Source organism: Vanessa atalanta, chromosome 24 (assembly GCF_905147765.1).
Source record: "Vanessa atalanta chromosome 24, ilVanAtal1.2, whole genome shotgun sequence".
NCBI classification, from domain to species: domain Eukaryota; kingdom Metazoa; phylum Arthropoda; class Insecta; order Lepidoptera; family Nymphalidae; genus Vanessa; species Vanessa atalanta.
Window position 1 is genome coordinate 1,569 of NC_061894.1, and position 72,089 is coordinate 73,657.

General features: G+C 37.0%; 4 protein-coding genes across 4 annotated transcripts; 3 read left to right on the plus strand and 1 right to left on the minus strand.

The window, feature by feature from the left end:
- Nucleotides 1–2,879: 2,879 nt before the first annotated feature.
- On the minus strand, nucleotides 2,880–7,454 carry LOC125073291 (chondroitin sulfate synthase 2). The gene is made up of 11 exons (XM_047684061.1): nucleotides 7,002–7,454; nucleotides 6,319–6,669; nucleotides 5,697–5,848; nucleotides 5,251–5,403; nucleotides 4,904–5,055; nucleotides 4,724–4,829; nucleotides 4,500–4,649; nucleotides 4,235–4,435; nucleotides 3,885–4,163; nucleotides 3,332–3,515; nucleotides 2,880–3,182 (listed from the first exon to the last, which is right to left on the minus strand). Exons 1-11 carry the CDS (start codon nucleotides 7,267–7,269, stop codon nucleotides 2,923–2,925), a joined length of 2,256 nt encoding a protein of 751 aa, XP_047540017.1. The 5' UTR covers nucleotides 7,270–7,454; the 3' UTR covers nucleotides 2,880–2,922.
- Nucleotides 7,455–14,221: 6,767 nt separating this feature from the next.
- LOC125073281 (solute carrier family 2, facilitated glucose transporter member 8-like) lies at nucleotides 14,222–25,903 on the plus strand. The gene is made up of 13 exons (XM_047684041.1): nucleotides 14,222–15,033; nucleotides 16,874–17,106; nucleotides 17,430–17,552; nucleotides 17,863–17,969; nucleotides 18,434–18,536; nucleotides 20,051–20,177; nucleotides 20,502–20,779; nucleotides 20,986–21,159; nucleotides 21,266–21,555; nucleotides 21,748–21,859; nucleotides 24,119–24,308; nucleotides 24,882–25,010; nucleotides 25,569–25,903. The coding sequence occupies exons 1-13, from the start codon at nucleotides 14,958–14,960 to the stop codon at nucleotides 25,865–25,867; spliced, it is 2,241 nt and encodes a 746-aa protein (XP_047539997.1). The 5' UTR covers nucleotides 14,222–14,957; the 3' UTR covers nucleotides 25,868–25,903.
- A 3,249-nt stretch (nucleotides 25,904–29,152) lies between these two features.
- On the plus strand, nucleotides 29,153–41,007 carry LOC125073508. The gene is made up of 5 exons (XM_047684368.1): nucleotides 29,153–29,336; nucleotides 29,800–29,880; nucleotides 30,209–30,455; nucleotides 37,850–39,958; nucleotides 40,950–41,007. The coding sequence occupies exons 1-5, from the start codon at nucleotides 29,153–29,155 to the stop codon at nucleotides 41,005–41,007; spliced, it is 2,679 nt and encodes an 892-aa protein (XP_047540324.1).
- Nucleotides 41,008–44,902: 3,895 nt separating this feature from the next.
- Nucleotides 44,903–45,859, plus strand: LOC125073509. Its single transcript, XM_047684369.1, has one exon. It carries the CDS (start codon nucleotides 44,903–44,905, stop codon nucleotides 45,857–45,859), a length of 957 nt encoding a protein of 318 aa, XP_047540325.1.
- Nucleotides 45,860–72,089: the final 26,230 nt, after the last annotated feature.

Below are 72,089 nucleotides of genomic sequence, written 5' to 3' on the forward strand. Positions count from 1 at the left end.
GGAGCTGGTACTGGGGAGCACCCGCCCATCACTTGTGTGACCGTGTGAAACTTTCCAACAAAAATCTTTTCTCTTTTTCTTGTTGGCATTTCACCCCTCATCACCTGTGTGACCGTGTGAAACTGTGTATTATATAAATTATTATTAAATCCAGAGCTCAAAATCACAATCATATTTTGTAACATATGCATTTTCTTACACAATACACACTTTAAATTAATATATAAAAGACAAAATATAGGTTACAATCCAAACAATGAAAGTATTATTATAATCTGTTACAATTTGTTTTGAGCGTACATTCATTTAAATTATATAAATTCATATTTATTAAGATCACCCAAATTATAAATTTAATTAGAACTAACTTCATTATCATCATCATCATTATAAGACATATTTATCCAAGGCTGTATACGATCAGCTGACCAAACATTACTATACCGGCCTTTGGTTATATTTGAACCTGGAATACTAGAAACCTGTCGATCATGGTCTAAAACATTTGATATACGGAATGGACCAGTAAATTTGGGTAATAGCTTTCGACTTTTACCGTCATTAGAAGGACAATTTTTTAAAATTTTTACTAAATCACCTATTTTGTAAACTTTAGCCTTCTTTCCAGTCTTATTAAATCTCACACTTTGCTTTTCTTGGTCTTTTTCGATATAATTATTTATTTCCTTTGTTATAGTTTCTAAATCTTTATCATTTTGTCTCGTGTCGGAAACTGTAACACCAAGATAACCTTCACCCTGTCCTAACAAACGTTTACCAAATAGTGCTTCAGCCGGAGTTTTTCCTATTCCCTTATTAATCGTATTATTTAATCCCCATTGTATTTTGTTTACTACTTGATCCCATTTATTCTCTCCTAGTCCGTCATTATACCTTCTGAGCGAATCTAAAACCATCCGATTATATCGCTCTACTTGGCCGTTGGCCCTTGGAGCTGAAACCGCATTAAGTATGTGACAGACTTCGTATTCTATGCAGAACCTTTTAAACTCGGATGAAGTAAAACATGTACCCCGATCAGAAATCATTCTGACAGGATATCCAAATAAACTGAAAACATCTTGAAGTGCTAAAACTGTTGGTGCCGTCTTTGTATTTCGAAGAGCTTTAAGAATACAATACTTTGTAAAACCATCTACAATTAGTAAAAGATGTTGATTATTTCTAAAACAGACCTGATGTGTTGTATTTTTGGATCTGACAATTGCAAACTAAGGAGCCAGTCATCTTGAGATATTTGCAATACTCGAGTAAAATGATCATAAGTCTGAGAATCATTTTCACTAAGAATAGGATTGCGACTGAGTGCATCAACATGTTGCATCGAATGCCCCGGTCTCTATAGAGTATACTATATAGAGCAATCATATTCCTGAAAAGCTATCCACCAACGAGCAAATCGGGGAATAAGCTCAGAGAGGTCTTGAGCAAAACAGTCCCTATATGTGTCTGTAAGTGAATATATTTTTTATTTTTTGTTCGTAAGTTAAATTAGAGTTTAAAGTTATTTCTTCGCGAGGAATGGGTTCCAGATTCGTTCCTATTTTAAAACAGTTTACTTCTGAAAAAGATCTACCATTTTTATCTTGTCCTATTAAATAAAATCTGGTTATAACAAAGTTGCTTGTTAAGTATAATGAACAGTGTGAAAAATTTATTACACTGATTTGGCATTTACCACTCTTGGATACAATACTCTTTATCATTAACGTTTCGATAACCACCTTTTATATAAATTGTTGCATCTACTATTTCATTACTACAGCACTTTATTAAATTTATTTTATCTACTTCACAATCAAAAGACACATACCATCTATATTTCACATTAATTTCTGGTTCTAAACAAGTTAAATCGTCATTATTAATCTTTGACAATATATTTAGTGAGTCTTCTGTCTTTGTAATAATCACATTAGGTAACTCAGTAAAATTTCGCCCTACTAACATCTGCGTATGTAGAAAATTGTTAGCAACCACATATGCCATAATGTTTGCTTCTACGGAGTCTAAACGTAATAAAAAATTTGTTTTCCCTAAAGGTTGAACTCCACCATTTGCTATCCCACGTATAATTGGTAAATTATCAGTTGAAATATTTAACCCAATTTCAGAAGTAGTTTCTAGTCGTATAAGCGTGCAGTCACTTCTCGAGTCAACAAAACATTCAAATGTAAATAAAGAATTTATTACTGCCTGTTTATAATATTTAGAATTTTTTTAAAAGTCTTCTGATATATTTTGTGGAAACCGATTTCCAACTATTGACCAATTTAAAAGAAATATCTATATCTCCGAAATCGCAAAATATCGCAGTACCGGATGAGATGCAAAAGAGTCATAGATCAATTTAATATTCTATTTGACAGTAGAATTCATTTCTGTAATTATTTTTTTCAATTAAATTATATATTTTTTCATGTCTAAGTCTTGAATTTCGGTCCACTGTGCGACGGTTGTTTTCAGGACAGTGACATCACCAAAAAGGGGAATAAAAATGGCTTAAAATTTTATTTTAATTTACGGTAAGAAAGCGTGTTTATTTCGCCGAAATATATTTTTTGTGGTTTTTTACAAGGAAAATTAACATTTTGAAGTATTTTTTCAAAATTAGTAGAATAATCTATTGAACCCGTATATTTGTTGTCATTATTCTGCGATTGTACCCCGACGATATACGACGACGCAATACTGAGTTTCCTACATCGAGTAAAATGCGTGCAGGGTGTCTCTCTAATAAATACATCGGCACGTCGGTATCGGGACGATCTACCTTCAACCTGAGATCCAGAAGTTATCGTATGACTAAATAAAAAAAATAAAATAATTTCGAAACGGAACTAAATAAAAAGCCGTCGAAGAGTACGAAACATTTTTATTATCTCGACGCAATCGGAGCGGTCAAGCGAGCTCGGCCTGCGTCTGCAGCAGCAGCTTGGCGAGCGAGTGCCGCGCGCCCAACTGCAGCGCCGAGAAGCCGCGCGCGCGCTCGCGCCGCAGGCAGCGCAGCGCGGCCGGGCGCGCGCCCGCGCACGGCGCGCCGCGCGGCGCCAGCAGCAGCGCGGGCTCGGGCGCGCGCACGGCGCGCAGCGGCGCGGCGCTCAGCGCGGCCGCCGCGTCCGGCGCCGCCGCGCCCCCGCGCGCCGCCCACGCCTGCATCGCTGCGCACACGGTAAAACTTGTCGGACGATCGAAGCGATTTCGGTCGGGTGCGATGGAAGGCCCTTCCCCGGTTTCTTTCGCCGATCGATTTCGATCGATAGAACTTCGGTGTCGATTCGCATCCGTAGCTGTCGAATCTGCGACTCACCGTCGTCGTAGTCGCGGCGCGTGGCGGACAGCACGAGCGGCGCGGCGCGGGACTGGAAGCGCCCCGTGTCGAGCGTGGCCCGCGCGCCGTGCGCGTCCGCGAACTGCGGGTGCGCGAACGACGCGAAGCGCGCGAACGGCAGCGGCAGGAACCACTGCTCGCCCGCGATCGTGTTCATGCGCACCTGCCGCACCACTCTCTCTTATTATCCGGCTCGACTGACGGCCCACGTACGGGATGTATTTAGTAGCAATGTTACTGTATTCATTTAATAAATATATCATCATATCTATTACAAACTTGTTTGTAGAATTTTTTGAAATGTACACATGTATTCAAGTTCAGACTTAACAGAAAAAAACATCTAGACATATTTTATAGCTTGTATCGAACTATAAGCTATTATAATTTATATCGATAGCGACAGTTGCTGAATGATTCCGATAAAACCAAACAAAAATATATTAAAATACCTTTTTTTTATTTAGTGTTGTATGTTAATAAAAGATTGCTATACATATATGCCATAAAATGTCGTCGGAGCGCCTCCTACCCTATTGAGGAAATCCTCGGTGAACTCCATGTGCGGCAGCGACAGCAGGAACAGCGCGTCGCGCGACAGACGCGGCATCGCCGTCGTCAGCGCCACGCGCGCCGCGTACTGCTGCAGCTCGGCCTCGCTCGCGTCGGCCTCCACGGGCCCGCGCGCACCCAGCAGCACCTCCAGCTGCGCCCCGCGGTGCTTCTCCCCCAGCGCACGCAGCGCCTCGCGCGCCGCCGCCAACGCCGCGTCCTCCTCCGCCGACGGACTCTCGCTCGTCGGCACGACCACCTGCGGTGCGACTCAGCGTTATTCTCCGACTCGAGCCCGCGAGTCGGCGGGCGAGCACTCGGGTCACTCACGACGGTGAGGGCGGTGTTGGCGTCGCGCTGCAGGCACACGCTCTCGTATCGGCGCAGGAAGGCGGGCAGCGCGGCCGCGTGCGGCACCGGCAGCGGCAGCAGCAGCAGCACGCGCGCGCTCTCCGTCACGTAGCGCGCGGGCGCCAGGCGCGCCGCTCCCAGCGCGCGCGCAGCCTCCACCTGCACCAGCGCGCTCGAGCCCTGCGCAACGCGACACGTGAGCGAGCGCCGGCCGCGTCCGCCGGGGCGGGGGTCGCGTACGCACCTCCGCGCGCGGCACGCGCAGCAGCAGGCGGTACCGCAGTGCGCGCGGCGGCTCCCAGCACCAGGCGCCCTCCTCCAGCACCACGGCGTCGGCTCCGGCGGCCACCCCCCAGCGACGCGCCGCCCACGCGCGCACCTCCTCCACGATCAGCTGTGCGAGGACGAGAGGCTGTAATGCGACGACGCATACGGAGACGAGACTCCGACGCTCCGATCGGAACTCACGTCGACGGCCTCCCTGTACGCGGACGAGAGCGGCGCCAGCGCGCGGTGGTCGTCCGGCATGTAGGCGTGCGTCAGGTTGAAGCGGGTCCAGCGAAGGTGATCGAACCTGAAAGCGACGACGTGTGAGCCCGATCTAAACACAAACGTGGAACGGAAAAGGGGGGGGACCTCGCAAGTTACCTGGAGGGCGGCGCGGCGGGCGCGAGGCCCGCGTCGTCGCGCAGCGCGGGCGGCCACGACGCGTTGCGGAAGCCGCGCGGGTGGCGGCGCGCGCTGAGGGCGGCGCGCGCGCGCTCGCGGGCCGCGGCCGCCTGCGCGCGCTCGAGGTACACCTGCGCGACACTATTGGCTTAAACGGCAGTCGTACGAATAAAACTCTTATTATAAGCTCCGTTGATACTCGAGTATTATTGTGATATTTAATGGTTAAACTCTGTGAGAGCCTGACCGTACATATGTACCGTTGTTGGTGTCGGTTGTATCACTAACCGAAATGTGAATTAGAATCGAGATAGTCATTTTCTTACTCGCGATACGAAAGCGTGCAGCTGGTAAAAGTGCTCGGGCTCCAGTGCGGGGTGCGCCACTACTGCGTCGGCGAGCGCCTCCACCAGGGCTCTCTTCACGCCTCCCTCGGGCTCCGCGATGCCCTCTATTGGCATGGAGACGTAGTTCTCGCCCTGTCGAAGCCAGAAGACATCGAAGTAGATATAGTCTAGGATCCCGCGTGATCAATAAAGTGGACGACATTTTATTGAAAAAACAAGTCAATGAAATAAATAATAAGGAATAAGAATTATTAATAATTTAATTAAAAATACTAGTGGCCAAATTTTGAAAGGCAACCTGGTAGATATAAATTCTCCTAATCATAAATATATGCAAAAATTTGGTTTTTAGCAAACACTCGATGGGTACACTGATTCTGCAGCCGGATCTCGTACTAATTCGGCGGGCGAGGCGCGCGCGCTACCTGCACGGCGGCGGCGCAGGGCAGGTGCGCGGCGTGCAGCACGCAGCGCCCGACGTTCTCGTGGTGGTGCGGCGAGTACGAGTTGCGCACGCACCAGTCCAGCTCGCCGTGCACGGCGCGCAGCACCGAGTTCGACAGCAGGATGCCGCCCTCTAAACGTAGATTTTACTTCAACTTATTTCCAGAAAAGGATCTCATTTTTAAAATTACATTGACTGACTTTGTTTTGCTGCTCTTCTCTTTGTCTAAGTGATTGACACTAAAGCAATAAATATGCAAACTAATATAAAATATTGTCCTGACTATCAACACACGGTCAAAACTGTCATAATTCCGTTCAGATACTCATAAAATGTTATACAAAAGATTGAAAACAATGTCTTGGTTGAGGTACTGATACCATTATAATGTTATTTTATTGTTATGAATTCCGTTTTTTAAGTCCCTGAATATAAGTTTACATCGTCCATTTAATAATATAAAAATTAAATATAAATTTCTATATTTAATAATATAGAATTTTTTTTGGCAATTTCAACTTTAAGGATTGACTCACCAGTCCTTAAATACTTATTATGTATATTCTGTAAAATTTTAATTTGTATATTAAACTTTAACTCACCTAGAGTGCAGTAATGTGTGTCATCATCGGCAATAGTACCCATATAAATATCCTGACTGACACTTAGTTTTGACACAAGCTCAGTCAGACGGCGTGAATTTACAAATGATGTATCCGACACCAAAAAGAAGAAATCATATTCTTCTAAATAATTATCAGCGAGGTATTTCAGTGCATGAAATGGTTTGAGCATTTCTCTGGTGTCAGTGAAGCCAACGACATTTGCTCGTCCTGGAGCAGCTTGTAAAGCACTCGCTGTGATGAAGAATCGAAGAGCAGGTTGAAGGCGTGCTGCTGTTTGGTTGAGTGCAGCTGCTCGGGTTTCTAAAACATCTTCAGAACTGAGGACCCCTGAAACATTATTAAAACTATTTTACTTTAAAAGAAGTAGTGTAGAATGAATAATAATATTTAGAAGAAAACAAATAAACACCACAACACATATACTTAACATGCCAGTAAAAAACACTTTAATGACAATTATGTGATCTTTTTCACAAAAACAAAGAAATGTTTTTTTTAATTATTTGACATAAACAATATAAAGAGCAGTTAATTATTAATAATCTTTCTACTTGTTGGCATATTGACTACTAAACTATAAAAGTCTATTTGTTTCAAAAGCTATAACATACAATTTCAGTTAATAAGGTATTGTAGTCATTTTATTAACTCCTACAAACCTGCAAGCAATCCTCCTCGCATACCCAGCTCAGTGCTGTAATACCGCGGGCGCTGGACGCTGCGCCCCGCCTGGCCCGCGGGACCCAGCGGACGTTCCTCACGATGTGGCTCAAACTCGTCTGGCGCCCCTACTGTCACTGTTGGCTCGCAGGCTGTCACCTCTTCATCTAATGGTACCGTCGCTAACGCTAGCCATAGCCCTATCCCTAATCCCACGAGAAAGTAAGAATTATGCTTTACTTGCGACACTACGTAGCGTGAAAACATTTTGATTATTCATACAAAAGAATTCACATCGACATGCCTATGATATCAGATAACGTACGATAACAGTAAAAAAAACCTATCAACGTTTAACCAAAAAATAGTGCAGCAATAAAATATACGATACTCGATACCGCACAAGGAAATATAATGTCGTCTGTCACTGTCAATGTCATTTCTATGCTGACTGACGGCTGGCGCTGCAGTCTGCAGGTTGCAGACACATGTTGCGTCTATGACAGTTAGGAATGTCAATATAATATTGACAGTGCCACGGCTGGGCATAAGGTTTTATATCCTCGAAACACAATGCATGGAATTTAATTGTAATATTCAAATCTTATAAATTGCAATAATTTTCTTTAGTTTAATTTTGTTATTTATATTAATATCGTTAATAATTATTTAAACGCACGTAGGCTTATTATAATTTGGACATACTTCAATTTTGAAATAAAGAATATAGTATATTTTTATACATAAATTAATTAATTATATTATTACTCATTCTGTTCCACTGAACTGACCTGTAGACAGTTTACCTGACATTAGTGTGTATTGGCGTCAATAATTCGAAAATCCAAATCAAATTATAAATGTTTGCCTTTACCACCGTGCGAGATGAATTATACACACAAATTAAGCCAATGAAAATTCAGTGGTGCTTGCCTGGGTTAGAACCATCATCATCGGTTAAGATGCACGCGATATAACCGTTGAGCCTTCTCGGCGAATTTCAAAGCGAATGCTGACTTTCATTTTAATGCTATTTGGATCTAATATACGTAGGATTTGTAAATCTTTCAAATTTGAATTTTATTAGAAAGATTTACAAATCCTACGTAAAATTGAAATGCCTATAGAAAAGCCACCGACAGCAGCAGCATGTATCATAATATAATATAATTTGTCTATGTTTTTGGTAAGTGTAGCAACATAATAAAAAATAACGCCATTAATTTTGGTTAAGCTTTAGTGTCACAAAGTATATTATCCTTAATTAATTAACAAAATTAACACAATTTAGATTCTATTTAACTTTTAACTATTTTTTATACAGTTGTCTTCGTTTAAATACGCGCAAAACATTGTTTGACGTTCCTAAACTAATACTTGCTATGGACGAAATTTGTTGTCAAATAGTTCTTTTGGTTTGTTCAAATATTCAACATACCGATATATTTTATTTAACTAAAACATTCGAATAATAATCTGCATTATCACGATCAAAGCGTTTTTTATCTCTTTAGTGTGTTTACCTTTTACTCTAAAACGTATCCGGCTCGAATAATTTCAATAAAATTCTATTAAGACAGAATTACAATATAACGGGTAAACTATCTAAGCAGAAAATAAACTAATTTCAAACGCAATTAATTTACTTCAGAAATAACAGATTTCAAAAGGAATCGAGTCGAATAGTCTGAAATAAATTAATAAGATCTTCTGTAAATGTATTGTTTTATCGAAATGTCAGAAGTGAAGACGTAGTTTATCATTCTTTTTGGCCACAGCAACGATTTATGCAATCTTGTAGTAATTTTAAAATTATAATTAATTTGTAATTTGTGAACACATAATAGGTTTCGGTTTAGTTATTTTTTATATTATGTGTGAAAAAAATTATTTTCTTTTAAAATATCATCATTTGTGACGCATTAACGGTACAGGGATTGTTAACACGTGTGTGAAGTTAGCTTTTTAACTGTTGGAACAATAAATACAATTTATAGTTCTCCTGATTTTTCTATCGACATCATGTTTTAAAAATTTCAGACACTAAGATTATTGGATCCAAACGATTTATTTAATAATTAGCAAACGTATGCTCTCTCTGCAAAGTTAAGAAGATTTATGGCTTCTAGCGCCTTTAGATTGTTTAAATCTAGACACGCGGTAGCGTGTCAGCCAAATTCTAGTAACAGAACTGGCGAGCAGCACCGTGTGTAATATTACAGGAACCATTTGGAGCCACTTTTGACCTCCTCATAACTCAAAAACTTTTTGACATAAATGTATCAAATTTGGCTCATATATTGAGACTCGCGAAATACATATGTGTTCCAAATTTCATAAACGCATTTCAAATGGTTATTTAGATATTAACGTCTAAAAATCGTCATTTTTATCACTGACTGACCTATAGATCAAAACTATAACCTACTTCCAGGTGACCTAGAAAGTTGAAATTTGGCATGCAGGTAGATAATTAGGCCAATATAAAGGAAAAAACTGGTAATTTTTTATCATTTTATTATAATTTTTCATTTTTTTGGGTCTATAGGAACACTTATATACTTAGTTCCTGTAATAACTGTAATAAAAAAAATGATGTAAGAACCAGCAATCAAAACTTATGACAGCCGGTCTTAATGTGGATTTTAATGTCTTCACGTGAATATATAACAAGTTGAATACCACCCTTAAGTTTTTTAAATCCAAATATTTCCGTTTTATTACTTATGAGTATAGCCGTCATATAAGAACTAGCCAAGTCAGACCTTAGGTAACAATATATTACCCCAAGTTATAAGAAGAAATTATATTTTATGTAGTTATAAATAAATTTCAGAAAGGACTATTTAACTTGGCACAAATTTAGATCTCACTTCTTTTGACGTTGAAGACAACAACCAAGGTATATATCATAATATTTAACTTGGCTCTCATTTTTACATTTATGTTTTTGATGGGATTAGTTATTTTAGTGTGAAGAGCCCATCAATTGTATGTTATTGTATTGCTGGTAATAATAATACTTAATGAAATGTAAGTGCGATTTTAAGATAGCACGGCGATCAGTCGAGTTGTGTCTTAGATTTACCTTCCTCATCGCGGGAAATGCCGCGCACGAGGAAACTACGTAGCGTTGAGTATGTTTATCGCGTCGCTAATATAATATGTAAGTCACCCTTTTATTTATTTCTTATATTCTTTTCTAGCTTCCTTATCAACATCATAAACATACATATTAAACTATTCCCTCTCCAAGTAATAAACAAGGTACAGCGTATACTATAATACATCGAGACAGCATTAAGCAATTTTCAGGGTTCCATAGCTAAAAGGCAAAAAACGGTACCCTTATAGATTCATCATGTCTGTCTGTCCTTCCGTATGTCACAGCTACTTTTTTCCGAAACTATAAGTACTATACTGTTGAAACTTGGTAAGCAAATGTATTCTGTAAACCGCATTAAGATTTTCACACAAAATATGAAAAAATATAAATTTTGGGCATTCCCCATACTTAGAATACAAATTATTTTTTTTATTTTATCAAACCCGTTCGTGTGGTAATCTATCGATAGGTCTTCAAAACTGATATGGAGGTTTCTAATTTCATTCTTTTCTAAACTGAATAGCTTGTGCGAGAGACAAAGTGGTAAAATGTGTCCACCGAAAGTTGGTTTAAACGAGATCTAGTAAGTAGTTTTTTTTCATACGTCATAAATCGCAAACCGCAATTTATCTTTCATTCAATGAACTCAAATATAAAAAAAAAAACTTTTAATTTCATAAACATAAACCTTATGCATAACCCGTGAATTATTATTTTCTAATAATAGGTGCCTATTGACATGTTTAGCTGTCACAAGCTTATATGGGCTCGCCGGATGTGGATACGGCTCGCCTTGTGTAATTCAGTTATTTCCATAGTATAATGTCGTATGGCATCCTACTCTGGGGTAATGCAGCTGACATTAATACTTATAATCTTTTGTAGTATATTTTTGTACTACAAAAGATTCGTTAAGAGGTAAATTTAAAGAAATTAAAATAATGACTGTCGCTTCTCAATTTGTTTTTGATAATGTTATGTATGTACGCAAAAACATAAATGATTTTCCCAGAAATTGTGACGTACATTCTGTTAACACTAGGAACAAGAATAAACTTGTTACTCCAAGTACCCGATTACACAGGGTTAGTAACTCTTTTTTGGGGCAATGTATACATTTTTACAACAGGATCCCAGAAAACGTTCAAAATTATTCAATTATAAAATTTAAAAAAATCGTTAAAGAGCGTTTGTGTGCTAAAGGATATTACAACACTAATGACTTTTTAGTTGACTGCACACCTTGGGAATGAAATGATCGCCTCCAGGCTGTTTCAAATAACTAAAATATAATTTTCATTGTACACGGAAAATGGTAAAAAAAAAAAAAAAAATATATCCCGCTGAGTTTCTTTCGCCGGTTCTTCTCAGGTCTGAGGTGCTAAATTCCGAACCGGTGATAGATTTTTGACAATCAATAAGCAAGTGTATACACTTCTATATTGCATAAAGATTTTTGACTTTGACTTTGACTTTGACTTCGCATATTGTTTGATCTAAATCCCATCATTTAGGTATCTAATTATAATGTTTACTTATCAATAACTTAATTTACAAAAGATACACTATTATTAAAACATCGGTCAAAGTTACAACGAACATCAAGAACTTTTACATTATGTTACTTGCTGCTACAGAACCCTTCATGAGCGAGTCCGACTCGCACTTGGCCGCTTCTTTAAGTGGGGCGCTGCTACCCGTGACTCTAAAACTTTATTTTAAGATCGCTAATAACAATAAATTTGAATTTAACAAACGAACTGTTGAACATAGAAATGTTAAGTAAGCGAATAAAAATAAATAAATTATATAATGTAATTAATAAATCATCAAGGAGTTTAATTATTACCTACAATTAATACGGAACTCCTAGTTTTAATATCGTTTGACGAGCTTGGAGACATACCCGAACGTATGACACAGTTTACAAACTAGTCTCGTACTTGTTTCGCATTTCAAGCGCAATATCGGTGACGATATTATTATGAACTAGAAACCTGCCCCGACGCGATGCGACTTCTTCTACACATTAAATCTGACATACAGAAAGAATCCTTGGAAGCACAGTTGTTGTTGACACTTGCGCGAAGGATTCTGTTGCAGTATCTTATACTGATGAACTCACCATAATCTACGCGCGGGTCGGACCGGTGCTCACGCAGCGGGGTTTTATGAAGCTAAGCAATTATTCCGCTTTTATAGCAATGTTCCAAACTTTTCTGACTTAAATAGATGGAATAAAATTTTAAATTAAAACAATTGATTCTTGATCGTATACCGCCTCCATAACCCATATTTAGAAGCCAAATCACGAGGCCACAATGTTTTTACTGCGTTATCTGTGAAGCTTGCAGATGACATGTTGCATATTTCTAGAATTTTCAATGATTACTTATATTTTAAGAAAAGTGGCTGGTTAAGGTAAGAAAAAATCCTGGGCTTGTTATCAATATATTCTTAGTGATGGATTTTCAGCAGTTGGTTTCAGTTCTTGCTAATTGCTTCAGGAAGTATGCGAAGACATTGGTCCAGTGCATGATGTCTTCCATTAGACAATGAGAGTTGAGAATACTTGTTTGGTTAAACATTCGTAATATAATGTCTACCCGTAAATATCGTTATCGTGCTGAAAATTAATATTATTAAAAGGAAATTGTTTCACTTCCAATGTCTAACATTATCATCTCTGTGCTCAAGAGTTATAAACGATACACACAATCGTACTTTTATATACTTATTTGAAAATTGCAAATTGCAATTATTTCACTAGATTGGGAGTGAAATGTTATAGAAAATAATAATTATTCTGGAATATTAAAATATATTTTTTGTTAGCGAGTAAATGATCAGCTTATTACCAGTCTCGACAAACGAGTTTCGTATTTTATTCTACTATTACAATCAATACGTATTTGTGTCGTTTCCACCTCGCATCAATATTAGGGAGGTCAAAAATCTTTCGAAGAGCAATAGAGTCGACATTTTTACTTGCTGTTGCTCGTTGCTGATGGTGAATGGAATGATTACGAGTACAACGCTACTTGAATAATCTTCCGTAGTATATGGAAGTTGAATTGTTCCCAAAATGGAAGAGGAACTGATATGTTTGTTTGTTTATAAATTATTCCGGGTCTTGCAAACAAAGATGTGACTTCTGGAATAAATGCATATTATTATTGCATTTATTACGTACGGATCGTGACAGCAATTTAATCAATGAGAATAGAAGTTTAATTAAAATTAAATTACACTAATTCCTTGGTAGTAGATATTTCTGCAAGCCCGTCTGGGGCAGATACCACCCACTCAACATATATGCTACCGCCAAATAGCATTACTTTGAATTATCGTGTTCCGGTTTAAAGGATGGCAATGCTGGACATCCACGCAGCACATATTCTACTGCTAAACAATAATACTTAGTATCGTTGTGTTCCGGGACCCGAAGTCTTTGTTTCCATTGACGATGTAAAAAGTGGTTAATATCTCTTACCCTGCCGGCGGTTTTGGGCGAAGGTGGCCTCTTACCATAGCGTTCATTCATTCGTCTCATCCACTAACTCGTTCATTCACTCTAAACTTCTAAAAAATATGACTCTATTCAATAAGTAAATCCTTACGTAATATTTACAAAGTACCGAGCACGAGAGGCCCAGGCTGTTTGTTTACATTCCGAACACTTAGTTATTGACAAATATATCTGCGTTGTATTTTGATTTTCAAATAAAAGGGTTGATGTTTGTAAAACTAGGAGTAGTTTTACCAAAAACATTAATCAACATTAAATATTAATATCATCCCTGCGACTGTCTCGCCTACAGCCGTACACGTGCGTACATTAACGCCAGGTCACTCCTCTTTATGACAGCAGTACATAGACATCACAGTTTTATGGAAAACTACAAAAATATGTTGTAGATTCCAAGTACTTAATTATTTTATATGTGAATTTTTTAGCGCGGTCACGTTTCGTGTCGAGCATTATGTGATTACGAATATATTATATTATATGTACTTATTATTGCAACTTAAGAGTTGGAAATACACAGAAGCGATGTTAGCTATTTACGCGATACTCAGTCAGTACTCTCAACATCTTGCTTGTATAAAATAATAAGTTCCATGTTTAAATTGGTAGAAGCGCCAGTGTTTCGCACACGAGTATAGTCGTGATTTCGCTGGAGAGAAAAATTGTTTGATTTCGTTTCATATAAAGAGTATTTTATTTACCGGCTCTCTGTACTATTTAATAAGGCGACTAGTAGTCGAACTCGATGTCTAGAGACTTGTATAAGTTTAATCATAATAGGTCACGTGAGTGTGTCGGTCACGGGTTGTGATTGTGTGTCGAATTTTGAATGTGCTTAATATAATTACTCGATTTGCTAATTTATAAATACTCGCTTATTTTATAAATACTTTTGTAAAGTATAAATAAAATAAGAAATAGAAAATAATAATACACGAGTATATTCTTAGAGATCGATAATTTTCATTTACGTTGCTAAATAATTAATGAGTTATTCTTTCGACGATTGCACGAGAAAGGTGTTCGAGTATAACAAATACAGCGATGACTGGCCAAAGAGCTGCGACCGCGGGATGCGACTCTATAACGATTCCGTCCTGTCAATGGGCGGGCGCGCGGTTTATACCACGGCGTGCGTCGAAGGGACGCATTGCCAGCACGGACTCCTGCTGGTAGGGCGCGCGCTCACCACGATAATAACGTTAAATAATATATAGAACAGAATTGTCTTATCAACTTAAATTGTACTCAGTTACGTGATAATTAGATAAAAAAGATTTGCAAAAACTATTACAATAGACTTATTAGTGAGAAAGTGTCATGACTGTGAAGAGCCCCTGGGCGCTGCTGGCCAACGTCCGAGGAGCGGTCAATCAGATTCTGCTGGTATTTTTGAGTAAGTCTAATTGCAAAATTCTAATATACCTATATATTCACTGCTAGTTTAACAACTTGGAGCTTCATCCACATGAGGGCTTAGTATCAGTATGGATTGGATAATATCCACCAAGGTTTTAAAAAAAATTGCTATCTTTGTTTTTCCTTTCGCATACAACACATAACTTACTACAGGTAGGTAGGTCAGTAATATCGAGCATATGGAAATTTGAACCTAAGGCAATCGTAATCTAAGTGTTATCACCACTCAGCGTGCGCGGTATTATCTCTGCAGAATTCGTTTTTAGGAAAAACTAAGAAGACATAGAAATTGTTTGTTGTTTTCATTTCCGAGACGAATCGTGTAGTAATACGTGATGATTTAGATAAGATCGCAGGTTCAAATCCAGCCGTGCACCAATTCCATGTGTTCAATTGGTATCATTTATCTCTTAATTAGCGTCGAATGAAAACGTCGTGAGGTAGCCTACACTTGTCAGACAGACTACTCGGGCAATACGGTAGGAGAATCCTCAAAGTTTAGTAGCAATCCAGAGTAGCGAAGTCGTCATCGTCAACGCTCTCATGTCTCAGACATAAAGTCCAGACTGCCAATATTTAACAAATAATCCATTGAACATTAAAGCTTTTATTAAATAGGTAATTCATTGTAAATTTTTACAACGACGTTGATTAATAGGAATAATAATCAACGTCGTTAAATATATCGAATCATTGTTCAAAGCAAACCAAATTTTAATTGATAGGAATACTTTGCGGTTTTCGTGCCGCGTGTCTAATTCCTTTGTGTACTATACGTTTTCTTTACGAGTATTTTAAATTAGTTCGAATTTTAATTTTACCGGGTGTACCTTCGGCTCAAATGTAATAGTTAGGTAGTGTTTGGCGGCGCGGCTTTCAAATGATGCACACGTAATCGAACTGCACGCTTGGTAACCGTTGTGTAGTAACCTGATACCCTTACGATTGCGTACAAGCCATCGGTTTTATCTATGTAAGGAATATATTGCAATGAAATACTTCTCTTGTGACAGGCACGACGAAACATATTTAAATCTTCGGGTCGTTTCGTATCAATTGTTTTTTCCTCGAGCCGAAAGTTCGGCCCCCGCCGGCAGTCCGCTGACAGTCGAAGCCTTATTAGACATAACACGTGTCTGCCGTGTTTGCTCGGGCTTTAGTCTCAACATGTATTTAGTGTATTTGCTCATCACATCCGAATTACAAAATTTTTTTCGACAAATATTCTGCGAGTTCATCATTGCAACAGACGTTTGTATAGCGTGTACTTGGCCTTGACTATCGGAGCTTGATCGATTTATTTAAAACAAATAAAATAGGCGCCTGCTGAGCTAATGAAGTGCAAATAAACGAATCAACGATTACAATTTAAGAAAAGCAAAGCATTCATTGAATTAATGCAATACAGTGCATGTGGATGTTATTGGTTCTTGTTCCTTTAAGATTTCGCGAAGTACCTACTCGTGGCATATATTGCTTGTGTTATAGGTATATATTATAAATGTAAGTTAAGTCTGTTTGTTTGTTGCCACAGCATGTATGAACTATTGAACCGATCGCAATGCAATTTGACAACGAAGTAGCCGCAGCTGGATGAGAACATATAAAATTATTTGACTGAGAACAACTAGATACATATTTCGTTTCCGGCGTTTCGTGCCGAAGAGGAGACACCACATTATAAAATTTAAATTAATAGTGATCTGTATTTGCAACCAAACAATACCTCAGTATACATAAATAGTACACTTAAACGTTATGGTCAGTGTAAGAATTATTTTCGCCTCCATAAATAAATCATATTTCTCTTCTCCTAGTCAATGTCCCCACGATGTCGTTCGGGCTGGCACTGGGCTGGGTGTCTCTGGCGAGCGGGGAGGCCGGCGCAGCGGACGCGGCTGGCTCGGGGGGCGGGGAGGAGGCTGGTCGGGGCGCCGTGATCGCGGCCGTGACCACATTCACAGCTTCTCTGGTGGGCGTCCCACTCAGCGCCCGCGCTCTGGACGCTGGAAGGAAGGCGGCGCTCATCGCTACTTCTTCTTGCTTCGTGGTCGGTACGACTTACATAAATATTGTTTCGTTTAATCAAACTTTATAAGAAGACGATAAGTTATCAATTTATCGCATCTTATTTTTTTTTAAATAGTAATTTATATTTTGTTTTTATAGAAAAACAGTATGAAATATTGAGAAATCAACTCACAAATACAAAAAGGGAACACTTAATGAATTATTTATAACATGATCACAGACTGTTACGACATATATTTTTATGTGATTACAATGTTACTTGAATATGCCATTTTCATATTGTGGAATGTATTCGTTTCCGTGATGTTGTCGATTAACAAACAGTAAAATAACATGTTACAGGTTTGTTGGTCCCTCAAGCTAGCGAGCGTGTGGGGGGGCGCGTGGTGCGTGGTGGTGGCGCGCGTGGCGGCCGGACTCGGCGGCGCCGCGGCCTGGGCCCTCGCTCCCTTGCTGGCCCGAGAAGTAATCACCAATACACTTATACATCACAATCATCACCATTCCTGATGAAGTATGGTTGAAGCTTTTATTTTAAAGTAATGAATTAATGTAAGCGTTTAACAAAAAAATCTTTTGTTTGCACATGAAAACAACGCGTCGAGATGCAGCGCTTTACTTAATTCTTTGGCATATTTCTAATCGTTACCAGTAAGGAGCTAATTGCTACTGTCCTGGTGTATATTTTTATTTGAAAATATAAACTCCTTCAGTCTATACTCTTGTAGTCTCCTAGACACCGATAGGGCAAATAATAATATAATATTAATTTCAGATGTGCAGCAAGAAGTACCAAGGCGCTGCGGTGTCGGCGCTGGCGCTAGCTCATAATTTTGGCGTCCTGCTCATGTACCTCGCGGCCGACGCGGCGATACCGCACCGGTACAGTTTGAAAGGATTTTTCTTTACCTACATATTGAAATAGACGCCCACAGTATGTGTTGGTCAAACCTCTAAAATAAATACTAAAATCAGTTCCAACTTTTGGAGCTGGTACCGACGCAATTTAACGTTAAACTAAATTTTATTCGTGTGCGTGCCATAAGTGAACGGACGTTTTTCGTAGTTTTTTTACTATACTTTATAACATTAAATGAGCAATTGTATATAAATCTATTTCGTGTATCTCGGAAACGGCTCTAACGAATTGCTTTATTTTGAATTTAGGTAAGGTGAGGTGCTTTCTAAGGTTATCTATTTAATCGTCTCTCCATTAATAACGAATTCTTCAAGTAATAATTAGAGTCAAGTGAAGCTTCATATCGATAGGAGAAGCCGAACATGAACAAAGATATTTTATAACTTCAATAATTAAAATTAATTATTTTTTATATTTTGCTTTGCAGGACAATATTGTGGTGGTGCCTGGGCCTGTCCGTCACGCACTGCGTGATCTTCGCGTTCGTTCCCGAGTCCCCGTCGTTTCTGGCAGCCAAAGGTAAAATGAAGGTAATACGTTTCTCTACTAAGTATTATATTATTTTATCGGCAAACTTAGTGTGGTTAAATATTGGCGAATGTTTCTTTACAATACAAATCAAATAGAAAAAAAACCTTATTCAAGTAGACTCATAAAAGCGCTTTTGACTTGTCATGTTACAGTGTTGAATTAAATGTAAAGCTACCAGTTACCACCGATTCGGAAAGATGATTCTACCGAGAAGAACCGGTAGTAGTTACTCTCTTCCACCATTTTAATTACAGAGTAGGTACGTCAGTAAAGTACAATTACATTTTCATACATAATATATTCTGCCCACTGCCTGTTGTAACCACGTGCCATGTTTGTCCATCACCCGTCTTATAAATATGTATGTTTATTAATAATAAACTCTCTTGTCGTTTATTATTAATCAATTTATAAAAATGTATCAATCGAGTCGTTTGCCATATTGTATGATCGTAACCAAATCATTAGCATTAGAATTAGCAGCCTGTAAATTTTCCTACTGCTGGGCTAAAGACCTCCTCTCCCTTTGAGGAGAAGGCTTGGAACATATTCCACCACGCTGCTCCAATGAGGGTTGGCGGAATACACAAGTGGCAGAATTTCGTTGAAATTAGACACATGCAGGTTTTCTCACGATGTTTTCCTTTACCAACGAGCACGAAATAAATTATAAACACAAATTAAGCACATGAAAATTCAGTGGTGCCTGCCTGGGTTTGAACCCGAAATCATCGGTTAAGATGCCCGCGTTCTAACCACTGGGCCATCTCGGCTACATAACCAAAAGTATAAGTTATTTAAAAGTTAACAATACGTATCTTATGTATTATCAATAAACACGTAAACACGCATGACATATGGCTATCGTATTATATTATTTAATTTATTCAATCGGTGTTTTAGCTTTTATGCGCATGAAGTCGTTTCTCACTAACACTAAACGCCGCGGCTACAATCAATGAATCTCGAATGTTATTATTCTGTTTAACATAATTGTACGATTATGGTTTATATATTTAAATAATAAATGCGACTATTAAAGGCAATACTTATTGCTGGTGTTAATCTACATAATGTTTACCTAATGTTTTGTTTTGATTCACGTTTTATACGAGATCGTCTTAATGTTCTTTCTATATCAAGAAAATGAACCGGTTCTTCTGTCACTAGATGGGACAATGAGACGGACCTGTATGTCTTAATTAATAACAATTCTTCACGTCGTAAATGTGCCACTAACTTTGGGAACCAGGATGTTTTGTCGCTCGTGCCTTCAACTGGAATACAGCGGTACTAAGTATGGTTTAGCGGTAGAATACTTCATGGCGCCACCCATTTAATTATTATTACACATCAATTATAGGAGATTTAAATATTATAGTTATCCTGTTACGTTAATTTACTATTTATAAGATATGTTTCTTGTTTACCTTTTGTTTTGCGTTCTTCTAAATGCATATTTAGTACTGGCTATATTAGACTATAGGTTTTTACAAGCCGAAGTAACTTGCAGGAAGCCTACGTGTCCCTGGCGTGGTTCCGCGGCGTGTCGGTGTCGGACCCCGCTCTGGAGACGGAGTTGCGGTCGCTGCCGCCGCCCGAGCGCGACCAGTCGTCCTGGAGCCTCGCGAAAGAAATGTGTGCGTTGTGTATTCAACATACTAAAGCGAACTACGAAAAGTCATCATTCCTAGAGTAACCTTTGCTCCCGAAAAATATTTAATATTTATCACTCTCTGCGTACGTATTTGCGTACATATTCGTTTCGAACGTATGTTCAAATTTAATATTTGTAATTGAACAAAATTATAACATATTATGTGGCTTAAGTTACCTAAATATTTTGAAAAATTATGCTTATATCATGCTTACGAAGATTTCGATATATTTATATAATATAATTACATTTACAATTTCGTATATTATCTTTTTTGCTTAAATTTCTAAATATCCAAATTTGACAGTGAGCGACCCGCAGAGACGCCGCGCCTTCATAATCGGCGCCGTAGCGGTGATAGGGCAAGAGGCCTGCGGCGTGCTCGCCATCCTGCAGTACGCCGAGCGAGTGTTCGTGCTGGCGCGCGACGAGACCGAGCGAGAGGGGAGCCCCCGCCACCCCCCGCCGGCCGCCGCTCCGACCGACGAGCTGATGTCTCCGGCGCGACACGCCGTCGTCATCGGAGCGGTCCAACTCGTGATGTCGGCCCTCTCCCTGTATCTCGTCGAAAGGATCGGACGAAGGGTCAGTCTCCCTTTGGTTGAAGGGCTATTATACTTATGTGGGATAAGTCGGAAGATCCTCAGAAAGTTTTAGTAATAAGATAACGTAAATGGTTGACATTGAATCACAATTAAATAGCAGAATGCCAGCGAGCAGACTCGCTTCTCAGGGACGAGTGTTGTGTTTGTTGAACACTAAAAGTTACAGTAAAATGGTCCGCGTCATAGCCGCTCCTGGTGGTGTGCGCGGTGTTGACGGGCGCAGCACTAGCGCTGGCGGCGGTGCTCACGGGCGTGACCGCGGTCGGAGCCACCGCCGCCATCGCCGTCGCCGTCGCGGCGGACTCCGCCGGCCTGCAGCCCGCGCCCTACGCGCTGCTCGCTGATATGTTTCACTATCAGGTCGGATATGCAGCTCGCACGGATACAACTTTATGAAAACTCACAACTTTTCAATCTTCTCAGGAGTCGATAATTGTAATCGAGTTAAGGAATCGTCGGCCCACAGTACCGCAGCTGCGCACAGATGCTAGTGACGGCGGGCGGCTGCGCCGGCAACGCGCTGGAGGTGGCGCTGTTCCCGCTGGCGGCGGCGGGCGGGCTGCGCGGCGCGCTCGCGCTGGCGGCCGCGCTCACGCTCGCGTACGCGCTGTTCGCGGCGCTGCTCGTGCCGGAGACGCGCGGCCGGACGCCGGAGCAGATATACGCCGCCGTCGGCCCCGCCCGGCCCGCCCGGCCGAGCGACTGCGAGTACGGGCCGGACTCGAAGTGCAGTGAACTCGCCATGTGCACGAAACTGTGATACTCTTTGAATAGGACGATTTGAATACAATTTGTTTATAGCCCAGTATTTTATTATAACCCTTTTTAATTTTTAATATATGATATGAGTACAAAATATTATGTCCGTACCAACAGAAAAAAGTAGGGTAACATAGAATCCACTACGAGGCTATACATTTATGCCGAAGAATGTTTAAATAAGAAAAGTCCGCTCATAAACATGTCGTCGCTTAAAATCATGAGCGTGAGTGTCGGCGAGGCCGTCGCGGGCCTCGAGAGGGACTGCGATTACTTCTTTATCACCGACTACATTCCGTCGGTATTAGGAGCGAGTGTGGGACGACTTTTGCATAAGCGTTTCATTCTTTACGGCGTCTTTTGTACGCTTAAATCGATAACATTCTTTCCTTGCATCCCTCTTTAGAAAATCTGACGAAAATTAAATTAAATACCGGAGTGAAAAGTTATATATGGCAGCACGGGTATCCCGGCTGCCGCTCTCAGGGCTGTTTGAAATAGGAAACGTGAGGTCCGCACCTCACGCGTCGCCGTCCCCATGGGTCACGCCTATCTTTTAAGCTATAATTTCATGTTATCTCACCTAACCTAACATATCTGTGCAGAACGCTATATATATATAATATACAGTAATTGCTGACCTGATTATTATCTCCAGACAATTGAACATACAGAAAACGTTGTCATCAAAAACAAACATCTGTGTTTGTTTGTATTTGTACTCGCCTTAGGGGAAATTAAAACCAAACAACCGTGCTGTAATTTAGTTTAAGTAGCAGACAGACGTTGAAAGACTCTAAAATGTTCAAAACACTTACAATATTAGTCGCATATGGTTTGGAGCATATTCCAACACGCTGTTCCAATGCTGGTTGGTGGATACACATGTGGCAGAATTTCATTGAAATTAGACACATGCAGGTTTCCTCACGATGTTTTCCTTCACCGCCGACCACGAGATGAATTATAAATACAAATTCAGTACATGAAAATTTTCAGTGGTGCTTGCCTGGGTTTGAACCCTAATTCGTTATCATCGATTAAGATGCACACGTTCTAACCACTGGGCCATCTCAGTTCAATATATTTATAGCTCTGAGTCATACTAATTTATGTTCAAAAGTTGACGCTGGGTTTTTTTATAGTAAAGATAGATTTGAAATAGTAAAGATGCCGAGTTAATAATATAATAGAAGCTATTCTTCATATGAAAGAAAGAAGTAGGGTGCGGGTGATAAAGAAAACTTGTATCTCGCACTCGATATATACCAAGCTATGCGAGGCCTAGGCCTCGCATAGCTTGGTATATATCTATATATATAATATATATATAATTAAAGTCGTATGTCAATTTCTATACAGGATTTATTTGGTGTGCCGGCGTCATTGTTTATATTTGATTAAAGTAATTTCCTTTGAGTAAACTAATAAATAATTATTGATTTTCTTGTCGGTTATGTGAAGTTTGAATCAATTGATAGCAATTATTCGGAATTTGTCTCAAAAGAAATTACATTTCCAAAATAATTCCATAATGTAATCGATATTTAAGAAATATGATGGCAATAGTTGCTCACTCAAAGGCGAGTGACCGCGAATATACCAGTACCCTCCCACAAGCTTCTGACATCGTCAATGCTTTATTAGCGCTTTGGTAGTTCCGTTTGCGAGCAAATTACGACCAAAATCAGTATCAATCTCCAAATATATTATTTAATATAAATAAATTGAATTACTAAATTAATTTAAATTGATAAAATATAGCGTCAGCTGCGTCAAAGTGAAGTTAGTTTGTTCATCGGTTTCCATGGCAACGGTCGGCCAACGTACGATGTTAATAGCGTAACATACGAATGCTGAAGAGAAGTGATTTAACGTTAATTTATCGCAGCGCTGGAACTAATTAAGCTCGGGACGTTCATAACCGAGTTAATGGGAAGTGGGAAAATATGTGACGGTGAGCTAGCGCCCGGCGCCCGGCGTGCAGTGCGCAGTGATTGATGTTGCCGCGGCGACGGCCTGCAGCTCGCGAGGACTTCGCTAGTGGGGAATTACAAAAAGATTACAAGTATTTTATTTTAATTAGAGTTAGCAAAGCGTCGTGTAATTTTCAGAAAACACTAAAGCATCCATCATAAGCTTGTGATCCGCATTAACGAAACTTCGAGAACACTAAATTAGTCCAGTTGTGACCAACACAAGTAAATTTTTTGCAAAATATGTTCTTAAGGCTTTTTCCCAAAAAATGAGTTAAAATTGGTTAATTATAAAAAATATTAGCCAACAAAAATTTACAAATTAAATCACAATATTATTTATTCAAGATTGAACCGGTTTAGTTTGTTACTAAAAAAATGAAATGGTCGTAAGTTCATATAATTTACATAATATTTCTATGATATAAAGTCGCAGTGTCGTCATTTCCTAACCATCCTTACTCTGCATAAGTGGTTTGTTATAGATATTATAAGTTTCTAAAGAGAAAGAAGTTCATCAAATGATACTCACACAAATAGACAATTTAAAGTTTGATATTACTGAGTACAACATTTTTGTTCAGTATAATTCGAGCATGGGTTTGCTGGACAAGTTGTCAGCATGGATAGGAGGCGGCGGCACGCAGGTGACGGTGCTGGTGCTGGGCTTGGACAGCAGCGGCAAGACCTCAACACTGAACGCGATGCGTCCGCCCGAACAGCGCGTCTCGCACACGCTGCCCACAGTCGGACACCAGCAGGACCATTTTCAGAGTGAGATGCGCTTATTTAATTAATATACAATTATGTTTTTGGAAAGAAAAAAACAAGTTTTTTGTGTAATACAGAGTGATCTTATATTTTACTCTTGCTATTAAATAAGATAAGGAACTATCCTACTACAAATATCATATTAAGCTAGGAGGAGTTGGGAGGTAAATTGACTAAACTATGAGTATCCTTATATTATTATCATTGAATGTTCCGGTTTCACGTACGTTTGTGATAAAGGCCTACCCGACATATTTTGGGAAGACTCTCATCGCCACTAATTTATTCGATGACACTAGACATAAGTGAAACTAGAATAGTTAATACATACATTTAAAAGATTCTGCAAAAATAAATTACAAAGTAATGGAAACATATATATCATCACGTTTACAGGAAGATAACAAACACCTCTATTACGTCCTCGAAAATTTTTTCTACTTCAGAAGGGACAGTTACTTTGCTTTACTTCGCGAACGAAGTCGTGGCGACAGAAGCTGGATGTTAATCATATTAGTTAGATTATGCAAATCTAAATTTGGGATTTAATTTTTATTCCAACGTCGTATTTCGAAGGCGGCGGCGTGTCGTTCAGCGCGTGGGACGTGTCGGGTGCGGCGCGCATGCGCCCGCTGTGGGAGCGCCACTACCGACACGCGCACGCAGTCATCTTCGTCGTCGACTCGGCCGATCACTTGCGACTCGGTTTGTTCGGACTCTTTATTTCCATCGACAGAGGATATCACGCTTCACTCAATTTTGTAAGATATTATTTGACTTTACATAGTGAACCTGTGGAGTGGCATCTTGGCTATACGTAGGCAACTAAAAAAATTGCTATAAACTAGACTTACTCGGTCATGGTAGAAGAAGAAGAAGAAAGAATCATCCTTGGAAATTATTTTATCTGAAAATATTTTTTTTCCAAAATCCATACAACACCAATATTTTTTCAATTTATTATCTTTAATCTACCGCTGTATTTCTATTATTAATTACTGTATTAACTTGTTATTATAAATGTTAATTCAACACATACAGCTTACAAGTAGGTACCCTCCTCTCAGTATCGTCCGCGTATTTATAACACCTACTAAACGTTTCCCATTTTGCTGGGATTTAATAGTAGTTTGTCTTAAAAGTTTTTTTTTTAATAACATAAGTCATTATTTACTTTTTAAAGTTACCATATAACGTTTAAACTTCGATGACAGTAGTAATACGTTGTTCGACATTAGTTGTTTTGGTGCTGTTCTGTTGCAGTGGTGGCCCGGGAGGAGCTGGAGCTGATGCTCGCTCACCCGGACATGTTCGGGCGGCGCGCGCCGCTGCTCGTGCTCGCCAATAAGAGCGACGCGCCGCACGCGCTGTCCGCCGCGCACGTGGCCGCCGGTAATTGTATGCCGTTTAAACTAACGGCACAACAGACGGGTAACATTCAAAAGTGTTTTGGATACAGAATATTTTATTTTTCTTCAGAACATAACATTAAGACAGCCAAAATAGCACGAGAAGACATAGTCCTACACGACCAACCAAATGTTACAAGATTAGAGTTATGACTAATCTTTACATTTTGTTGATAAAAATGCAGTTAGACCAACAACAAAGTAAATGAAAAAAAAACTTACTGAAGGCGTGGGCAACAACATTTGATTATTATTTAAGGAAATTATTTCAGATTTAGTTGATAATTTGTCTTTCTCGTGAAATTTAAGTCGAAATGGATTCTATCCGATATTTCCCTAAACGTTATTGCTTGAAATTCCGTCAGGAATAGGACTAGTTATTTAAGTGACAGTTATATTGAAAGTTGTCGGACGTGTAGCGACATTTGTTGCATCCGTGACACGCGGGCGGGCGCGGGGCGGACTCTGTGACAAGCCGCTCGCCACATTCTAATTACATTGTCATTCGATATTGTTCTGCGCTAACTGACATTGAGGGGAGACCGGGGGGTTGATGTACGTTGGCGTTATTTGTTAGTTTATCTTAATATATGTTATTTTTTGAAGGCTGAGGTAATATTGCTAGAATAGCAACAACGTACCAAAGTTTTCTTATGTAATTAGCTGGTAGTTGAAAAAAAATGTATTCGCTGAAACCAAAAGATTTCAGTTTTTAATTTAGGACATTAGAATCAAAGCGTTATCTCGTAAACATGATCGCTGTGTTTTTATTTGTTCGATAAATTCTCTCACAGCGGTAGTAATTGCATTGCGTCTGACCTTGAACTAAGTTCAATCTCTTCAATCAAGGATAATCTCTCTATGGTTAAAACGTACATTTTCTCAGAATATTTCTTTTCAGACGAGCACTTTATGAATTCCCAGGGAAACGATCAAATAGACTTTAGACAGTTGTGTGGTTTATAAATTTAAGTAAGTTTTATACAAAGAAAGTAAGGATTTTATCCTTCGATCTTCATTTAACTCTTTACTGATTTTGTTAGAAGCGAACTGGAGTACCGTTCAATATTTGGGAATCCTCAATACAAAATACGCAGTCAAAGGATCGAAAATCATATCATTTCGAATCTCACCACCTCTTTTTATCATACATAAAAAAATGTAGGTTTCCTATTATGACGACTTCATCTTTCCGACGTTAATAACAAGACATGATGTTCTCATTTTATATAACTATATCGACTTTACTAACCGGTATCCAAGGCTCATGTCAATACACCTTTCGCGTCAATACCATGAAATCGCGGCAATGTATTTTGAATAAATAAACAAAGAACGATCTTAGGAAAACATGCGCCATTAAACTACAACGAATTAGGATGAATGTTCATTAAAAAATAAATATTATACACATTTCGTTGTTGTATCCAATCGCTTATAGCAATTGTAGTGCTGATGAATATTATTTATTTCATTAATTTGGATAATTATAACAAATATTTGTTTTTATTTTTAATTTAAAGTTACTTCTTTTTTTATCTTAACTCAATAAACTGTAATTCTGTAATTCTTCTAGATATAATCGCAGCGGACTATTTTATCAAGTCGTCGTGTCCTATAATTAGAAATGCAATTACCCATCTTTGTATTTTCATGTTTTTTATACAGTTATGATTGTTATAATTTATAACTTCTGATGGATGTTCCGAATAAATTAATAAATTTACATATTAAAACATTTTAAGAGCATTTTCTTGTAATTATAAAGTCAAATTTTTACTTGTTTAATAAATATTTATTTGTTTTTGTATAAGCTTGCTTGGAAGAGTTACTATAGCGATATCACCGCCAGTGTACTTTTAATCTATTGAAATTCTGTTTTTTTTTTTTATATATAATAGTTCGATGGACGGACAAATACGCGAATTGATGGTAAGTGGTCATCATCAGCCATAGAAATTGGCGCTGTAAGAAATATTAACCTAACATCGCCAGTGCGCCGTCAACCATGGGGAATAAGATGTTATGTCCCTTGTGCCTGTTGTTACACTGTACTATCGTTTTCTTGTGTGTGTGTGTGTGAATTAAATAAATCAAAATGTATCAATACCAGGAAGGCAGACGGCCAAAATATTTTCATTAAAAATACTCGTTCTTAATTGTTTTGTGTTTGCTTCACATAAATTAAATTGTTTCTTCATAGAATTTTGTTTTCGTGTCATATTGAGATTCCTCTTTGTAATATTATATTCATATTATATGAAAGCCTGACATTTTTGTTATGTATTAAGTTAATGATATGATTGAAAAATCTGTACACAGATCGAATTTATTTAATATGCCCGTTTGTTACTTAGCTCTCGGGTTGGAGCGCATCACCGACAAGCCGTGGCACATTTGCTCCTGCAGCGCTCTCACGGGCATGGGACTCGCTGACGGGATCGCGTGGCTGGCGAGGCAGCTGCGGGAACAGCGCGCTAATCGATGAAATAAAATTATTATCTACCACATTATTATGTTATGCAAAGGAAACATCGACTTATTCTTATTGTCGTTTTATTAGCTTCATTTACGGTGACACGTTCATTATTCAAATCAAATCAAATCAAATTATTTTATAAAATGTTTTTATTATTGATTATTTATCAAAGATAACACTTACCAGCAGTTCGGAAAAGTAAATACCCTGATCTGAGAAGAACGGGCGAAACAAAATCAGCGGTTTTTTGGTGATTTGAGAATATTATCAAATGTTAACTATCAAAAACAAATAGCCTTTCATCCGCACTTGATTCTATTCACTGTATATAAGCTAATATTTGTTCACATTCCAATTATTTGCAGTTCACCAAATGTATAGTAGTTTTCAAATATTTGGTCAAAATGACCGAACTCAGTGTAGTGACGCTCTAAGAGATCTTCATCTATGATTACGTAATATTAGCAGATAAATCTGAACTTAAAAAATAATTCTACAGAGTAACATATAAATATAATTACAATAATATTAATTTTTGTAACGCTATATGCTAAACCGAGCCAAGCCAAGCCAAGCCAAGCCAAGCCAAGCCAAGCCAAGCCAAGCCAAGCCAAGCCAAGCCAAGCCAGGCCAAGCCAGGCCAAGCCAAGCCAAGCCTTAGAATTGAATAGCCGACCCAGTCTTTTCCGAACGTTACTCATTAACAATTATGCAAAAGGGATTGTTGCCTATGGCAACCGATAACAGAAAAGAAAAGACGGGGTCGCTATAGCAACTAGGCGAAAAAATATAACGGAGTGAAAAAAAATATATAAACGATGAATAATAAAAAAATATATATAACATAGTTGTTGTTATTGCCTTTCGTTTCACTCAGAAGTGGGATGTGAAACGTAATCGCCCTGACGAGACTGTTGGCAATAAAGTCCTTCCGCCTGGGTGGCATAGGGAAGAACGAAATGATTCTAGTGAAGATGAAGAATCTCCGCCACCGCTCACTATCAAAACTACTGAAATATTTACTAGAAAACGAAGTTGATAGGGCGATACGGCAACCCAATCAAGAAGTCTTATCGCTCAGTCATTTCAAAGGTCATTGTGCAACGTCTCTTTTTCCGGAAATTGATGCCGAAGAAGAAGATTGTACATTAACGGCTTGGATAAAAAAAAATATTAGTTATGGTATATTCACGGTTGGAGTGACGACGTAAAATCATTTCATCTATAAGATAAACTTCGTTGTCGAGTCCGTAAATGGTATAATCGTCTTGATGAATCGTACCTACTTGGGACGAATGGAAGCGTATGTTGATTAGAGCTTTTCCCAGACAACGTGACTTCAGTGCATTATTTGATGAAATTATTACTAGGAAGAAGCTGCCGAACGAAACAATGACTAAATATTACCAACATGAAATCGAAATGTACTTTAGCTGTAACTTATCTGACACCGCAAGCGTTTCACGCATAATTAGAGGCGGCTTAACATCTTCATTGCAATCTAACGAAAATGAAAATGCACGTGCATTTCAATGCCAGCGTCCGATTGAATTGTACGAGGGTTTCCTTTGTGCTCTTGTCGATTACCGTTCACCTATATTCGAAGCAAAGGACAAGCCAAATAGAGATGCTAAGCAGTTGCCAAACCTGGACAAGAAGATAAAATCTGAATTTGATCCCTGTCCGCGTTAGAAGAAGACCTGGCCACATCTTACGAAATTGCTCATTATCTGATCAACGGTTTTGTTTTAAGTTTGGTTTACAAGGTCATATCGCTGCCCTAGCTTTTTAACTACCCAAAATAAATTATATGTCGATTCGAACAGCAACATTAAATAAATCAAACGAGTGCAAAATTATAACGAGTTTTACAAAAAGGTTGTGAGAGTAAACTGATTTTTCTGAAATCATATACAGATACGGGAAGCCAAGTGAATGATATAAATACTCAAATTATTAATATACTGCCGCTTAAGGTTATATACATATAATACCATCATGTATTTTTCTAAAAGGCTTTTCTGGAGGCTTACTAAGAGGCCGCGGTGAGGTAGAATGTGATCTGGAAATCAATAACATTAAAGTAAGATTTACCGTACATATAGCAGAGACTGACATGCAGAATATTCACTTATTGATCAGCCAACCAGTTATTAATGCTGATCGCATGTCACTTGTGGTGACTAATAAGACGGCATCATTAAGATTGGAACTCGATCCATTAGCAGAATTTCAGGCGATTGAAGATGTCCAGAAAATTAGGTTGGTGACAACAAACAATGAATCCTTACCACCTGGTACCTCTATCATCAAAGTTCGAGTTCCAGGCAATGCCAAAGGAAATAATGTCTGCACAACAACGCGTCATTTTGAGTTGCAAGAAGTATCCTACTCATTACCGGCAACATTGCTGCGAGGCGGTGAGGGTTACTTGAAGATTATTAACACTGGTATAATGAACGAAAATTGGGAAGCAGACGAGATTCTATCAAGAGCAGATAGCTGTGTTGAATCTGCTAATTAGCCAAGCCGGGTAAGAACAGCCAAGCCATTACTATCTAAATTGCGTAATATTTTGCCCAATCATAAGCCAAACTGTTTAATGACTAAAGTTTTAAATTCATACGGTTCTACACTTCTGTTTGCCTCCGTCTTCCTCACGAATGACATAGATAATAATAGTATATAGTGGGGCAGGTATAGTTAAATCAGTATGGGGAAATCATCAATCCATGTTGAAATATGCTTCTCCAGTTATTATAATAGGGAAAAATAACGGGGATATTCGGTTATGTGTTGATTATCGTGCTCTTAACGCTATTACTATAAAAGAAAGATATCCTTTGCCAAATATTGACGATCAGATTTCAAAGTAAGCCGGTAATATATATTTTACGAGCCTTGATATGGCTAAAAGTTATCATCAATTGTTAATTGCACCTGAAGACACTCATAAGACTGCTTTTATTACACCTCAGTGACATTATGAATATCTGCGTGTGCCGTTTGGTTTAGGAAATGCACCGTCAGTCTTTATACGAACGGTCAATAAAATAGTTAATTCAATACGCTGTACACAAATGTCGCAATCTTTATAAAGTGACGTTTCAGCAAATGAGATTCTTGCCCTCTTAGAAGATTGATTACTAACTTCCGACTGATTTTGATTCCGGTATAAAAATGTAAGCATCCGTAGTTCAAAAATTACATTTAGAAAATTTAAAATTATATATAAAAAGTGTTTTTTTTGCAAAACCAAGTGACTTTTAGGCCATTAAATTTCACATGACGGTTTGCAACCAGTAAAAATCAAAGTTAAAGGCAGTTTCACAATTTTGTGAACCTAGAAATGTACATGAAGTACGTCAGTTTATGTCTTTGTAGATACTACCGAAAATTTATATATAAATTTGCAGTTATAGCTCGCCCTTTAGCAGAATTAACTAAGAAAAATGTGCCGTGGGCATGGAGTGATAAGCAGGTTGCTAGTTTTGATAAGTTAAAGAAACATTTGTGCTCTAAGCCAGTTTTAGCTTTGTATGATCCAAATTTAAATGCATACAAATTAGAAGTAGTAGGTATATTGTTACAACACCAGTGCGATAGTAGCCTGCGTTCCGTTATGTATATTGGCCGAGTGACGTTTAAGGAAGAAGCTATGTATCATAGTTATGAGCTTGAAACACTAGCCGTTGTTGAATCCTTGTGTAAGTTTCGGTTGTATACTGTGGGCAAACACGTAAAGGTGGTCACAGACTGTACCGCTATCCATGCCACTCTTACAAAACGCGACATGATTCCCCGCATTGCAAGATGGTGGTTGTAAATACAGGAAATGATATTAGTGTAGAATGTAGACCCGGCGAAAGCATGAAACATGTAGACGCGTTAAGTAGGAATCCAATTGACGCTGTAAATATTAATCGCTTAGAGTTACTGATTGGTTTTATACTGTTCAATATCAGGGTTCGAAATTGAAAAATATTATCGATCAACTGAAACCCGGATCAGCAGGACCCGATATTGTTAATAGTTATGTGCTGTTAGAAGATATGTTGTATTGGAAGGCGTTCACTGGTAATAGACTCGTAGTGCCTGGAGCAGCTAGATGGAAAATTGTACAAATGCATCATGATGAGATAGGACAGGTAGGGTGTAAGGGGTTACAAAAATTTTACTGGGCTGATGTCTGCAGATTCACTGCTCTCCTATCGTAGTATAGCTCCTGCATCTGACAGTGCAAGCAGCTCTGGTAACCAACTAGAGACAGGAGATCTGATTTATTTACTAGAAAGCTAATCAACATTGTGTGCCCCATTGCGGGAGCAATTGTTACAGGATGGCCGATTGTAACGCTATATGCTAAACCGAGCCAAGCCAAGCCAAGCCAAGCCAAGCCAAGCCAAGCCAAGCCAAGCCAAGCCAAGCCAAGCCAAGCCAAGCCAGGCCAAGCCAGGCCAAGCCAAGCCAAGCCTTAGAATTGAATAGCCGACCCAGTCTTTTCCGAACGTTACTCATTAACAATTATGCAAAAGGGATTGTTGCCTATGGCAACCGATAACAGAAAAGAAAAGACGGGGTCGCTATAGCAACTAGGCGAAAAAATATAACGGAGTGAAAAAAAATATATAAACGATGAATAATAAAAAAATATATATAACATAGTTGTTGTTATTGCCTTTCGTTTCATTTTGTATTATAAGATTTGTTTAAAATTACAGTAAAATTGCCGGATCGTTGTGCGGTTAGTCAGTCGTATTCGAAATAGAATGTAGGGAAGAGGAATTATACATTAATTAATAATGATCGTAACAATAAACACAACGAAACTGAATATTCGCGCCATTAGAGTTTCCTCCGCAGCTGACGGACGAATGGTCGCGGGACTCAGCCGCGGACTCGCCGGGGCACGTGACGTAGTATTTGTGAGTGAAGTCGTTATAACAGCTACGAATTCATCGTTGCGAAAGCGATCTTTTAGAATCTTTTTTCGTTGATTTTTTGTCGTTTAGAAACGTGAGTTGAAAACGTTTTCACGCGACAGTAAAAAGTTATATACGCACGGACGATTCAACGTGTTTGAGCCAGAAATTTCGTTTTGTCGTACCCTGGCAGCAGATGATCGTGTCATCGTTCGTGGACGTGCTGTGTTACCATTATTGAGTTCCAGTGCGGAAGACAGTTGAGTCTAAAGCTCTGTCGGTACGGGCGGATAGGAAGCTTAATATTGTACTAAACCTATTATTATATCAATGCTATTATACTATTTTGAAATAGTATTTTATTATATAATATAATAATAAATATAATATATTTTTATATTTTAACAATGATGCGCTTTGCCGTATCACAATCGTCGCCGTTAAAGCGCTTCAGTCGTCGCAGAACTGCGAATGTAATGGTATGTTCCTAAATGTAATATTTTCCTTATCTGTTGTCAGTTTTACTAAGAATTTTAAAGTGTACGTGGTCAAGGTCACCAATGACTGATATTTATACATTTTATTTCAAAGTGTAGAATTTATTTTTATTACTAATAGTTATTATAATCTTAATTATAATTCTGAAATGATGATTAGTAAGTACTATTTAAATAGCATGTTCATTGTTAAGAAATATTTATTATTAAGTTATCATAAATAAATAATTAATTAAAACATTTAAAATATATTAAGTCTCCGTCTCCGTCTCCGTCTCCGTCTTACGAATTTATGTTAACCACAAAAACAAAAACTAATTCAGACAAAATGAATTTTGGATAAAACACACTAACGAATATTTACGTTAAATCGCGGTCGAGTCCGCACATGCTGTCTTGTACTTTTATTTTTAAAATAGTTTAATGCTTTATTGACACAGAAAAATATTAACAGGGATTCTTGAGTTTTTAAATAAGCTCTTTTAGGAAATCGATACACGATTGAAGAAGCTTTGAACAATAAAAAAAACAGCAAACTTTTATAAAAATAAATCACATTTTCTGTCTTTGACCACTTTAGAACTCATTTTTAGAGTTCCGTACCTAAAGGTTAAACGGGACCCTAAGACGGTTTTAATAGCACGGAAGCCTTCGTGCGAGAGTCCGACTTGTTGACTTGTACTTGGACGGTTTTTTTATTCGATGCTTTAGAATAAGATTGGTTCATTGAGAAATATATCATCGTGCTTAATATTTATTCAACCAAGTATTTTAGAAATCCGTTTTACGTGCTTACTAAAATAACAAAGAAATCTAAAATAAAAACTTATAATTATTATGAGCTAATCTAGAGGTCTCATTGCCATATACTAAAATAAAATACTATAGTAACTTAAAAATATATATGTACTTAGATATAACAAATATTATAAAATTATTTAATTGAAACACAAATAATTAAGGCAAATGTTCGTTATTACAAGTAATTAATGAAATGTTAACAATATATATTATTAGAATAAAATAAAATTTAGATTTATTTTATTTTATGCTGTTGTTTTATTGTTATGATATACATCTGTTGTTAGAGCTTTGTGAATTGTGTGAAAGTGAATTTGATGAAAAATCTATACCCAGTGACCGCCCTAACTCACGTAGTCATACTACAGCCAAAACGAGTGAGCCAGCATAACAGACAAGGTGGGTTATAGCACCGTAGTTCCCGAGGGAGATGATTAAAGTGATGTGAAGTGAAAAGAAAAGTCAATATTTCTTACAATACCAACGTCTCTCGGCGGCGATGGCCACTCACCTCACGATCACCGTTTGGCCACTCGTAGGCGACGACACCATGACGTGAGACAGATTTGTATATTTCAGAAGCATCAGTAAATTTAAATTTTGCTCGCCATGTTTGGAAATAACTAATTAGCTACTTTAAAAAGATCTCGTTGAAAACATGTATTATTTACTTATAGTTTAGAGTTGCGTCATTGCGCCCTAATAGTGGAACAGGATTAAAACGGCATTGAATTCTCTCAGATATTAGCGCAGTCAGGATCCTATCGCGGCGGCGCTGCTTTATGCGGTACTTTGTGCGATATTAAAGTGTTGCTAAGGCTTGAGCCCCGAGCCGAGCTACAGGACTTGCTTGAACAATTCGCACCCTCTATTCCCTCATTCTTGTAGTCGTTTGAGACGATAATCTGATGCAACCGAACATACAATCTAGAATTACTCAGAAACTGTAACACATTAAAAGTAACGAAATAAATGGATACTTGTTGACTTCCAGGCAGGATATTTTATAAACATATATAATTGTCTTTACCTAACATAACTTTGTATTTTTAATGTTGAAAAAGAGTAACTACTGAGTTTCTTGCCGGTTCTTCTCGGTAGAATCTACATTCCGAACCGGTGGTAGATTCATTTAATGTAGTTTGTAAAATGACGATTCCATAATGCTTGTAAAAGCCTACTTGAATAAAGTATATTTTGATTTTTTTTTTGCATTTTTCGATGCTGGCCAATTCGATATTTGGGGAAGACACAACACGGGTGAGCGTAGTGATCGGACCCTGTGTATAATTGTTACACTGGTTGTCGCTAGATGGCGCTGTGCGTCATTTAAATCGCGCTATCGTTTGGCTTTGCTACTTTTATAAGTAGAGATGTACTCGATTTGTAATCGTACTTGATTAGTATAAAGATTGTACTCGAATTGTATTCGTAGTCGGTCCTGTACTTGTGGTTAGTGAAATATACAGTCGAGTACCACGATCCATATCACTGGTTGTTTTATTTCAACGCCAGAGGGAGTGAGTGTTATCCCAGAGACTAGTGGATCGAACATATGGTCCTTCGAGCCGGATCAGTGACCCTAGTGATATAAGGGTTCACAACAGTTTGTGAGTCGGCATCGACGTGGTGGCGGTTTGTCATCGATGGTGTCAACCCTGGAGATTGGAGCCAGGGATTTCAGCCTGTCAGTGAAGACCAGGCAGTGACGTCAGCGTCAGGAGTGGAGCGGACGAGATCAAGCGGTGACGTCACGAGGAGACCCATGACGACACGACCGGACCAGGAGTAAGGAGTTAGTGTAGTGAGTGAAGTGTGCCGGACAACTGTGAGTACTTTTAATCTTTAAAAGGTAGTGTCAAGCAAAGTTGGACCTTAAGTCCAGAAAGAAGTTAACTTAGAAAAATTAAAGTTAGTGTAGAGACATAGGCTAATATTCGAAGAAAAGTGAACTGACGGGGAACCTATGCCCAAATTTTGTCTATGTCTCAAATTCTCAAACACTTAGAAAATTTTCGTTGTTTACATTGACTTAGAAAAATTTGTGAATTTCAACACTTGTAAAATTTTGAAGTGATTTGCATCTTGGACTTAGGAAAATTTTGTTAATAGTGGAATTGTGTGAATTATTGGTCATTGAAAATTTACCTTAAATTGGACTTGTGATATTTTATTTAACTTGGGTGTACATTTATTGCCTTTTATAATTTTTAAGTATTTGTTAAGTTTATTAGATTGTTTAAATTGTTTTAATATTATTTGCGTGTCATTAAATTATCGCCATGGAAGTATTTAACAAACTTCAGGAGAATAATAAGGAGCTTATCTCTAAAGGTAAACTCAACTTTAAGAAAGCACCTAAAGAGCGTTTGTCCGTTGCTTATGTAGAAACGCGTTTAGAGGCTTTAGAAAATCAGTGGCAATCGTTTTGTGACACACATCGGCAAATAATTACAGAGGTTAGTAAGACTGATTTAGAAACTTCCAGTTATTATACAAATTCTGTTTATGATCAAACTGAAAATTTATATTTTGATTATAAAACTGATTTAAAGGATGCTTTAAGTAAATTACAAACTAAAGGTAAATCTGTAGTAGGAACTTCTAAGTTAGAAAATGTTGAAGCTAAATCTAATTGTTTTGTTAAGTTACCTGAGATTTCTATACCCAAATTTTCCGGAAAGTATTTAGAGTGGACAAGTTTTAGAGATCTTTTTACATCATTAATTCATAACAACAGTAAATTAGATAACGTGCAAAAACTTCATTACCTTAAAAGTCATTTGTTGGGAGAAGCGGAGCAGCTTTTGAGACACATTCCCATTACAGATAAAAATTATAATATTTGCTGGACTCAGTTAGTCAATCGTTATGACAATAAAAAATATTTGTCTAATAATATTCTCAGACGTTTCATGAGCCAGAAATCTTTGCTTCATGAATCATCCGGTGCTATTAAGGAATTATTAGACAATATGAACGAATGTTTAAGTGCGTTACAGAACATAGGTGTTGATATTAGTAATTGGGATATTATTGTTATTTACATATTAAGCCAAAAATTAGATCCCGAGTCCCGAAAGCAATGGGAATTAAAGTCGAACGAAAGTGAAGGGTTGCATACCTTATCTGATTTTAGAGAATTTCTTGAACACAAATTTAGATCTTTAGAATTTTTAGACGTTAAACAAATATTAAAACCTACTAACGTAAGAACGAATGTTAATGTTGCTCATGTGGCTGGTTCAAATAATACTAGTTCCAATATTGTTAATATCACTTGTCAATTTTGTAAAGACAATCACAGAATTATAAATTGTAAACAGTTTGCTAAGGCTGAATACGACACACGCCGTAACTTTATTCAGGCCAATCGTTTATGCTTCAATTGTTTCGGTTCATATCATTCTGTGTATTCATGCCGCCAATCTACTAGGTGTAAAATTTGTAAACGCAAGCATCATTCTCTGCTCCACCCTCCGAGTGTAGTACAGGAGACGGAGAATGTTGAGTCCAATGATGGAGGTGTAGTAGTTTCAGCAACCACAGCACAACTTTGTGAGAACAAAGCTACAGTAAGTACCTGTTTTCCAAATAGTTATAGTCAAGTTCTCTTGGCTACAGCTATTGTTGAGGTAGAATCGAGAACGGGTAATACTAGTTTAGCTTATAGATGCTTGTTGGATCAAGGCTCACAGGCTTCGTTGATCACGGAGTCTGCTGTCCAAGCTCTTGGACTGAAAAAGATGCCCAACAAGGTCTACATTTCTGGAATTGGGGGTAGGAATGATTCTTTAGCTTATGCGTCAGTCGTTGAAATCAAGCTAAAGTCAATTCATAATCCTCAGTATTCTTTGGTCGTCAAAGCCCATGTTCTTACCAAGCTGACATCTTTTCTTCCCGCAAAGAAGATAAATGTTCAATTGCAGCCAGCATTAGCTCAGTTAAAGTTAGCTGACCCGAAGTTTGACGTACCAAATAAGATAGACTTATTACTTGGTGCAGAAGTATATAGCCAGATTTTAGTCGAGGGCCTTATCAAGGGTCCTCCCGGGTGTCCTGTAGCCCAGAACACTCATTTGGGATGGATCTTATCTGGTCAAATTCACTCAGATCATGTTGATTCTGAGTCGTGCCAAACTAATAGTGTCATCATCAATATGCATACCCAGTGTAATGACAATGATCTTTTGCGAAAGTTCTGGGAGTTAGAATCAGACGATCTTTCTGTTAAGAAGAAGATGCTTACTGGTGATGAACAGAAGTGTGAGGAGATTTTTAGAAACACCGTTACCAGAGATGATCACGGACGTTATATAGTGAAACTTCCCTTTCGTAATGCAAACCCAATCTGTAAGAAAGGAAATTTTAAAGATATAGCCACTAAGAGACTTTACCAGTTAGAAAAAAGATTATTAAAAAATAAAGAATTAAAAGAACAGTATACAAAAGTAATAAAAGAGTACTTACATCTTAATCACATGGAGATAGTTCCTGAAGAGCAGCGTAATAAATCGGATGTGGTATATTTGCCGCACCATACCGTAGTACGTAAGGATAAGTTAACATCTAAAGTAAGGGTTGTTTTTGACGCCTCCTGCTCTGGAACTAATGGAGTAAGTCTGAACAATGAACTCTTAGTTGGTCCACCTCTTCAGAACACTTTGAGACACATTGTTATGAGATGGCGAAAACATCCTGTTTGTTTGGTGGCAGACATCGTTAAGATGTATCGACAGGTAAAGGTGACACGGGAGGATGCAGATGACTTTCAGCGTATTTTGTGGCGCGATGATTCTGGAATAATTCAACATTATCGAATGTTACGTGTAACTTTTGGTACTGCGTCTGCTCCTTACCTTGCTGTAAGAGTCTTGCAGCAAGTAGCTCACGATGAAGGTAAAAATTACCCTGTTGCTGCGGATAAAATTTTAAATGACTTTTACGTGGACGATCTTATGACTGGCTGCCAAACTGTCGAAGAGTGCCTGAAAATAAAAGAAGATATTAGTAACATATTAAAGAAGGGAGGATTTGCATTGCAGAAATGGGCAAGCAATAAGAAGGAGTTTATGGAGAAAATTGGAAAAGGAAGAGAAGTAAAGGAGTCAAGGTTAAATATAGGAGAAGTAAAGGAAACAGAAGCTATACAGAAAGTGTTAGGACTTACCTGGAATAGTTGCACTGATGAGTTTGAATATAGTGTCCAACTACCACAACTGGAAGTACCAGTAACAAAGAGGAGAGTAATATCGGATATTTCGCGATTATTCGATCCTTTAGGGTGGATATCTCCAACTATTGTAACATCTAAAGTTTTTATTCAAAAACTTTGGATGTCAGGAATAGATTGGGACCAAGAACTACCTTCTTCTTTGTTACAGGAATGGCTTACTTACCGGTCAAATTTAGAAAGTCTTACAAATTTCCGCATACCTCGCTGGATTCACACAAATGCTGACGATAAAGAAGTAGAGCTGCACGGATTTAGTGATGCGTCTAATTACGCATATGCTGCAGTAGTATATGTCGGAGAAGTAGTCGGGTTTACAGCTTCCATCGCAGTGAAACGCAATCAATATAAATAATCTTTATTAGTTCTGTTAACAATTTATTGTCTTTTTTAAAAAATGTCTCAATGCAATATGGCGTTGCTATAACAATGCCCGTTTCTAAGGCGTCCTTTTCGAATGAATCAAACGGATATTCACAACTACAACTTTTTATAATAAATTAATGCAATTACTGCAAATTCATTCTTAAAATATAGTTTAATATTAAAGATGAATATTTATTTGGTTCTTATTATTAAATATAGCTCTTAATTAATTACAATTGAATTACTTAAAAAATAATATTTTTATTACATAGTCCGTTATGACACATTACAGGTGGCGCTACAAGACGAATCCAAATTAAGTTTTACTTACATAATAAAATATAAACATTAAAATGATAATTGACAATATACTTATAATTATTATTTTATATTATTAATATTTTAAACCATTGCCGATAAATGGCGACTTGCGCCCATACGGCCATACTGACTCCAGCGCGTCCCCTGCGCTGTTACATGTTATGATATAATTTCATACAAGGCATCGACCATGCTGGGATCTAGCCAACACACAAGGCATCACCCATGCTGTGATCTAGCCAACACACAAGGCATCGACCATGCTGGGATCTAGCTAACACACAAGGCATCACCCATGCTGTGATCTAGCCAACACACAAGGCATCGACCATGCTGGGATCTAGCCAACACACAAGGCATCACCCATGCTGGGATCTAGCCAACACACAAGGCATCACCCATCCTGGGATCTAGCCAACACATAAGGCATCACCCATCCTGGGATCTAGCCAACACATAAGGCATCACCCATACTGGGATCTAGCCACCACATAAGGCATCACCCATCCTGGGATCTAGCCAACACATAAGGCATCACCCATACTGGGATCTAGCCACCACATAAGGCATCACCCATCCTGGGATCTAGCCAACACATAAGGCATCACCCATCCAGGGATCTAGCCAACAAGACCAGGTTTAAGGATACGCATGGTGGCCAACCAGCGTTTTAGGAAGGGATATAGGATAGGTTAGGTTATGAAAAATAAATTAACACATACACGCACATATTAATTATATCATTAAATAAATCATATCAACAAAAAATGATGTTAATTACGCCATAAAATAAAACATATCAACAAAAAAAATATATATGTTAATTACAACATAAAATAAATCATATCAACAAAATGTATCATACAGTATCAACATTTCCTCATTCCTCCGCCCATATGGTAAATTCGTCCGAGTTGACAGAATCATTAAAAGGGTCTGATTGAGCTGTAGGGGCAGGCCGTAAGGCATTATGACTTACAATTTTTTCTGAACACCCACGAAGGTTAACATGTTTAAGTCTGTATCGATCATTTGCCAATATATCTAAAATTTCCATCGGGCCTTCAAATTTAGGGCCTAATTTAGTGGTGTGTCGTTCATGGCGCTGCATCAAGACGAAATCACCAACTTTACCTCTACCAAAGCGCATTTTATTATTAAGGGACCGCTCGTCCATCCGTTTTTAAGCATTTGATCTAATGTCCTCTAAGTTGTCTGTCAGTATGTCATCGTCAATTTGTAGCATTTTGATGGCAGGTGGGAAACATCTTTTACCTAATAATTATTCCATTGGATTTATTCCTGTACTTTTTATACTGTACAGTTAATAGCTAGTTGTAATTTTTGCAAAGCGGTGTGCCATGGCCTATTAGTCTCTAACGAACATATTATCTTTTAAGACTTTCATTAATCGTTCAACTCGCCCGTTGGCCCTACTAGCTCCCTTACCTATTACATAGTATTGAATCTCATATTGGTCGCAAAAAATTTTAAGCTCTGTAGATGTCATGCTTTTATCCTGATCGGCAATTAATAATAAATAAAAATTAAGTAATAAATTTTGAAAACATTTGATAGCAGTTTCGCTTGTACGATTATTGGTGTAAAGCATATGGACATACTTAGTGAAACCATTAATAAATACAAAAGCATATTCAGGTTCGTTGCATTTCCCGTTCATTCATCCGGTTATATCAGCATGAACTGTATGGAAGGGCACAGCTATTTTATCAATTGGATGAAAAGTAACCTGTCTAGCGCCCGATATCTCCTTTCTTTCTCTACACATAATACAGTTTTCTACAAACTTTCTAACTAATCTAGTCATATTAGGGACTGATACTGCTCTCGCAATTTTTCAAGGATATTTTCTCAACTAAAGTGTTGAAGATTATCATGATAATAGGATATAAGATTTTCACCAGTAATTACGTGAAACTATAATTCATTTATGTGTTTTATTATTTATCTGTACTTTACGTCTCAGTAATTTATCCTGAAGTATAACGTGAGTATCTGCTCTATTTTTGGGAATCGAATCACTATTCAATTGTTCTACAATATTAGCTAGGGTTGAATCGCGTTTTTGTTCGAGGAGTTACGTTCGTCACTTCGACGCCGGAAACAATTTTTCTCTGAATGTCCCGTACGATGACAATAACTACACTCAATAATCTTAGCATTACTATAACTACCACTGGTACCGGGATTGTTATTTGATTGCAATAAAAGAGAGTTATGCTTAGAGAGATTTTTATCTCTACAATCTCCTGACAAATGACCAGGCTTATTGCAATTGAAACATATAATTTGATCCTTTGAAGGTCCCGTAACACGTACTTTTTTAGAATCGTTATATTTACTCTCTCTATTTTCAATTTTACGTTTCCGAAATGTTTTTAAAATCGATACTAATTTGGGGAGCGATTCGGGTGTATTTCTCAACAACTCCGACCGAATAAACTCAGGATAAATACCTGTGATCAGTGCATCTACCACCTCGGCCGCGGAAGCTTCTGGTCTAACTCTCTTGAAAAGCGTCCAGGCCGTCGTAGCATATTCAGCGTAGCTGCTCGCCTGGTCCGAAGTGTAGATGCGCCATTTTTGCACATCATCTGCGTACCGGAACTCTTCACCAAACGTATGGATCAGCTCCTGCTTCACTTGCTCCCACGTCGTTGAGTGCAACGACCAGGTGTCGGCCCATATCTTGGCTCGTCCTCTCAATTGCAGAATGGCCTTCATTCGAGCTTCGTGTGGCGAAATATTCAATTTTATAATGGTTTGATCAACATTAGCGCACCAGTCCCTGATGTCATGTGATCTCTCATCAGGGTTGAACGGCGGAAGATAAAAGTCATGGTGTCGCCGCATAGTTACGATCTCCTCAGTTAATGTTGCTCTTGCAGCGCTTGTCGCAGCTGTCCTCGTAATAGATGTTAGAGGACCCATAACTTATTCCATAGTGAATATTGACTCATCCGGAGGTCTTGAAAAGTCTCGGGGCTGTGATCCCACCGCTGCTGTCGGAGAAGTAGTCGGGTTTACAGCTTCCATCGCAGTGAAACGCAATCAATATAAATAATCTTTATTAGTTCTGTTAACAATTTATTGTCTTTTTTAAAAAATGTCTCAATGCAATATGGCGTTGCTATAACAATGCCCGTTTCTAAGGCGTCCTTTTCAAAAGAATCAAACGGATATTCACAACTACAACTTTTTATAATAAATTAATGCAATTACTGCAAATTCATTCTTAAAATATAGTTTAATATTAAAGATGAATATTTATTTGGTTCTTATTATTAAATATAGCTCTTAATTAATTACAATTGAATTACTTAAAAAATAATATTTTTATTACATAGTCCGTTATGACACATTACAGGTGGCGCTACAAGACGAATCCAAATTAAGTTTTACTTACATAATAAAATATAAACATTAAAATGATAATTGACAATATACTTATAATTATTATTTTATATTATTAATATTTTAAACCATTGCCGATAAATGGCGACTTGCGCCCATATATACGTTCGCATCATAGATAAGAATAATGGAGTGCATGTGAATCTAGTTACGTCCAAGACAAAGGTATCTCCAATCAAACAAGTCTCGATCCCTCGCTTGGAACTTTGCGGAGCCGTTCTTCTTGCCAAGCTGATTTTAGAAGTTTCGGAGACGTTGGAGATTCCCAAGTCAAAAATTCATGCTTGGACAGATTCTTCTGTGGTACTTGCGTGGCTTAGTAGTCACCCAAGTAAGTGGAAAACCTTTATTGCCAATCGCACATCGGAGATCTTGACAATTTTAGACCGTAATCAATGGGCTCACGTGAAGTCTAAAGATAATCCAGCCGATTGCGCGTCTAGGGGTGTAACGGACTATGACAAACTAAGTTTATGGAGACATGGGCCATCTTGGCTAAGCGAAGTTATTATTAGTTACAACTTACATGAAGAATGCCAAGACACCAAATTAGAAGAAAGAACTCAAAAACTTTGTCATGCCGTTGATAATGTTGAACCAGATCACGAATTATTTACAAGATTTTCAACACTTCGCAAATTGATCAGAACGGTAGCTTATTTAAAACGCTACTTTACATGGCTACGTTCCTCTCGTAAATCTGTTTTTCCTGCTTACTTAACCAATATAGAATTGAAGGTTGCTTTGGATATATGTATAAGTTATTTTCAAAAGAAATATTTTGCGGGTGACATTGAAAATATTAATAGAAGTGGATTAGTAGCTAAAAAGAGTAAACTCGTGTCTCTTAATCCTTTTATTGATAGCGGTGGTTTGTTACGAGTGGGAGGACGGTTGCAGAACGCTCAATTGAGTGACATGATGAAACATCCTATTTTGATTCCACGTAACTCCCATTTGGCACAGCTTATAGTAGCAGATGCACACGAAAAGACCCTTCATGGTGGCCCACAACTAATGCTCAATTATATTAGATCAAAGTACTGGATCATTGATGCTAAGAGCTTAGTAAAGTTGCATGTTCGCAAATGTGTGACATGTATCCGTCTTGCATCTCCATTAAATCAACCCATAATGGGTCAGTTACCAGCGTCTCGAGTTACCGCTGACAGACCTTTCCGTCAAACTGGAGTAGATTATGCAGGACCTTTTGCGATGAGAACCTCAAAGGGTAGAGGTTATCGCTCCATTAAAGGGTACATATGCCTCTTTATATGTATGGCTACTAAAGCCATACATCTTGAAGCTGTCAGTGACATGACCTCTGAAGGATTTTTGGCCGCATTTAAACGTATGGTGGCTAGGCGAGGTCACGTGGCAGAGTTATGGAGCGACAACGGGTCTAATTTCGTAGGTGCTGAAAAGGAGATTAAGAAATTATTAGTTGCAGAAAGGTCTAGTGTAGCTCAAGAGATCGCTTCTTGGTTATCATCAAACGGTACTATTTGGCATCGAATCCCACCCTACACTCCACACTTTGGTGGATTATGGGAGGCTGGGATCAAATCAACCAAGCACCATCTTAAAAGGGTGATTGGGAACTCAACCCTGACGTTTGAGGAGATGAGTACCGTTTTGTCCCAAATTGAGGCTTGCCTCAATTCGAGGCCACTGACAACTTTAAGTGATGACGCGCAAGATCCATACCCATTAACACCCGGACATTTTCTTGTCGGTGAACCTCTTTTACTTGTTCCGGATGCCAATTACGAAAAGTCATCCATAACTAGTCTCCGAAGATGGCAGCTTGTTCAACGAATGATGCAGAACTTTTGGCGACGGTGGTCGAATGAGTATCTTTCGCAGTTCCTAAACCGTTATCGTTGGAATCGTCATTCTCTTGAACCTCAAATCGGGGATGTAGTTTTAGTCAAGGAAGAAAATCTTCCTCCCGCACGATGGCTTTACGGGATTATTGTTGAGAAGCATACTGGTCAGGATAATGTTACGCGTGTTGTCAGCTTAAAATTCAAAGATACAGTCATTAAGAGACCAGTATCTAAAATTTGTATATTACCAGTTAGGAATTAAGTAAGATAATGTGATGAAGGTTAGTTTATGTTTGTTTAGTTAAATGTTAAGTTTGTTACAGTAGCCATCTATTTATAATTTGTTAAGTTTAATCTATTGTTTATTGCTAAGAATTCTGTATTTTTTGTGTTGTGTAATTACTTGATAACAATGTTTATTTTATTATGAACCGTTCGGTTCATGGTGGGCGGAATGTATAATTGTTACACTGGTTGTCGCTAGATGGCGCTGTGCGTCATTTAAATCGCGCTATCGTTTGGCTTTGCTACTTTTATAAGTAGAGATGTACTCGATTTGTAATCGTAATTGATTAGTATAAAGATTGTACTCGAATTGTATTCGTAGTCGGTCCTGTACTTGTGGTTAGTGAAATATACAGTCGAGTACCACGATCCATATCACTGGTTGTTTTATTTCAACGCCAGAGGGAGTGAGTGTTATCCCAGAGACTAGTGGATCGAACACCCTGCTCATCGATAGCTTATTGGAGCATAGCTTCAGGCACATCGGTGTCGTCACACACACACAGTCCGCAACGGCTAATTTATTGTAATACTTTCATATGCTTACATTTATCGTAATTCATATCTGAGAAATAATAACTTCTATTAAAATTCCTCCTGACTAAAATTGTAGTAAGTTAGAATCGAGATATTTTGTAGCTATGGCCTATTTTGTGCGCCAAATGTTAGAAATTTGAATAGCTTTTATTTTTATCATGCAGAGTTTCATAAAGACTTTAATTTTGTAATGTACATTTGTGATAGCTACGTGGGAAATTTTCAAGGAAGATTAATCCACTGTGCAGTGGCCAACAACGCACCTGCATCCAGGTGTTGCAAATGGGTGGTGGTAGATGCTTTCCATCAGATGAGCCTACTGGTCGTTTGTCGCCTATGTTATTAGGAAAAAACTTTTTATGTTCCACCACTAAATTTTTACTTAAAATGGTATAGTCTGAAAGAGTACGATTACCTTATTTAATTCTGATTCTACAGACGGACACTTTATAAATAGATAAACAAGCTTTATGGTTACAATTGCGTCAATGCACCGTTGCGTCTGTACCTACGGCTACTGCACTATAGATAATCAACTCCATTGGGTTTATTAAATCACTTACTGAGGTCTTGGGATTTGATTGATGCATTATCTGTCTATGTATTGCATCCTCTACGTCACATACACACGTATTATATCCGATATTAGTATCGCCTCCCTACGATACTGTGTCACGTGCATGTGCAGTTTCGCTTTAACATGCAGGTAGCGTTCTCTTCGAAATCTCTAATTGCTTGATTAACGGAGAAGGATTGTAATGAAAGAGATCAATTTATAAGCAACAGCTGATCTGTCGGTAATTATATTAATCTTATTGGTATATCGTGCTCGCGAATATTGTTAATTTTCTTGTTAGATTCACTAAGAAATGTGGTTACTATCGACGAAAAGATACATACTCTTAATGATTTTGTAAGTAAATCTGATACTCATAGCATCGGTACAAGGAAAAAACACAAACTTATTAATTTGCATAGAGCCAGTAACTCTTTTGTGGGGAAATGTTTACGGTTTTACTAGAGGATCCCCGAAAGCGTCCAAAATGCCTTTGTTGCCAAATTAAGAAATGCGTGATAAATTTTATGATACAACTAGTGAGTTTATTTTTTGTGCCTTGGGAAAGAAACGATCGCCTCCTTACTATTTCTTTGTGATATTGAATATACATAAACAATCATAAATTAAGAAAATAAACCGCTTCTTTCACCGATTTTTCTTTCTTTTCCGAGCCGGTGGTAGTTTAATTTAACAATCAATAAGTAAATGCAATGCTTCTATATTTATTGAAGGATTTTGATTTAATTTTGATCAGTAAAATGATATCCCGAAAAAGTACCGCAGCTGATGCAGGCTTCTATTGCTGGGAACACTTGGAGCCTATTCCGACTCGCCGCTCCATCACGGTCGGTGAATATAACCAAAAGGGACAGAATTTTATTTGACAGGCGTAATTTTCCTCACGTATTTTTCTCCGAACAATATTAACTTAAACTCAATTTAAAAAAGTGTCAATTCAGTAGAGCCTAGATTGGAATTGCAGGTTTCGGTAAGATCCAGTTTCAATCCACTGGGCCATATCGGTTCCACGATACTGTCTGAAAGATATGACTACTCATGTAATAAAACGGCCTTCTACGTGTTTTTTTTGTGTCCTTATTTTGTTTATTCAATAAAAATTTTTTGCTAGTTTTCAGTAAGTGCAGTACTATACTTTAATTACATACGAATTGTTTACATTGAAGACTTGTCTGAGTAAATTGTGGAAAATTGTTTTTGAAAATATCAGATCGGAGACCATTGAGCCACATAAATAATAAAGATGAAAGCATATAGAGGACATAATTCATAACTAAGTGTAGTATTTTGTATGGTTGACATAAATAATAAATTCACCACATTAATGAAAGCAGCAAAAAGCGAAAATAAAAATATCTGTCGTTTCCCGTTTCCTTGTTCGACACTTCCTCGGTGTCTATTTAAGAGTTCATATTCCATTGTCTTCCATCCTTATCGGCCATTTTAGGTTTCGTTGAATATGGAATAAAATCTCATAAAAAAATAAAAAGTACAAAATACTAGAGGACTCCGTCTCAAGGCAACATACATACAACCTTATCGAAGTATCAAAAATATTGCTCGTTATTTGAATTCTTCTGTATTCTACATAACGGAGAAATGTCCAAAATTGTAAATGAAATAGGCCTTACTAAAATATTTAAAATCCTCATCACATGATGAAAAACACGTATTTTAAGCTGATAGTGAAGGAAATCAAAATTTTTCAAGGATATATTTAATAGAATCAGCTTATATAACGACAAAAATGCTTCATGTATTTTGTGTTTCAGGACGGGGTTCCGTTGCGTCCCGTGGTTTCTGAATTTCAGTCGGCAGTCAGGCGCCGGCCGCCGGCGTGGGGCGATGTGTATGTCGCTGTGTGAACTGTAATTGGATTAACTTAAAACGTAAACGCATTCGAACAGTGGAAGTGTTTCAGTGTGATTTGTGTGGATTTGGTAAGTACAAATTAAACTAACTCAAACTACAGAGTGCAATATATCTATAGAGTGTATAAAGTTAGATATAGAGATATAGATAAGACTTAAATATTTGTTTAGACAATTTCTTAAGTTTTTAATAACAGTACAATAAAAACATACAATGTAACTATGTTAGTATGTTGTATTTATAATTCGTGTATTATAAGTTTTAGTTAGGGCCTACCGTGGCATTGCTTTGAGGCAATGACCACAACCCAGTGTTAAACAATTGGGCAATCTTTATATTTATGGCAACTCGGAATGTAATTGAATATATTATTTTATCGGTAAGGAAATTGTTACGCCACTAAATCAAATAGCACACAAGTTTATCTAAATGGAAATGAAGCGCCGGAAGTATTTAATTTCGCAACGTTTTCACTCTCTTATTTATTAGCGTTGTACGCAATTAATAGTTTGATTTCTAAATTATATAAAATTTTACTTTTATTTTTTGTTTGTTTAGATTGTGGGCGTTCTTAGAGCCACAATGTTGCATTTAACCCACGACACTACATAACTGTTAAAAGGACATGTATTTTTTTCCATTAAAATATTTATTTTGAGCGCTTAACGTGGACCCTTCGTAGGCTTATAAGACTGTACTTCTTCTATCCTTAATGGTTTTAATATATTTAGGGTAATGTCATGTAACGTTACCCTAGAGGTGCTTTAGATGATTACTATAAAAGTTTAACATAAGTTAAACAACTAACTGACGTCGAGACCGCTCGATAAGGATACTTTCTTCAATTTTATTCGTATTACGTCTTACGGCATTTTAATTTGGGTAGCGAGTGCTATATATATTGAAATTGTTCTCGTTCTACAAAAATGAACATTCCCGACTATTTATTATCTCGGAGCTCAAGGCTCTGCGGAACGTTTTTAACGAGGAAAATAAAAACAAGTAGAATATAATAGTTAAGCCGAATTGATAACGTTGATAACCTCTTTGTTTTCCAAAAAAGTTTTCATATTTCACAAAATATTTTCTTTTTAAAAGTAACGTGAATGAGCTTTTGATGTGTTTTATAGTAGAGATGTTCTATCTCTCAGAGTATTGCCCACTTTATAGTGAATTATCTAACTTAACTCGCACACACACACGCAGACGTTCACACACAAGCTGCCACACAAATAAGAAGTTACTAGAAAATCTCGGAATACATTAATGTTATTAAAAGCGAGTGCCATACCGTTGTTCGTCACGGCGTGCGAATCGTTCTAGCGCCCGAAGCACACCAATAGATTTTTCACAAAACCGATATTACGTCGTTAGAAGAATCTTTATGAAGTTTATATTTCGAAGTAGAGGTCGCGCAACGGAAAAGACACGTGGGCCTTGACTTTCTTTCTGACACTGTTGAGTTTTCAAAAGTGTGTGTTTATAATTTATCCTTAAAAGGATACATTTTAGGAAAAATACGTGTATCAAATAATATAATCCGACTCATATTAGAGAAGGATGATGGAATTTGCCTTAAGCCTTTTCCTTAGAAGGGAAGGCAAACAAAACCTCAAATATTTTATTTTTATTTTCTGCATAACAATTAAATACATGTTAACTATACGTAACTACATATTGTGTGCAGTAAAAATCATGCAATCGTTAATATAGCAGTGATATTATTTTGCATTCGGAACGCGCGGTAATTTTAAATTTAAGTAATTTATCGCATCGCATATAACGACAACAGTTTAATTGAATAAAGCGTATTTGATTTTTCAAAACTAACTTCAACATTTCATTGTTATCGTGCCCAAATAAATAAAACCAATTATAAATTGGAATGTATTAAACTGTTGCTGTTGTTTTCAAATCACACGAGACGACAAACTCGCGACTGAAGAATAAATTAAGTAAAACGGAAATAGCTCGCGATCATACAATACAATGATATTATCATTGTATTGTTTTAAACGGACTGAGGCCAGAGTTAGCTGCTGGTGAATAAGCAAAGCGTTTACAAATATCGTGACGTAGCCGTGTCGCTCTCGTTTCGGTTTAATGGACCAGACATTTTGAGGTCGCGTTAGATTAATATGGTTCCAATCCCGAGCCGCCCGTAAATTGCGCTTAACTCGGCCTTGATAATAATACCATCCTAGAATATTAAGCAGCCTCTACTTACACTAAACACTCTTTTTCAAGATTAACATTTCAAGTCATTGTAAGGCCTTGTTCTACGTTTTATCCGAAGCCTTCAAGTAATAAGATGTAGTTTGTTTCTGTCCGTACTCTGCTTTTTTCTTAAGTATTTTCTAAAATAAATTTTATAATGTAACCAGCTAACCTTTGAAAATATTTAAAAAAAATATTCCACTAACTCACGAGATTAATTTTGCTATATGTTACATATTAACATACAACAACCACTATTACATAAATTACCAACGTTTAAGAGTATATAATGTTTATATTTTTTATATATAAATTATATAAACTGATTGACTCAAAAATCGTGTCCATATTAAGATTAATTCCTCTATTATTATTATGTATTGTATAGCACACACACTGTGTTGCAAAAGTGTCGTAATGGTCGAAATAACTTCGGCCTAGCTCTCTTTCAATAACGTTCTGGATTTAAAATTTTATAGATAAGTATAAACCTGAGTATTTAAGTAATTACCTGGTATTAGTATTGTTGTGTGTTGTATGTGTGTGTTCAGTGTGAATGGTAAGTGAGCCAGTGTAACAGCAGGCACAAGAGACGTAAATTCTTAGATTTCAAGATTGCACCAGCAATGGTGATGTAAGTAATGATTATTATTTTTTATTGATCTTCAGGTCGTCCTTGTCGCAATAAAAATTTTGGATGAAATCCTGCCACATGTGTATCCATTCCGCGTTAGAGCAGAATAAACTCAGAACCTTCTATTCAAGTGGTGGGAAGACCTTTGCCCAGTTCTGGGATATATATACAATTATGTTAAGTAATTGGGAAAATGTGACGAAGGATGATCTGAATGGTCATGAATAGCCGTTTCAAAAGTTGACCATTCAAAAGTTTACTCAGATTTTATTCTTAATATAAAATAGGAACCTTTAAAGCCAACTTGCGGCTCGCACGACTGTCTCTTCTCTTTGACATGGTCGCCACGATCGCCACGCACGTAGCGTAGGAGCACTATGCGGAATTATTTTGCGTAGGCTTAGTAGCAGCACTCGGGATTAACTTATTTAATAATGAACGAGCAAGCCTTTGAAATGTCGGGTTAATGTGTTTAACATTTCGATAGCGGGTAGGCTAATACTGTAAGGAGTTTTATTTGGTAGATTTTATACAGCTGTTTGCTGAACTGAGGGATCTCAACTAAACGTTTGACCGCTTCGTTTATCTGCTTTAAATAGCACAGTTAAAAGCCCAAATTGGGATAAAAAGTCAAAAATTCTCAGTAGTAGGAGGAATTCTCCCCCGAGACTCAAACTATCCTAAAAAGACTTTTATCAGTCAATGAATTCCGCAGCCTTGGGGTAATTTTTGATTTCGTGTTGAAATTAATGAGTAAAAAAAACAATTTATTCCTTTTTGTAATAAATATGGATATATTCGATCTTTATCAACTAATTTCAAATTGTATGAAATACTCTCTCCGGATGAAGCTTCGCAGATGGTGAGCTCCCTTTGTCATGTAAAGTACACGAAATGAAAGTATTATAACAGTCAGTATTAGCTCTCTGTTTATATTCATAACAAAACGTGTTACGTCATATATAAAGACACTAGAGCTTCGATGGACCAGCGAATAGAACGCGTCAGTCCTCACAGAGAGCCATGGGCTCCAAGCTGGACTTTATCCTTATGTAGTTTTCATCAGCTTGATTTGTACTTATAATTCAGCTCGTGTACAGCGGCTTAGTAAAACATCGTTACGAAAGCTACAATCGAATAAAATTCTGACCCGTGCCGAAACCTACTCCCCAAGTAAAGAGTAACAGGGAAACATTTACAGGCTTTTTCTATGAAACATTTATAAAAAAAATATATTTGTTTAATGCTAAAAATTAAATTCTTGTTAATATGATTTTAACGGGAGTAGCTTCAACTATAAAAAAAAACAATTCTATAGAAATCCAGATTTAATTGTAAGTCGTCATGACATGACGTGACTCGTAAATAACATTTTGGATAACGATAGAATTTTAATACATTTTTAATAAAAAATATTTTAGTTTTATTTAATTTATTTTATTTTATCCAAGAAGTGCTTGAGATCTGTGTCGCGACTTATCATCGGCATGCTTGAGGCGCTGATTACAATGTTATGTGTAATTAATAATTTAATTTACCGATGTTATTGAGAAAATCATCTGCAACTATTTTGATGAAAGACTTTTGGAACTTTTCACATTAACTTTATAATATAATGTTTTCGGGAATGCATTATGTATTTAAGTTATATTGCGTTGTAGGCCTTTTCCATTTTTCAACATTTAACTTTTCTTTTTTTATAATACCGTTATTGAAAATGATTATCTATCAAGTTTGTCACCTGATTAACTAGATTTCTATAAATTAATGTTTTATTTTTGAAAGAAAAGAACATAATGTCTCATAGGCCGATCGGATTGGGGGTGGCTGAATTGTGTTTATTAACCATTAAATTTAACGAACATGAATAAATTTCGCTTTGATAATTAATTGAACAACTAACTCTCTCGATTCTAAGGATGTTGCAAAATACTAATGTCAATCTGATGTCCACACAGGCCCGATTGGGCCCTCGGGTAACCGGTCGGGCGATGGCTCCCTACAGTGGTGGCAACGCCGTCTGCAACTACAGACACGATTATTGCCCGTGGTGTCTATTCCGGGTGGGGTTCACGCCACAGATATATCGAGCCTCAGCGACCGGCGAGCTGCGGCGGATCCCGCTGTGGTGTGTCCGTGTGTTGGCTTCATCCATCGCGCAGCGAGGTCGAGTTCGTCAGTGGATTCCGGCGAGCGCTCGTCAGCCCGTAACGAGGAAGCAGTCATTGCTGGGTGAGGTCGCGTTGTCATCGCGATGTAGAAATGTCAAAGACCTGACATAACGCCATCTAGTATTCGGAACTGACAATAAGTACATTAATTACGTGTACAAAAATTGTAGTTACTGTGGACCTTAAACGCCGTAGTGTGAGAGTTTTTCAATGCCATTCGCAACTGCCGGACCAAGATGTAAGCAACGACGGCAGCGCAATGGATGTATTGTTAACTAGTGTTGTTATTTTCTGACGTGCCTTAAAATACATTGACGTGTACGGTGCCCTATTCCGGTCTACGTTATAGCAATAAATAATACGATAAATTTAATTATATTTTTGGAGTTGCAAGTAATTATGAAGTAGCACACTTTACGCGTTAAATGAATCAAGAGTATTGCTCGGGCGCGGCGAGCCGACTCACGCAATGTTATAAATGGGCGCGTAAGGCGAGCGCAATGAGATTTGGTTACAATATTTTCTTATAAAAGGCGTTTGGTGTTCAGATGTAGCTCTAAACTGTGTATTACTGATGATGATGTTTCTCGACCGATTTCAGCCCCGGTAGCCGATCTCACGATGGATTAGCTTATAGTGCGCAAATGCACACGTCAGTGTTCCCTTTGTTTCCTCAGTCTTATAATCTGATGTTACGACTGTGTGACTGGAGAAAGTTCAGGCGCAGAAACTACGGCTTAACGAGCCTTCCGAAACGCGGAGTGATACTGCATTTCTAAACTCCGAACGGAAATAATTCCTTGAGAGAAATAATTGAATATATATATTTATGATATAGGTAGGCAGACGACTCACTCATCCTTCAAACCGAAACATAACAACACTGTGAGCTGAGCGGTAAGATATCTCATGAGTGGGTAATCTCTACCTAGACAGACTAGCACAAAACTCTACCACCAAGAGATAATTTTCTATGGATTAAACCCGGGCATTGAACCTAAAACCTCGAGACCTGCAGCTTATAAGCTAGGGACTAGACGACCGAGGCTTACTCCACACGATGGCGTCACGTATGCCTTTATATTATAATATTAAAAAGTAAAATTGTACCTTCGGATATTTCGTACAAATAATGCCGGTGCATCTGTCATACCCTCCAAGGCGTCCGCCTCGAAACCGCGCGGACCGACGATTTTCACTCCGACGTTGATTTAATAATGTCTGTCATAAAATATGCAACGTATAAATTATCAAGACGATAAAACAAATTTTAAAAGGAATATTTTATTTAATCCATTTTCTAAAACGAGTATAAATTAAGATACAGATTGTACTTCCGTGAGCACCGAAGCTGAGAGCTTAGCGGCTCAACAGGTTGGATGGATTAAAATTCAATTGCAAACCTTCAGCTGCAAGTGTGTGGGTCAAATGGTGAAATATTTCATAATATAGAAGCTTTAAATCCATCGTTGTACGGGAAATATTGAATGAGCAGACACAGCGGTTGCTTAGATAGTTCTGTTCTTACGGCCTCGTAAGCGTTCGAAGAAGTTTTTAACCAGTACCTTAAAATTCCAAATGAGATTATTCTGGAATAAAAACAAATAATTAAAATTCGTTTATCTTGTATACGAGTTAAACATTATATATTTTTAATGTGATTTAAAAAAATTGTATGAATAATTTCGTTCACGTGATAATAACTAGATTCACAATATTGAGTTAAAGCAATGTTTATTTATGTGATTCTGTCGCAATTATTATTGTATGTTTTTAGTTTTGTTCACGAACCACTCATAAAAGTATATAACCTTTTGTCTAGACAAAAAGCTATTTTAGTGCGTGAGTACGACATGTCTGTATGAGAGATTGTCACGAAATAATTAACCGTGAATTCATTAGATAATTATGAAATTATTAATTAAATAACGTGGAAGTTAATATCAATATCGACAATTGGACATTTTATATTCTAGTGGTAGGGATTGGTACAATACAAGACCAAACCCATGTGCAAAGCTTCGCTGTGCTTGTGTGAGTCAGTATAGTTATGGGAACAAGGCACGTGACGTCACATCTGAGATCCCCATGGACTGTGACGCATTGATAATATTACTTTAGAATTTATACGTTGAGGTTGGAATAAATGATAGTAGCAGTGGTGGCGACCGCTTGGTGGCGATCGCAGGTCAGGTCAGGGTGCCTGTTGTCCTTTGCTAAGTAGAAAAATATATAAAAAAAAAAATTGGGTCGTCGCGGGAATCCCAATAAATCGGATTGTGTTTCAAGCCCGTCCGACGAGGAATTAATTAAAAATGTTGTAATCGGATTTGGTCGTTACGTTTGAAAAGAGAAAGTTTACCGAAACAATACGACTCGACTTTGCTTTAACATTTACGATACAAAACAAATTTACATCGCTCAATAATTGTCACTCACGTAGCCCCAAGAGATTGTTTTGTAACATAGAATTTAACTTTACGCTTCTTTGTATTATAAATACAATTTTTGAATTGAATTGTTTTACAGATGGGTATCCAAAAAAAATTAGAAATGTACAAAAATAACCAATACGTAAATTGTGTGTATCAAAAATAGAACGGGACCAAAAATTGATCCCCGTGGAGAGCTCATCTTAAGTTCAGACCCAGAAGACTTAATTCCATTAACGTATATTTGTTGAGTTCTTTGATTCAAGTATGAAGCAATAAGATCAAGAGATAGGTATCCCCTTAATACCGTAATGTTCTTTTATATAAGCCGGTAAGCCACAGAATCCAATGCGTTAGGTATATCGCAAAATAACCCAATAGCGATATATTTTACGTATAGTATGTACAATTTATCTATTTCAAATATTTTTATACTCAAGGACGAAAGGTCATTTATCACTTACATTGTATCCCAGAGGTAGCGATTTTTTTTATACAAATTACAATATTTTTTCTTGTAATGATCTGTAAAAACGTTATAAAGGGCGAAATTTTTTTTTTTGGTATGTGAGTATATATTTTTATAGCACAGGAAGGTGCCATGCCATGTCACCTGACAGTAAGTAACACTGTGCATAGAAATCTGCCTCATAAGAAATTTTGACCACTTATCAGTGCGCCATCAACCTTAGGAACTGAGAGGTTATGTGAGCTTACTGAGCTTTTGTGCATGTAGTTACACCTGGCTCATTCACCTTTCAAAACGGAATACAACACTACTAAATGTTACTTATTAGTGGTAAAAAAAACGACGAGTGGTCGCCACCTCACCAGAAGGGCTTTCATAAAGCCTTACCACAAAGTGGGTTTACGTAGATCTCTTGTAGCGTTTGCTACGCAACTACGTAGCATCGGGTAGTTTATATTTCAATTAATTAATCGAAAGATTTTTATTGTTCTTCAAAGCCTATGAGCACTGTAAGTACTATAATTGTTGAATACGTTTCTTATAATCGTTACGGTACGGTAATTTCATACAGCATCTCATTAATGAGCGTAGACAGCGCCTGTTCTTATAAAGTATGCAAATTAGCGTCCCATTATAATATAGTTAATGGTATAATGATAGTTAATTTTCGTTTATTAAACAGCGTCGAATATAATAAAATTAGATATTAAATTTGATTAACTTTTAGAGTTCTGCGAAATATTTTTTATTATTAAATTGTTCAGATATTCTTTCATTCTTATTGCCTAATGTGGACTGCCAGAGTGAGCTTCATGGTTTGACATTCTTCTCTGAGGAAATGCAGTCAAAGTCAATGCGATCTTTGTTCTTGTTCTTTGTTGTCAAGAAATTTTGACTATTAATTTCCTCAATACAATTTCATAAAGTTAGTTACGTACACACACATCAAGAGGACTGATGATGCGGCGATTCCTTCATCGTGAGAACCAAACTAAGTGTAACATTGCAAATGTGATTTTATAATTTAATTATTATTTTATTTCATTCCAATTACTTACATCGAGTAGGTTAGACATGCTAATTAGGAAATAAGTTTTATTGTAATTTCTTTTAATTAAATAAGTTTAAATTAGTTTTTGGTTTTTTTTCGACCTTTCGACTGTAGCTAACGTAACTGGCGCAGTCGGTAGGATACTAGATAGGGACAGTTAGGTCATCACTAGTATCCAGAATCTACGGACCAGCTGCAGAACCGGAAGGCGAATCCAGACTTCGATTCACGAGGAGAAACCAGAAATGAAGTATATGTGAGTACATTTGAACTTTTCTCGTGTTGCTCTTATCCTAGTTGTATTTCCAATCCAAAATTTATCACCCTAGAGTTCATAGATATCGGGAATCTGCATCGCAGCAGGCCCGACGTCGTAGTTTAGATTGTAACAGAAATTTAAATTTAAAATTTAATTCTAAGTTAATAGGTTTAGATAATACGAATCCTAATATGTCTCAAGATCCGGACACCATTTATAAAATTCTTAGGATTGTGCCCGACTTTGACGGAAACCCTAATGTACTTACGAGATTTATTAATATTTGTGACCAAATTGTAACGCAATATTTAAACACCACGCCTGGTTGCGAATTATCTAACTTGTGTCTATTAAACGGGATACTAAATAAAATTACGGGTACTGCCGCCGCTACTATTAATTCTAATGGCATACCAGATAGTTGGCTTGGTATCAGAACTTCACTAATTAATAATTTTTCTGACCAACGGGACGAAACAGCTTTATACAATGACCTCTCGTTAGCCGTACAAGGAAATAAGACTCCTCAGGAATTTTATAGCCATTGCCAAACGCTATTCAGTACGATAATGACATACGTTACACTTCACGAGACTTTACCGACTACGATCGACGCCAAACGCGATCTTTACAGAAAAGTTACTATGCAGGCATTTGTTCGCGGCTTAAAAGAACCTTTGGGTTCACGAATTCGGTGTATGCGACCCGAGACCATAGAAAAAGCTCTTGAATATGTTCAGGAGGAATTAAATGTTACATATTTACAACAACGTACAGACGGACTAAAACAGCAGTCGACCCCTAAAATGCAACCCATTCCATTCTCACAATCTCGTCCTCAAAACTTTCAACCACCGATATTTAATTGGCCAGCGCCTGTAGGAAAACGTCCTATACAACAACCACAGCCTTTTAAATTTAATTTTAATCGAAATCAACCTCCGTATAATATGCATACAAAAACGCAACAGATGTTTAGTGCACCACCGCCTAATTATAATTCACGCAGTAATGTTTTTCGTTTGTCACCTAGGAATAATTCCCCTCAAAATTCAATGCCAAAGCCTATGAGTGGAATCCAGAGTTTTAATACCAGACCTTTACCTCATACCCTAATGACTGGACATGACTGGCGTAAATCGGGTAACCCACCACCTACAAATTACCTAAAATCTCACGAAATGAATATGAACGAATGTTTGCCGTATGATAATATATATTACAATTACCCGGATTACTACTATGAACAGGAATATAATTACTACAATGAACCTGAAGACTACTACAATACTAATTACAGACCCGACTATTACGATAATGCTATTGCTTATTATGATACGAATAATGACCGTTTATTAAATGAAGCCGAACCGCAGTCAGAAGCTATTTGTACCGATCAGGATTTTCATTCAGACCAGAAATCACCCAAACCAAAATAGAATTAAACTTACAGACGCAAAGACAATTACCGTATATTCAAATTAAAAACCCTCCGCTTAAACTTTTAATAGATACCGGTGCAAACCAATCTTTCATTAGCCCTCACGCTGTAGAAAAGTATTTTTCAAATTTTCCATTAAACTACGATCCATTTGAAGTAACTAATGTGTATACGACAAGTAGGAATGAGTATTCTATTACATTACCGTGCTTTGACGAATTTAGGGATCCTCAAGACATTAAATTATTCATTTATAAATTCCATGACTATTTCGACGGACTGATAGGACTAGACTTGTTAACGAAATGGGAGGCTAAAATTGACTTAAAAGATGGATACTTAATTACTCGCACTTCCTTAAATCCAATTAGTATGTATAACTCTCGCAATGTTAATCTATACGAGGACATTATCCCAGCCGGAACTTCAAAATTAATTCGCATTCCTATTAACTCCCCGGATGGAGAAGTTTTTGTTAAAGAGCAATTCATTTGCAATTGTATTATCCATGAATGTCTTACCACAGTAAATAATAGCCGTGGTTATTTAGAGGTAGAGAACCCAACACCTAACGACATTATATTATCTTTAGACCGGCCGGCGAGTGCTGAGTTGTTTAATATTGAGTACACATGCACCCGACATACGACACGCCGACAAGAAGTACTATCACGCTTGAGAACGGATCATTTAAATTACGAAGAAAAAAGTAATCTAATAGCTCTTTGTTCTAAATATGCGGACGTTTTTTACATCGAAGGCGAACCGTTAACATTTACTAACACAATTAAACACAGAATTAGAACCACTGACGAAATACCCGTGCATTCGAAAAACTACCGCTATCCATTTATACATAGGCAGGAAGTTAGGGACCAAATAACTAAAATGTTAGATCAAGGAATAATTAGACCATCTGACTCTGCTTGGAGCTCACCAATCTGGGTGGTACCGAAAAAGAATGACTGTTCTGGTAAACAAAAATGGCGACTCGTAATAGATTATCGTAAATTAAATGAAAAAACTATAGAAGACAAATACCCTATTCCAAATATCAATGACGTCCTTGACAAATTAGGTAAATGTAATTATTTCACTACTCTTGACTTAGCAAGTGGGTTTTATCAGGTAGAGATGGACCCTCAGGACATTTCGAAAACAGCTTTTAATGTAGAGCATGGACATTTTGAGTTTCTTCGTATGCCCATGGGACTGAAGAACGCCCCCTCTACTTTCCAACGCGTTATGGATAACGTTTTACGAGGTTTACAAAACGAAATATGTCTCGTATACTTAGATGATATCATAATCTTTAGCACGTCATTACAGGAACATATGAATAATTTGGAAAAAGTATTTCAAAGACTCAGGGAATCGAATTTTAAAATTCAAATGAATAAATCAGAGTTCCTCAAACTCGAAACAGCTTACCTTGGACATATCATAAGTAAGGATGGTATAAAGCCTAATCCCGATAAAATCGCAGCTATTAAGAAATATCCCATTCCAAAAACAGCTAAAGAAATAAAACAGTTTTTAGGACTCTTAGGTTACTACCGGAAATTTATCCCCGACTTTGCCCGAATTACTAAACCCCTAACACAATGTTTGAAAAAAGGTAAAAAGATTTCTTTTGACCCTGAATATATTAATAGCTTTGAAAAATGTAAAACTTTGTTAACAAACGACCCTATTTTACAATACCCCGATTTTACCAAAGAGTTTAATTTGACGACTGACGCTTCTAACTTAGCCATTGGAGCCATACTATCCCAAGGACCAGTAGGAGCTGACAGACCTGTATGCTATGCATCTCGAACATTGAATGACAGTGAAATTAATTATAGCACCATCGAGAAAGAACTTCTCGCTATAGTTTGGGCGACCAAATACTTCAGACCATATTTATTCGGACGAAAATTCAAAATACTGACAGACCACAAACCTCTACAGTGGATGATGAATTTGAAAGAACCAAATTCTCGTCTCACACGATGGCGACTAAAACTAAGTGAATATGATTTTACAGTGATATATAAAAAAGGAAAAATGAATAGTAACGCTGACGCACTCTCACGAATTGAAATACATACTGGAGAAACCAAGACTTTAATAGACGAAATTGATGAATTGAATTCCTTACTAGGTAACCCCTCCGATTTTATATTATCTGATGTGAGAGATCCCCCTGACAATGTACCTCCAGAACAAAATCCATCTGAAAATGCATCTCTAATAGTAAATCCTTCTGAAATAATACAAAATTTCCCTGAACATGCACCACCACCTTCAAACTCCTCGACCGATACTGTACATTCTGATAAAGAAAATCCTATATTAAATATACCCATTACAGACGACCCTCTTAACAGATTTAGTAGGCAAATATGTTTTACAATAGTTAATGACGTTAAACGAAAACCAACAGTGACGAAACCATTCGATAACCACACGCGAACCTCCATACAATTATTAGAATCCAACTTAGAAGAAGAAGTAGTTAACGCCATAAAAGAATTCGTTAATCCTAAAATTAAAACCGGTATACTTATAAATCCACCTCTCGGAATGTATTCTATAATTCCTATAATTCAAGAAAAGTTTAAAAGTTCATCGATGAACCTCGTTTTGACGAAATTTGAAATTGAAAATATAAAAGAATATTTACGACAACAGGAGATAATTTCTCATTATCATAATGGAAAGACAAACCATCGTGGAGTAAATGAATGCTACCTTGCCTTATCTCGAAAATACTATTGGCCGAATATGAAGCAACATATTTCAAAATTCATAAATGAATGTACAATATGCGGACAAGCTAAATATGATAGGAATCCAATCAGACCTCAATTCAACGTAGTACCCCCAGCTAGTAAACCTTTTGAAATTATGCACATAGACTTATTCACTGTACATAATGAAAAATATATAACCTTCGTAGACGTTTTTACCAAATATGGTCAAGCGTACCATTTGCGTGATGGAACAGCCATAAGCATTTTACAAGCTTTATTAAAGTTTTGTACCCATCATGGAGTACCTATAAATATAGTTACCGATAACGGAACAGAATTTACTAATCAATTATTTTCAGAATTTACACGATTATACAAAATCAACCATCATAAAATTTTAGCTCACTCTCCTAACGATAATGGTAACATTGAACGGTTTCACTCGACAATATTAGAACACCTTCGTATCCTGAAGTTAAAACATAAAGATGAGCCCATAATCAACCTCATGCCATATGCCATTATTGCTTATAATAGTTCCATACATAGCTTTACTAGATGTAGACCCTTTGACTTACTAAACGGACATTTTGACCCGAGAGACTGCGTTGACATAGACTTCACTCAACACTTATTGCAACAATACTCATTAAATCATAAAGAAAGAATGAAAGAAGTATATAACATTATAAACAGTACTTCTCTTGAGAACCGTAGAGCCTTAATTGAAAATAGAAATAGGACTCGAGAGCCAGAAGTTGAGTATGCACCCCAACAACAAGTCTTCATTAGGAATCCTCTTGCTAGCCGTCAGAAAACAGCATCACGATTTACACAAGATACAGTTCTAGCTGACTTGCCTATCCACATATATACCTCTAAAAAACGTGGTCCTGTAGCAAAATCTAGATTAAAACGAGTCCCTAAAGGAGCTAACTTGTTACAGGATAGTGCTACTCCTGCTGACCATTCACATGACAGACTCTCGCGAGATAAAACTTGAAAACTTGGACGATGGACCTGGATTATTACCGTATAAACTTGGACCGATAAGACTTACTACCCACCACCATACATTTCTACAGTATATTAAGTTAGACAATATAGAAAATAAAATAGAACTTTTAACGACTCAACTAAAAAATCTTCAAAACCTTCTTAATAATGATACGTACTTACTCTACGAACTCCAAATAAATTATCTTACTGAAAAGCTTCAAAAAGTCTCTGATCAATTAAGGTCTTTGGAACCAAATCGCGTTAAAAGAGGTCTTGTAGACAGCTTAGGTTCCGTAATTAAAAGTATTACAGGCAACCTGGATTATCAAGACGCATTAAATTATAATAATGCTATTAAATTATTAGAAAGTAATCAAGATAGAATAGTATCCGAGTTTAATAATCATGTTAGTTTAAGTAAGGAATGGATGCTGAAACATAATGATGTACTTAACGAACTAGTTGAAAACCAAATTAAAATTAACGATACTTTACAGCTTATTTTAAATTCTAATGTCTATAAAGAAAATAGTTTACTTAAGTATGCGAAACTTGCTCAACTTTTGGTAATAATAGGAGAAAATGTAGAAGACCTGATGACTGAATTAATTAGAATAGAAAATATGTTAGCTTTTATTCGTGTTTCTAGCACTCACCATTCCATGTTAGATATACATGTTTTAAAATTAATGATAGATAAGTTAACAAAGTTATATAATAAGAATCAAATTATAGACTTAGAATTAAGGGAATACTATAATATTATAGAACCGGGATATTATTATACGGAGAAGCAAATAGTAATAATTTTTAAATTTCCAATAGTTTCCTCGGATATCTATGATCTCTATAAACTTTCCATTGTACCTAATAAAGTCCAAACTGCCCTTATACCTCCATATCCCTTCATAGCAATTAACGAGAAATCGTTCATGTACATAGAGACAGAATGTCCGAAGGTCAAAAACTGGTATCTTTGTGAAAAGGAAGTAAATCAACGCATCCGTACAGAACCAGACTGCGTGCAACAACTCATTGTTCATCAGGTCCTAAAGGAATACTGTCGTTACACAACCGTAACTCTAGCAAGAGAAGCAATGGAAAAGCTGGATGATCAACATTATGTACTTTCTTTTCCTCATCTTACGAAAGTACAGTTAGTCTGCAATAGAGAAGAATTCACTTCGCTCCAGGGCAGCTACCTAATTACCATCCCTGTGAATTGCCACATGAAAACAGAAGAATTCACCATCATGAACGACAACGATGAAATAAAAGGCCAGCCGCTGAAGTTATTGCAAATAACATCCAGTGCAGCCACTCAAGATGTTCAGACTCGTCTCAACCTCAACTCAATAAATCTACAGGAGCTTCACAGTGCTCAAGAAAAAGTCATTCAAGAGGGAACATTACAACTCGATAAACCACAACTGGATTCTCTCTATCATACTACAATTCCCTTATACATCTTCATGTCAAGTACAGGAGCATTTATCATAGCAATGATTTGCTATCGCTACAAGTTTGCAAAGAAGAAGAACCTTAGTGAAATAAAAATCTCCACTTCGAAAGATAACGTTAGTGAGCAATTAGATGAAGCTGGAACGTCGGAATCAATCAAGAAGATGCCAGCAACATTTTATCTCAATGTTCTAAAATAGTTGCTGATCTGAGGGTGGAGGAGTTACGTACACACACATCAAGAGGACTGATGATGCGGCGATTCCTTCATCGTGAGAACCAAACTAAGTGTAACATTGCAAATGTGATTTTATAATTTAATTATTATTTTATTTCATTCCAATTACTTACATCGAGTAGGTTAGACATGCTAATTAGGAAATAAGTTTTATTGTAATTTCTTTTAATTAAATAAGTTTAAATTAGTTTTTGGTTTTTTTTCGACCTTTCGACTGTAGCTAACGTAACTAGTTATATAATATTGTTGTTTCATAAAGTTATATAACAATGTTCGTTAGAACAAAATATTTTTTTAACACAAATTACGACGTACATACTGCTAACACGAGGAGCAGGCCTAAGCTCATTACCCCCCGCCCCTCCATTACACGGGGTTAGTGACTCGTGCTATAATCCGAAAGTCTTAATGTACTGAAAAATGTTTTTAAGAAAAGTTTGTGTGTTAAATGCAAATATAAATTACACGACTAATGACTTTCAGGCAAATAATGAACCTGAAGATAAAAACATTGGTTGAGAAAGTTATATAATCTCTTATAGTAATTGTTTCTCTATGTCGGACTGGTGGTAAAATTTTGACAGTCAATAAGTAATGTTGACGAGCTTAAACCCGGCCGGTTCTACATTTAACAGATATATAGGCTTTGCTGACTTTGCCTTGAGGCGATAACTCCACTTATTGTAATATGAAAATTGTTTCTAATCAAATCAGACATTTAAATATTTATAATTAAAACAAAGCTTTTAACATTATTTAATTTTATTGCAATGTTTACAGATTGTTTTTTCTTCAAATGTCACAAAGATTTAATTCTTTTAAAAGTGGATACAAGGCATTTTAAGTCATAACAAAAGAATATGATTGAACAAGCGCAATAAAGTCTCAATTTGCACAAACAACATAAGCAACGCAAACACTTAACCGGGATTACTTCCACACTTGCATATTCGATTCGGCTTGCCACGCGATAACCGACCTTACGTCATATCAAATCGTTAAAACTCATTACACTATCGTACTATCAGATTTGACCGCGAGCGATATTTGTCCGCTTACTATTCGAGTATCAACATACATTGCAATTCAATTTTGTTGGAAATTTCTCCAACAAAATCATATTTGGATATATTTTAGGTACGAGTCTGCACTACAATGTATCACTTGTCTCACGGAAAGCGATGGAAAAGGAAATAGAATTCATAAAATAAAAATTAAAATAGATTTTGAAAGTGAAAACATATTGTTCGATGCCCTTCTGATATATACGTAACACGCTCTCACCCGAAACATACAGGCTTCCTCACGATGTTATCCTCCACCGCTAAAAATAAGATGAATTATAAAAACAAATTAAGAACATGATAATTTGTTTGGTGCTCATTTGCATTTGACCCCGCAATCTTCGTTTAAGTTAACGTGTTCATAACACTAGGCGACCTCAACTCTAAAATCTGTATGTTCTAAAATGATATTATATCGAACCATCCGGTGTCCTCAAAATAATAAAGTTTATCATATCGAAATCTTATAAATAAAAAATATACGCGACGAGCAGAACCTTCTTCCTTTTTCTAAATTGAAATGAAGTCAAGCTCGCTCGCTTAAGTTTGTAATGCAATACATGTCGTGCAAACGCGGAGCTGAAAGCTAAAGTACGGAGTTCTGGAACGCAAACATTGACTTCAGGTAATTATGTTTGCACGCGTTGCTTCGTCTGCTCACTATTTTGATTATATCTTTTACTATGCATTTTGCCAAATGTATTTTGTAAATCATTGCGAGCTACTGTAGAGCTTGTGAAATGACAGCCTTGTATTTCGAGGTGACCTTTCGCAGGTTATTCTCATGTGGAATCTGTAATATGCCGATGCTGGCACTCGTGATGGCAGACTGTCATCCGAAAAAATCAGTCTACCTCACTGAGCATCACGTTTAGTTTTTAGTTTTGGTTTAAATAAAAGTGTATAATATCCATATGAAAGAAATCTATCAGACACCGCTGAAATGCATGCGTTGATATCACTTAACTTACATCATATACATACGAAACGTCACGCTCGAATTCGATTTCGCCCCGAGAAGATTTTTTTTTATTTACATTTACTAAATATTTTAACTTAACTTTTAAATTTGTAAATCTGGTAAATATAGAATGACATATTTTTATAAATTTTATTATTTGGAATTTACATAATTAATGAACATTATTAGATTGTAATCTTTGCGGTCCTTGACAGTTTAAATCCTAGCGAAATAATGAGCACGCCTCGGTTTAAGTCTGTTTAGATGGCGAATGCTACCTGCGGTCGGCGCCATGTTTGTGAGGAGCTAGTGCTTTGGAATTAACTTTTATGAAATATTCTATTTTATACATTTTACTTAAGTAAGAAAACCTGTCTACGCTCGTTGATATGCTAAAATCTATTTTGCAAAAATTGCAGAGTTATTTTGATAGGATGCTTTCCGAGATACTGTATTTGAGGTCACTATATGTATAGAAACCTTCCTATAAATGCTATGAGAAAATGGTTGTCCGGGTGGAGGATACAAACATTTTATAATTAATTTAATAAAATATTAAAATAAAATTACAATTTGTTAATTATTTTCAAAAACTAGCTGGTATAGTTTGGAAGAAGATCACCATCATCACATGGAGGTCATAAAATTACACCTCATCCTGAATGAGAAAATAATATCATCAAAGAGTATAAAACAAAGTCGCTTACCGCTGTTTGTCCCTGTCTATGCTTAGATCTTTCTAATTACACGACGGATTTTGATGTGTTTTTTTAAAAGATAGATTTATTCAAGAGGAAGGTTTATATGTATAATATAGTATCCGCAATGTACTAGAGAAGCACTGATAATTTTAGAGGTATCTATAGTAAAGTCGTAAATTATTTAAGCACATATTTACTACAAATAATGGCTTATGTTCGAAGCGGTTATAAGCAATATAGCATGAAACCTTATCCAATTAAGTACAGCATGTAATTTAAATGAATATTTTCGAAGATAGTACAGATTTAAAGCGCAGGGACATAGCGGTTTGTATTGTCTAAACTGAAAACTGTGAACGTTGTAAAATATTCTGTAATATATTTAGTATCAACATTGCACCCGTGCGAAGTCGGGGCGGGTCGCCAGACTTGAATAAGTTAATCTAACTAACTATAACTAACTATTTAGAGTAAATCAAATAGAACTTCATCTTCTACATTAGGAATATATACAAACAAATAAAAAAGAACTGTATAACAGCTCTATAAGTAATTAATATATAATACCATCGAGAGACCTACTTGCACACATCGTTAGAGAAGACACTGCAGCAAACAGGATCAAGTCCTCAAGAGCCTCGCGACTGCAATTACACGGGATAGTTTATCCTTCATAACGTATTACAGACATATAGAGCGTTCCTTGGCAGATTGGTTGTGATGTTGCAGTTATTTTAATATGCGTTAACTGCTTCATAAAAATTGTCTAATAATTTATATCTCATAATGGTCCAATCCCATAATTAGCAATAGATTGGTCGCAGTATTCAATACTTATTAATAAAATCGATTCATTATCAAATAAAAGGACTTCAAAGAATATTGGTTATAGAGTTAAAATAACCTTGCGATTCTATTAAAGCTTTAAATAAATATATAGTACATGAGTTGACACCAACGTCTTATGGAGAAGACGGGTCCGGAAACTACTACCCGTTCAATAGTGTTGCGCTTTTGTTGCAACAACTATCGATACTATCGATATAACAAATAATAATTCTAGATATACATAATTACCGATGCTAAAACATTAATAATTTCTTATCTGTAGCCAGACCTTTATACAAAGTTTTCAATTAGAATTTCGGGGCAAATAAAAAATTGGGTAATTCTGACATTTTTCAGTGACAGCGCGGTGATAGAAGTCGGCAGTATTACACTTGCGTCGGAAAATTCATAAAGCCTTGCGTTTGATCTCTCTCAGTGCGGTTGCGCACACATATGAGACAAATATGTAGTCGCAGTCAGCTAGTCGTACTGATTATTATTGCACTGTCCCTACAGACCGTCTGGTGGCTCTTTGTTATTTACCTCAGTGTTATTTTTAAGAAATATAGCTGTTTAATTATATAAATACTGTGTTTGGTTAAGAATAATGCGTGGGCTAATCGCTGGCTCCACTCCCACGTCGTAGTTTTCATGGGCAGCGGCATTTCATGGCACCTACAGCTTTTACAGCTTTTAATATTATTAATATCTTCAAGATGTTATTGGTGTTGTGATCATTATTCCAAATGATATATCGACTCTTAACCATAGATAGGTTACAACACTATTTTGTACGAAATGGAATGTCAAAAAATGAAATTCCTTTTGACTGTTGCAATTTTTTGAAATTCGTTAGCATTTGAAGGTAATGTTTCTTCAATAACAGCTTCTGAAATCAGTAAGCTAATTTATTTCGAGATTGTTGATTTTTAGATATTTCAGTCATATTGTCTTAACATTTTGTCAATTATCAGACAGTACAAAGATGATAAGGGACACGATTGAAATCGAACGAGTTGAACTGTATTCTACTACTACTCAATTCGGATCGATTAATATATGTATGTAAAAAAACAAATACTAGTTATGGAAAAACTGGCTGCCCTAAAACATTTTAGAATAGGTGATTAAGGAATTTCCATTTTATTGAGTTAATCTGAAAGTGATACACGTTGTTAGCAGACAGCTTAATAAATATTCACTAAAGATAGCTTGGATTTCTAAATCGAGTTTGATAATGAGTCCCAGTAAATGAGACTCAGATAGAAATACAAAGGGCGAGTGCCTTTTAGGGCTAAAAGAAATTATAAAACGAGTCTCGGCAACGGCCAGCGCGAGTAATTGATGAAGCGGTTAATAAGACCTTTCAAAAAATGAAACCAAGTGAAAATAACAGAACTTTACATTTCATTGAATTTTTACCAATGCCGTGGCTTTAATTAGTTTCGGACCGTACAGGACTTGAGAGCGCCAAAATTACATGACGCGAAATGTATAATTAATGCTATGTATATGTTTATTATAGATTTTATTTAATTATAGTCAATATATTCTTTGCATTGAGAATGTTAAGATAGAACTATAATACTACAAGTACCTACTAACTAGTGTCGGAGTTCGTAGTTGTAGTTAGTAGTTTACGAGACATCAAAACATCCGCAAAGCATTTATTATTCATAGGCCTCTCTTGAGACTGAACTCAATTTAAACTTATAGACGAACATTCGCGAAGACAGTATCATTTGCGTAAGCTCACCGACGCGAATGTGAGGATGCGACGGAAAAAAGTAATAGTTTGACAGTCGCTTATGGTCCCTTGCAATTATACAATGAGTAAATTGTATATTTACTGGCAACCTTCAGTATCTAATAACAGCAGCAGCAGCTAATAGCAGTTGATAATTTTTGATGACATTCTTTAAAGTTTATTACTAATTTACTTAACCCACTTATTTTTTGGCAACAATATTCAGGATTTCCATTATAATGTTGTTTAATAAAAATCGTAATTTAGGTCTGCAGTGTTAAGCATATAAACGTGTAATACTATAACTACAGATAAGGAAGGTAGCATAGTATATATGTAGTTACATAAAAAATATTAACATAAGGCCTTAATAAGAATTAAAATTCACAATTCTGTGGAGAAAATCATTATTAAAAAAATATATTATTACCTTCAGTTCTGAATTGTTATTTTTTTCTAAGGGGAAACAAAACACACATCTGGCAGTCAGTGAACATTATTTTCGTAATTTGTTTGCTTAGGATATATGATGTTAATTTAAAAACAGTTTTTTACTTTTTTATTTATGTGTGATTTTCTCAAATGGAATGGACGTACGAATGTAAGACGTTAAACGAAGCTACCGACCAGCTCAATGTTCCATCGACGATGGAATCGCCATCTTATATTACTGTCTTATTCTCATATTTTATTCTTATCTCGATTTCACACAAAAGCCTCTAACGATTTGTCTCGTGAAAGCATCTCAGGCCGTTTAGTTACAAAGCGTTTCGACATTGACAAAATATTTGGACACGCTTACTTAGAATTCGAGCCTCGAGAGGACCTTGACTGATGTCAAGATTGATTGATTTCCTTCAGGTTTATGTATTAGGATGAAAATGGATAACTAGTGAAAACCAAATAAAGAATATATTAGTGGAAGTATTAGTGTAGCATTTCCATACAAATCAAATCAAAATATACTTTATTCAAGTAGGCTTAATAAAAAGTACTTTTACTTAGTACAAGCACTTTAGAATCGACATTTAACAAACTATTTAAAGTAAAGCTACCACGGTACATTCTGTATACTACCACTATACTATTTTTTATTAACTGAAAGTTAATAAAAAATAGCGTGGCTTCTTTTTTAAACTAAGCAACAAACAAACAAAAAACCCGTTGATGTTCCACTGACGAGCACAACCTGCTCTTGTGGAGACAGACTTTGAGATTCGTCGGCTACGCTTTGATAGTTCCGGCGACACAATTTTACCTGACGCATGCAGATTTCCTCACATTCACCACCGAACACGAATTATAAACACAAATTAGGAACTTACAAATTCAATGGTGTTTTTTCTGAATTTAATCCACGACATTCGACTAAGATCCCCGTGTTCCGTCCCCTGGGTTAAATAATATTAAAAGTTAAGTAATTAAATTAACATGCATGTATGCTTGTTTGTAAAGCAAACTGTTCCATAAATCTTATTTTATTGGATAGCTTTGCCAGCACTGTAGGTGATAACTATTGTTTAATATTATACTCGTTACTTTTTATGCCTGATAAACTTAAAACGTCTCCAGCATGTAACTTTAACGTTGGTAAGCTCTCAAGCGGGTGAGGTGCTCGGGTGGCGTCTTATAATTTCCGACGACATACGCCTCGCCAATCAACCCGAGACTTACGATCTATTAAGCATTCATCAATCACACGCTAGAAACAGCTGTGCTAAGCCAATTACATTGATCCGAAGTGGTGAGAACATTGTGTCGCACGAAGTTAGAAAGCCTCATACTATGTTCGTACAAAAAATGTTTTAAA

Excerpts from the sequence above, each read along its gene's own strand:
- LOC125073281 (XM_047684041.1), top strand. The coding sequence starts at position 14,958 with ATGACTGTGAAGAGCCCCTGGGCGCTGCTGGCCAACGTCCGAGGAGCG. Across the intron at positions 20,178-20,501 it reads GAGCCTCGCGAAAGAAATGT|TGAGCGACCCGCAGAGACGC; the intron begins GTGCGTTGTGTA and ends CAAATTTGACAG. Across the intron at positions 21,556-21,747 it reads CTCGCCATGTGCACGAAACT|TCCGCTCATAAACATGTCGT; the intron begins GTGATACTCTTT and ends AAATAAGAAAAG.
- LOC125073291 (XM_047684061.1), bottom strand. The coding sequence starts at position 7,269 with ATGTTTTCACGCTACGTAGTGTCGCAAGTAAAGCATAATTCTTACTTT. Across the intron at positions 6,670-7,001 it reads GCGAGGAGGATTGCTTGCAG|GGGTCCTCAGTTCTGAAGAT; the intron begins GTTTGTAGGAGT and ends ATAATGTTTCAG. Across the intron at positions 4,830-4,903 it reads CCCGCCGCGCCGCCCTCCAG|GTTCGATCACCTTCGCTGGA; the intron begins GTAACTTGCGAG and ends CGTCGCTTTCAG.
- LOC125073508 (XM_047684368.1), top strand. The coding sequence starts at position 29,153 with ATGATTCTAGTGAAGATGAAGAATCTCCGCCACCGCTCACTATCAAAA. Across the intron at positions 29,881-30,208 it reads TGAATTTGATCCCTGTCCGC|GCTTTTCTGGAGGCTTACTA; the intron begins GTTAGAAGAAGA and ends TTTTTCTAAAAG. Across the intron at positions 30,456-37,849 it reads GAAGATGTCCAGAAAATTAG|GTGTAAAATTTGTAAACGCA; the intron begins GTTGGTGACAAC and ends CCAATCTACTAG.
- LOC125073509 (XM_047684369.1), top strand. The coding sequence starts at position 44,903 with ATGGGTCAGTTACCAGCGTCTCGAGTTACCGCTGACAGACCTTTCCGT.